The 72,089-nt window shown below is 31.6% G+C and overlaps 3 protein-coding genes and 1 pseudogene across 9 annotated transcripts in view; 2 read left to right on the top strand and 2 right to left on the bottom strand.

Moving 5' to 3' along the window:
- DRM2 (domains rearranged methyltransferase 2) overlaps positions 1 to 6,240 on the bottom strand; it is an 8,577-nt gene extending 2,337 nt beyond the window's left edge. The window contains exons 1-9 of one of the 6 annotated variants that reach the window (XM_016348398.3): positions 5,949 to 6,240; positions 5,799 to 5,865; positions 4,519 to 4,560; positions 4,175 to 4,309; positions 3,407 to 3,506; positions 3,277 to 3,323; positions 1,650 to 1,706; positions 1,384 to 1,497; positions 683 to 782 (exon numbers count right to left, since the gene is read on the bottom strand). In XM_016348398.3, the coding sequence (XP_016203884.1) occupies positions 683 to 782; positions 1,384 to 1,497; positions 1,650 to 1,706; positions 3,277 to 3,323; positions 3,407 to 3,506; positions 4,175 to 4,309; positions 4,519 to 4,521 (556 nt within the window). In that variant the 5' untranslated portion in view covers positions 4,522 to 4,560; positions 5,799 to 5,865; positions 5,949 to 6,240. Of the gene's footprint in view, positions 1 to 682; positions 783 to 1,383; positions 1,498 to 1,649; positions 1,707 to 3,276; positions 3,324 to 3,406; positions 3,507 to 4,174; positions 4,351 to 4,518; positions 4,561 to 5,794; positions 5,866 to 5,948 lie in introns of those variants that run through there. The other 5 variants (XM_016348399.3, XM_088488697.1, XM_088488696.1 and 2 more) reach the window with 5 other exon arrangements.
- A 16,560-nt stretch (positions 6,241 to 22,800) lies between these two features.
- On the bottom strand, positions 22,801 to 24,566 carry LOC148566248 (uncharacterized; annotated as a pseudogene).
- Positions 24,567 to 42,194: 17,628 nt separating this feature from the next.
- On the top strand, positions 42,195 to 48,988 carry LOC107644524 (polygalacturonase At1g48100). Of its 2 annotated transcripts, XM_088488218.1 has the most exons (8): positions 42,195 to 42,510; positions 43,525 to 43,656; positions 44,644 to 44,847; positions 46,257 to 46,298; positions 46,408 to 46,615; positions 47,205 to 47,395; positions 47,874 to 48,299; positions 48,898 to 48,988. In XM_088488218.1, the coding sequence occupies exons 1-7, from the start codon at positions 42,283 to 42,285 to the stop codon at positions 48,267 to 48,269; spliced, it is 1,401 nt and encodes a 466-aa protein (XP_088344344.1). In that variant the 5' UTR covers positions 42,195 to 42,282; the 3' UTR covers positions 48,270 to 48,299; positions 48,898 to 48,988. The 2 variants fall into 2 exon arrangements, with proteins under 2 accessions (XP_088344344.1, XP_016203881.1); XM_016348395.3 differs by lacking the exon at positions 48,898 to 48,988 and having other exon boundaries at positions 47,874 to 48,672.
- Positions 48,989 to 66,751: 17,763 nt separating this feature from the next.
- On the top strand, positions 66,752 to 72,003 carry LOC107641353 (polygalacturonase At1g48100). The gene is made up of 7 exons (XM_021103033.2): positions 66,752 to 67,008; positions 68,379 to 68,510; positions 68,806 to 69,000; positions 69,444 to 69,485; positions 70,083 to 70,290; positions 70,734 to 70,924; positions 71,555 to 72,003. Exons 1-7 carry the CDS (start codon positions 66,823 to 66,825, stop codon positions 71,969 to 71,971), a joined length of 1,371 nt encoding a protein of 456 aa, XP_020958692.1. The 5' UTR covers positions 66,752 to 66,822; the 3' UTR covers positions 71,972 to 72,003.
- Positions 72,004 to 72,089: the final 86 nt, after the last annotated feature.

The raw sequence follows: 72,089 nt of genomic DNA, 5'->3' as shown, positions 1-72,089 counted from the left end.
CTCTCTATCTTCCATCTCATCCATCCTCCTAACCGGATGCTCTGTCGATCTTCTTCCCACATGCCCAAACCACTTGAGATGAGATTCTACTATCTTTTCTACAATAGGTACTACTCCAACTTTCTCTCTTATATCTTCGTTCCTCCTAACCGGATGCTCTACCGATCTTCTTCCCACATGTCCAAACCACCTGAGACGAAATTTTATCTTTTCTACAGTAGGCGCTGCTCTAATTTTCTCTCTTATATTTTCATTCCTTATTTTTTCCATACGTGTGTAGCCGCTCATCCATCTCAGCATCCTCATCTCTGCCACACTTAATTTATGTTCATACTCACCATTTGCCGTCCAACACTCTGTTCCATATAATATAGTCGGTCTAATGGCAGTGCGATAAAATTTCCCTTTAAGTTTTTAACGTACTTCTTTGTCGTATATAAAACCAAACGCACTCCGCCACTTTGACCAGCCCCACAATAAATTTCATTATCCACTAATCTATGATGCATCTTACCACAAAACTAACCAACATTCTTACATGGAAGCTGTATTAAAAAAATGCTTAACTAAAATAGTGAGTTATACTGATAAGCCCTAGTAGCAAAATCCATGCAATAAGGATAAAATAAAAAAGTTAAGAAACTACGGTCAAATAATAAGATAATGAATCCTTAAAATGCACCTAATCTTTCTATGGCAATTAGGGCTTCATCCTGCTTGTACCCCATTTTCACCAACGTCAATACAATGTTGTCACTCCCACGAAGAGATTTTGTTATTTCCTGTAAGAAAGTAATTAAACAGTCCATAATTAAAATAGAAAACTTGCAGCCAAAATTTTGTCTTGCATACTAGATATGCAAATAAAAGCAAGTATGATCACATGAATCACAACAATTTCATTTTACCTGTGCAATACATGGATACCTTGCCCAGTTAGATGGGATTGGCAACATGGACATGAGAATGCCATAGTGCCAATAAAGGAACATAACCATATAATTTATGTTGCTACAGAGTATCTCCTCAAAAGACTTACATTGTTATCTAAAGGTATGTAAATGGTTGTATATCTAACAAACCCTTTAATGTACAGTCTAGTGGCATTAAAGCATGGGTTATTGGCAAACAATCCTTGTGGATTTGATACAATATCATAAACCTAATTCTCAACGGTTGTTACATAAAGCTATACGAATGTGTTTATATATCCAATGCAAGCCATGTTTGAAAATGATAATATGACCATAACTTTATTTCCTATTGCTGAAGTACTAAGTATGGTAGCAACAGAGACAGAATACAATGATTATATTATAATTCAAATCATACAGACACTGAGCACTAGGCAAAAGACATCATATTCAAAAGAGCATAGACTACCTCCTCATCGGATAAAGCATCAGAATCTGAGTTTTCCCAAGAGCTCACTCCACCTTCAGAAGAGCTAAGATCTGGCTCAATTTTTACTTGTGGTTGACGGGGACTTTCTAAAACCTACAAATAAAATAACATAAATGCCAAGATAATTCTAACTTTTATACTTGAAATTGAAACATAGGCAAACAATATACCTAAAAAATGTCGGTACAAGACAGCCAGAAAGAGCATCAACAAAAAAACATATAAAAAGAAAAACCAAAATTTACCAAAGAGCAACGATTTGGCTCAATTCGCTGTTGGGGCTTAGGAGAACTTTCTATAACCTGCAAATAATTAAAAAATCAAGACAATTCTAACATTTAACACTTCAAATTTCAAAAAGAAGAATCAAATTGTACAATAAATGTGTGAACAATAAGTCAGTAGAAAGTTATCAAGACAAAGAAGACCAAACTGAAAGGCCAAGAGAGAAAGAAAAGTCATTGTTTTTGCAAATAAAAAACTAAAAAATAGAGAAAAAAAGAAGGGGGGGGGGGGGGGGACAAAAAATGCAATCACAATTAGTTCATATAAACATGGGAAACAGAATACTTGTTTAAAATACTCTAGTGAACCTCCAAATTTTGTGAAGGCATTCTTCCACATTAATTCTTAATAACATGGTAACCACAAGCTCACAAAGGTCACTTGTCCGGGGATTGCAAAATATTATCCCTGTTGTATTAAGACTCGATTATATATAGGCAACTCAAGACACAAACTGGTAAAAGTCCAGTACTAATTAAGTAATAATTCCGTAGGAATACAAAAAAGGAGAAAAATTCTTGTTTGTGTGCCCTTAGCGTATTTTAAAGGGGTTCCCCTTTAACAAGAAAATGATGAGGCCTTAAGAAGCCACTAAGACATCCCCAAATCCCATACCACGACAGAGACAAAAGAAACAATTTAGATGCATTTTTCCTGACCAACAAAATTAATTCATTATTTCATTACCACTTATTTTATATCAATATAAATTGAGTGGAAGCTGGGATTTAATTATACCCAATAGAGTTTACACATGAACAAAAATATGTTAACATATCCAATGTGCGAAATTGCAAACTGTATATTAGTAGCATAACACTAAAAATGTAGGTGAGTGGATCCTGATTCCTGAATTATACGACCCAAGTAGGAATTTAAAGAGAGAAAAAAATCACAATGATCTTTGATATATTATGTAGTTTAGTATGTGCTGTTTACACATGCCAGAACAAAGAAAAAATTGCCAATGACTAGGACACAACTGTTTCTTAAATTATGTGTGGGTGAGGTGAGACAACTACATCATGGTACATGGTACTGCATATAACAAGGAAATAGTTCCAATGGACAATACCATGGGTGGCACTATGTTAAGTATCTAAGGAAAGTGGGAAACCACACCTTAAAAGCTAGCTGTTAAGGGGGAAGAACCACTCTCCTTATGTACAACATCAAGCATCCATACTACTCGATGTGGGACTTTGAGCACCCATAATACCCAAGTCCCTAACAATACACCGGCCCTGGAGAGCCGACGTCCACGGCGGCTTCACTCTATCGATACTGACCCAACGGTAGCCACTTTGCTACGGTCTATCAGTATTCGGTATTCACCTTAATCCAGCCTATAGGTAGCCCTTTCCGTGGCGCCGACAACCATGCTCTGATACCATTGTTAAGTATTTAAGGAAAGTGGGAAACCACACCTTAAAAGCTAGCTGTTAAGGGGGAAGAACCACTCTCCTTATGTACAACATCAAGCATCCATACTACTCGATGTGGGACTTTGAGCACCCATAATACCCAAGTCCCTAACACACTAACACAAAAATAAATAAATAAGCAAAAAAAAAAATATCAACACACCGAGTACGAGAGAAGTTCTTCAAGTAGTTTGTCTTCATTTTCCTCACCTGGATGTTGATGAGAGCAAACATTACTTGTGAACCTAACTTACAAAATCTTTTACTCAAATTTGGTGAAGTAGTGCCATTACCATATTCCTCGATTACTTTGGAGACCATTTCTCTGGGAAATCCCATACTCACGAAATGATCAAATACCTTGGAATTAGATGGACCTGCAGAGGGGCTTGCCTTAAGAGAAGAAACGATAGTTTCATGTTAGCATTTTAAAAATTCCATTTCTTTTTCGGAGTCTTATCCATACATTTGGTTTGGGTTTATAATGATTTCCAGTACAAGGCGTAACAGAAATAGTGGATGCAAAATCACATAATATGTCCTTATAAAATTCAAGTCATTAAATAATAACAAAGAAAAAATAAGCATATAAATTCTACAAATTTTAAATACACATGATATGCATAAAACCAATTTTCTAAGGCCTTAATTCTCAAAAGCATATTTCTGCAATGACTTACAAGGTTAGCTAATCATATATTGAATTGTAATTGTTAGTCAATTATACATCATTCATACAAGATTACAATGTAACATTCAGAACCAGTAAAGGACAAAATAAAACTATAGTTGCACCAGCTTTCATCTTTAGAAGAGTACTATAATTTCTACAGAAAATGTACGTGTATTAATCTTAACTGTCCTTCCTTTTCCTTCAATAAAAGGGATTGTATTAACAACATTCATACAATTATATTTTTAAAAAATTTGTAGTTGAAACCTTCAATCTTATTTTATATTCCACTTGTTCTCTGGGTAATTGGGCCTCTAATCTGTTTCCTTGACATTCAACTGATCACAAAGATAAACTTACACAGAAAGATAAGCGTCTAAAACATTACCTCTCCAGACCCGGTGAGAACCGCTCCATTAGGAACAGTTAAACGTAAAGAAGAAGACTGAAAGTTCTCAATTTCACGCTCATCTTCGCTGTTCCAATCAAAGCTATCACTCTCCCCACCAGACTCATCGCCACCCTGCAATATTTCCTATACATCAGAAGGAGCAAAGCCATAAGCTAAGTGCAAAAGTAAAACTACGAAAAGAAAAAGAAAAAGGAAAAAAGGGGGGAGAAGATTCTTTCAAACAACATTTCCAGTCTCCCTAAGGTAGGATCATCTTAAAGATTTGACTAAGTAACCTATAATGAAACGAAATACACATATTTTTTACTAGTAAATCATACCATCTTCAATCTCTCAGCTTTGCAAAGACACAGATCTTCAGGCTGCCCACACAAAGAAACAATGGTCATATATTACAAAGCTATAAGAATGCAAAAGCACCAACCAGCAACCAGTTGAAAAAAGGTCCAAAATGGATAGCATATCATCATCATCATCATCATTATTATTATTATTGGGAAATTACATCTCAAGCAACTATCATGAAATAGTACTGAAGAACAGAGGATCACAGAACAGCTACCATATCCAATAGAACAGAGCAAAGGAGTTCCCAAATCCCAACTTTATTTAGTAGGGAAAAAAAAACATGTAATTATACCAACACATAAATATGCATCACTCTACTCTGTTTTTCTTTGTGATTCCATCATGAATCATTTCCTCCCATCCTTTGTAAAACTCTCAAACAAACAACGGTTTTAATTATATGATTCTCGGGAACACAATGTTTTATCACAACAACTACATTTCAGCTCTGACCTCCCAAATAGACCCCTTTTTTTTCCCATGGTATCCCTCAATTCAGCGGGGCCAACAACTAATCCGTCCCAAATCGGAGCTCCATTTAAGGGTTTGGAGATGGCCAATGAATTGCTGCATGCACAAGACTCTTTTTTACTCATCAAGACATTCCATCCTCTCTATTACAATGCTGCTCCAGTTTCAACAGAAAAACTAAACGGGCCAAACAACAATGGATTTCACACAGAAATTAGAAAAATAAACATGCTATAAACCTCGCACACTGTTAAAATTAAGCAAGGGAGTTAACTTCTAAACTCTTGCAAAATTATAATTAGTACCTGAAAAAATATAAATATAACATCATAATTTAAACATAAGCAAAACGGAATCACACTTTTTTATGATAGAATTGAGAACCCAAAAATTAAAAAAAAAAAAAGAGAGAGGGGGGGGGGGGAACCATGAAAGATGGAACTCATAGCAGCAGTAGCAGCAAAGAACAGAGAGCCAATAAGAGAGACTAAGCTATTAGCCTAGGGTTCACATATTAGGCTCTCTCTTTCTGGGATCAGTAATCACAACTCGGAACAACACATGCATTGATACCAAAATAAAACAAGAACTATAAATGTGAATATATAAAAAAAAAAAAATAGAAATCGTCATTCCCAGAAGCATAACAAATACCCTCGAAGAAAAAAAATCTTCAAATTTTTAGTTAGCTAACCCAAAACACCATAAAATTTCACCGAATTAACAACAAATTGGAAAAGAAAACAAAAAAAGAAATGCATGAAGTGGAACAGTTACTTGCCTCTTCCTCTCTCTTTCTCCAAATCAGCAAACTCAGACGGAATCTATAATGTCGATTTCTCTCTCCTCTGCAAAAATTCAACACAAAAAACTCAACTACCACACTAACCTCTTAAAAAAATCCAACATCATCAGAGAAGAAAACACTTGCATGCGAATTTTGCTTTGCTGAGAGAGAGAACGTGAGAGAGAGTTTTGAAGTTCCGAGGAAGCTGACTCAGTCCGAGTCACGGCGCGAAGAATCGGTATTTATCGTCACCATCACCATCTAACGCGAAAAAAACAGCACAGTTTTCACCGCACTCGCGCATTTTCTCTCTCTTGGAAAAGTTTTTTCACTGTGGGAATATCCATGGTAACCGACAAAATCTAACGGTAAAAATATTACTGTAATAGTAACCGTTAGTTCTAATCCGTTGGATTTGAATACTTTTATTTTCTTTTTTTCTTATGAGGAAGATAAGAGTTTGATAAAGAGAAATGAACGGTGATGTAAGCATTGTTGAGAATCATAGTGTAGGAAATTGTGTTAGGTGAAAATGGAAAGGAATCTCTCCTTTTCATTCTCACTTATCACAATTAACACAATATGACAAAAGTGTCCTTCAACACTTCAACATGTGTTTGACCATATACATTGAATATAGGAATAACTTTAAAGCTTGAATAAAATTTTTAAATGAGTTTAATTTTGATATATTAAGATATAAAAAAATTTATAGATATTTAATTAAGTTTATATATTAAAGATTTGAAAAGAAAGAGAATAAGAATGATATATATTCGTGTAAGGAAAAATATGTATGATGAGATTATAATTAGTGTGAAGAATTAAGGTAGTGTGACAGGATAATTTTCTATTAGTATAGAATTATATTATGGATTATCTTTAAGTCTATACTTTTTACATTAGTTTTGAAAGTACTCTTAAAGCATATCTACTAACCTGTGTTATGATGCATATTTTTTGCCGATAATACTATTTTTATGAAAGAGTCAAGAAATGACCTAAATAAAAAGTTGGATACTTGGATTTATGGAGATAAACTCTAGAAGTGTATGGTTTGCGCATAAGTTATAGCAAGACGGAATATATAGAATGTAAGTTCGGCCGCCGAAGGAAAAATTCTAATACAGAGGTAAAGATTGGAAAAAACATTATACGAAAAGTTAAAAGTTTTAAATATCTTGGGTGCATCATACAGGATAATGGAGAGATTGAACATGATGTAAATCATATGATCCAAACAAGTTGGTCAAAATGACGGAATGCTTATTGTATTATATTATATGTGACAAAAAAAGTACCTTTAAAATTTAAAGGTAAATTATATCGCACTGGTATCAGATCGGCTATATTTTATGGTACAGAGTGTTAGGCAGTCAAAGAGGAGTACAAACATAAATTGAGTATGACAGAGATGAAGATGTTGAGATGAATGAGTGGTCATACACGATTAGATAGAATAAGAAACGAAGATATAAGAGAGTTGGAGTAGCACCTATCATGGAAAAGATAGTAGAATCGCGCTTAGGTGGTTTGGACATGTGAGAAGAAGACCGACAGAGCACCCAATCAGGAGGGCGGGTGAGATGGAAAATGGACAGGGGATAAAAGGCAGAGGAAAACCTAGGAAGACCAACCATGAGGTGGTTAATCGAGATCTACATGTAAATGATCTCTTTGTAGACATGATACATGATAAAGCTCAATGGAGTCGTTTAATCTATATAGCCGCTCCCACCTAATAGAATAAGGCTTTATTGTTGTTGTTGTTGTTGTTGTTGTTGTTGTTGTTGTATATATTTAAATAATATTTAAAAGGTTTAATTATTTCGTAGGTTCTTATAATTTTACTAAATTTTTAATTAGGTTCTTATACTTTTTTTTCAATTGGATTCTTACAATAAATATTTTTTTTCAACTTAGTCCCTGAAATGTTAATAAATTGTGAATTTACTTATCTATCCATATCTTTCACTTATAATAGATTCATATGAATTGAGATTTTTTCCCTTCTCATATTTCCTCTTCTGTTTATAACTTTTGTATCTTTGCCAAAACCTTTCCTATTTTCTTTATTATCATAATGTTTATGTGAGCTATTAATATCAAAAACAAGTTTAGCAACAACATCAATCAATGTCATTAAATTTGAAGTGCAAGCTCAACAAATTATTAATTCAAGCTTAGCAACAACATTAATCAATGTGAAACTATTACAACGGTCTCTGCACTAGCCACAGTCCTATTTAGCGCCATTAATTCAATCGGCAACAAGCCCTTCAAAAATAAATTAAATCTCACATAAACATCAAGAATAAGTCAAAAGATCGTTGCATCTGGTTTAACTACATTTGCAGATTGAAAATAATTATATGCAATGGAAAAATTTAGGAGGCAGTAATTTTATTAAATTATGGCCAGCATGTAATCAGTAAAAGAAAAATGAGGAATCTTACAACATTTGATGAAATCTTACACCATTAAAAATATCATCAATGGCTACTTAAAGGCTATAAATCACAAAAATTGATGACCTCCTAGCACTTTTCATATGCAATATATACTCCAATCTCTGTCTTCACAAAGTGTAAGAAGACCAAACACAATAAATACATAGGGGCACACACCCCTTATCCATAATTTTTCTCCTCTTTAATCACCTACAAAACTAAATTAAAAGTTTTTCTCATCCAAGAATAATTAGATGAATAAGACAATTGAACAATGAGCTGGTTTTGTAAGCGAACCTCAGGATACTCATGCAATAAACCTTGAAAAAGTTTACATAAATATCAAGGAATCAACCTTAAAAAATTTGAAAAACCACAGAAGAAAGGCGAGGGAGGGACAAAGGCGCACGTAAAGAACGACGAGCGAAATAGACGCAAGCATGCGGTGGATCCGGCGAGAACACACGATGTGGTTGATCCATCGAGAGGCAAGACAAAGGAGGTGAGCGTGCGGTGGCAGTGAACTGATGTGAGAGTGAGAGAGTAGGAGGAGAGGGGCGACACTGTGCCTCTGTGTGTGGAAGTGAAAGTGAGGGAGCTTGGGGGTATGGATGGTTGGGTTACTAAAGACCAAGGACTATGAGCGTAGAACAAAATAATAAAGGTTTTTTTGTTTTTTTTCGAAATATGGAAATGTACTTAATTAGTTTTTTTTTGTTTTAATAGTGAGAATATTTATTTTTTTTAACAGAATATTCTGTTATTTCAAACGTTTTTTTATGCTGGGAAATAAATTGAAAAAAATATATGATATAGAGATCCAATTGAAAAAATATATATATAAAAACCTGATTAAAAATTCGATAAAATTATAAGGACATACAGAATAATTAAATCTATTTAAAATAATATATTTTTAAATTATTTATTATGATAATTTGTAATTAATAAAACATATTGAGAATTTTCTAAAATAAATAAATTAAATATTTTATTTATTAAAATTCATAATTTTAAGAGATATTTATTAAGAGTGAACTATTAAAATAGTATTCGAAAATTTGTATCACTGACAAAACGAACTACAAAAGATATTAAGGACAAATAAATCTCTGAGATATTTAAAAACAGGACAATTGACTAGATATATATTAAATATATATTTTAAAAAATAATTTTAGAGATCAAATTTAGATGTAAATTATTTAAAATATTATTAAAAATAAGATATTTTAATTCTTAAAATTTCGTAATTTTTGGTCAAGTGAATTAAAAAAAATTATGAATGACTATCTTTTTTTTTAAATTAAAAAGAAAAATCTAGAGATCAATTTTTGCTCTATATTTTTTTTTGTGCACCTTCTAAATATTTATTCAAATATTGCCACAAAAGTTTAGATCTAATAGATAAGTCGTTTGCTAAATATGAAAGTTATTTTTGTTACTTGTAAAACATATAATATTTATTTGTCTTTTTTGTTGTATTTTCAGATCACCAAAAAAAACTATTTTTTGGATAACATTTCTCAATAATTTTGTTGTTAGCAACTAAATTTTTGAGATGCCAAATTAGTAATTAATTCTATTTATTAATTTATATACAATTATTTATTTTATTTATAGTGAAAACAAAATAAATATACGCATATTTTATTTATAATGTAAGTAAAATATGATATTTTAAATGTAAATGAGATATTATTTAAATTTTAAGTGGTTATATTTTATTTACACATAGTGTGTAAATAAGATACTTATAAATTTATCTTATTATTATGTATACGAAATAAGATTATTAAACAATTAAAAAAGGTGTTTGTAACAACTAAGAAAGAAAATAGAATGCTAGAGAAAAAAAGATTTTTTTAAATAAATAATTTAATTATTTTATTTATAAAAATATATAATTTGTAACGTATTTATACTGTAAATAAAATAAGCTAAATTTTATTTTATACGTATCTTATTTGCAAATAAAATATTTGGAATTTGAAAAAAAAAAATATGTATCTCGAAATACATTTTTAATTATTTTGTTTATAAAAAAATAATATCAATAATCCAAATTTTTAACATACAATTAATATTTAAAAAATTTTGTGAAAGAGATTAAAATAAAAGATAAATAAATACGGAAATTGTGCCAATTCATACAAATTGAAAGATAAAAAACATGATGTTGATGCACCATAAATAAAATAGAAAAAGGATGAAAATGGAATTAAAACGGTTATCTCTCTTAACAATTGACACACAATTAAAATAGTTATCTCTCCTAGTATCTCTCCTAAATAAAACTGAAAAAATGGGAGATAACTGAATCGAATGTATCTCCTAACAATTGGCACACAATTAAAACGTTATTTCTCGTTCTTTTTCGGTTTTATTTATCCCCCACTAACATCTCCTAACAATTGAAACAGTTATCTCTTCGTTATCTCTCTATTTTATTTATTCCCATCAATTTCACCCTTTTCATTTTTCAATTTTTAGGAGTTGACATAATTATCATATTTATTTTCATTATAAAACTTGAACACGTAGGAGTTTTTTATTTTTTAAATTTAAATTAATCCAATTCGATTTATAATTTAATCTAAAATTTTTATGTATTTTTTTTAGTATTAATTAATCAAATATATCCATTTTAATTTCGTCTATCAATTTTTTAGTACTAATTTTTTTTTACCAAAGATATGAGACTCGAACCCGCAACCTCTTAATTGAGTATGAGGAGATTATGCCATTTGAGCTATTACTCATTGACAATTTTTTTTAGTACTAATTGCATATTAAAAATTTAGATTATTGATATTATTTTAATCGTAATTTTTTTATAATAATACACATATATTCGTTTAAACGAGATATTTTTTTCAAACTCTAAATATATCGTTGTACAAAATAAAATTTAGCTTATCTTATTTACCATATAAACGAAATAAGTGTAATTATACAAATTAATAAATATACTATAAATTATATATTTTACTAAATAAAATAATTAAATTATTTATTTAAAAAATCCAAAGAAAAAGAAGTTAATTTTTTTTTGTTAATTAATTGGAGGTTATTTTGTTTGTCTAAAAACACGTGTAAGAGAGTCCCATAAAAGAAACACGTATAAGAGAGAGGTAAATGGTAGAATGTGATAGAAGTGGTACAAAGAAGTTACAACTTACAACTAATTATTTTAATTTTTTTAATTTAAATCGATCTAATTTATTTTATTTAAATTGTAATAAATTATATTAATTTTTTATTTTTTAAATAAATTTAAATTATACTATAAATATTTTTATATTTACAAATACTGATATATATCTTATTTATAATTTATAATATAAATAAGATATAACCATCCAAAATTTAACTCATATCATTTATTACATATATTTATTTCGTTTATATTATAAATAAAATATCTAATACAATCTAAAAATATAAATACTCTCCACATTATCTATCTTGATAAATGAAAAATTAAATTTATTTATTTATTAAAAAAATATTTTATACTGACTTTATATAAAAGTTGAATCTTTTATAAAATATCTTATTCTTTTATTTTGCTCTTAATAATTTCTTTTTCATTTTAGCTTTGGTTTTAATAAAAAATTTTGGTTAATTTATAATATTAATATTTAATAGAATAAATTATCAATTTCAATTAAAATAAAAATTTTAACATTTATAAGAATAAAAATAAAAACTTATAAAGACCAGAAATAAAAAAAATTATATTTCATAGAAAAAATTTGTTTAAATATAACTTTACGAAATGATTTTAAAAAATAAGAGAAAATTTTGGGAATTAATTGTAAACCAATATTTAATACAAAAAAAATTTTAAAACTCTTAAAAATAAAAATATCTAAAATTCAATTAAATTTTTTTATTAATAAAAGATTTTCAACTTTTCATTTTTTTTTGTTAAATAATTGATCATTTTAACTTGTATATTTAAGTTGCATATATTCATAAATACAAGAGATTAAGACAAAAATATAAAAACACAAAATTATATTTGTCAAATAAAACTTGAATACATATATTATATCATGAGTTATTGAACTATTATATTTTGTGTATTTTTTTTGACTGAAAAAACATAAAAACACTAGTAAAAGATATAATTTTTTATTTTTTATTATTTTTATTAATTTTTTTATAATTAAAATTTTTATCGTTGTATTTTTTTTACTAATTTTTTTGGAAAAAATAAAAATAAATTTAACTTTTATAATATATTATTCTTTATATTTAATTTATTACTAAACAAAATATAAAAATATTAATTTTGTACCTTTTTTTATCTTATTTAATTTTAAGTGTTATGTGTTATACTATTCTCAATAAATTTTTTTACAATAAACATTGTTCCTACCCTGACCCAACGCTAAGGCCCAGGTTCAAACGAAAGGTCCAACCCACAGGATTGAGCCTCGCCTGACACTGACCTTCCCCTGAGAAGTCGGTTCTTGATACGACTTGCTCCAAAGAAGTCAGGAACGAAGATTAGCTGGCAGATAGACACTCATTCAAACGAGTAACTACCCCTAAAATCTCTCAACCCACTTCCAGGATCCATATCTCAACTTCCCTAAGATAAAGGGACGGTTATCCACCTTAAAAGGTGGAACTACTTCAACGGTGGTTATTGGTTCACCACTATAAATACACTGACACCCCTCAGGTATCTCTAAGTCCTAATACTCTCTAGACCTGCTTACACCCTTGCTGATTTAGGCATCGGAGTGTCTTTGCAGGTACCACCCCCATTCACTCATACTCGCAAGTCAGACAGAGGCCCAGAAGCACGATTCCCTTCGAAGGCTTCCCTCCTCGAACGATTGGGCCAGCCTAACGAGTCCAGCCCATCAATCTCCGGTTACCCATACCCACTTCGAAGCATTGATACTCTGGTGGACTCCAACTCGGGGTATCAATACTTGTCGTTTATGGATGCCTACTCGAGATACAACCAGATCCCGATGTATAAGTCGGATCAAGAAAAAACATCATTCATCACGCCTAGAGCAAACTACTACTACTAGGGGTGTTCAAAACCGATCCAATCCGAACAAAACCGACCAACTGAACCGAATAAACCGAAAATCGAATAAACCAAAAAATTTGAATTTTTGCAATTTTTTTGCGGTTCGGTTCGGCTTTCGATTTTGATAGAGAAAACCCTAACCGAACCGAACCGGTTTTATAAAAAAAACCCTAATATAAAAACAGCCTCCCTTCACAGTTCCCCCACACTAGCCGCAGCTACCACCAGGAACCCTAACTCCCTCAAGCCCTCTCTAAACCTCTCTAGCGCCGAATCTCAGCACCGAACCTCCTCCTTCATCTCCGCCATCCACGCCACCGAACAACACCATCACTACGGCGCGACCCTTTCCTCTCCCTCTCCCTTCCTCGTAGGCTCGCAGCGCTTCGCTCTCTCCCTCATCCTCGACGGCTCCATACACCACATCTCAAGCAGCCATCTCCTCCACGAACCAGCAGACGTCGTCGTCCTCGACAAGCCGCTACAGCACGCAACAGACGCAGCTGAAGCCCCCGCCGTTCGTTGCCCGTCTCTCGTTCGTCGTTGAAGCCGTGTTGTCTGTCCAGTCTCTTCTTCTCCGTCATTGAAGTAGTGTTGTCCTTCCATTTCTGGTTTTTGGTTCATCGCCGCCGCCGTCTCACCATCCTGCACCCCCGTTTTTCTCTACAATAGAGCCTAAGTCTCAGGTTGATTTTTTTTTATTCTGGTTTAATCTTCTAATTGATTCTAATTTATAATGAACAAGGCTTGTTCTTGATTCTATGGTTGAGTTGTTGATTCTGATTTTGTTTCTTAACTCTGAACTTTTTGTTCTGTTTGATTTAAGGTAATTCTGGTTTAGGGTTTGATTATGAACTTTTTGTTTATTCAATGTTAATGCAGGAAAGGGAAAGGTGAAAGAGGAAGAATCTGTAGAATTGGTGCACAACATGAAAATTTTTGGAATTAATTTGGTTGTATTACTGATTCCATATGGTTCTATTTCTTGATTCATTTTGGAATTGCTGCACCATTTTTGCAAAATTTTTGGAATTAGTTTAGTTGTATTTCTTGATTCCTCTTGATTCAGTTCAGGTTGATTATTGTTCCATCTGTTTCTGCTGTTTTTGCTATAAAATTCAGTTCAGATTGATTATTGTTCCATCTATTTTATTTGACTATTGTTCAATATATTTGATTATTATTTAATCTGCAATGTTATGACTGTGGAATAGTTATTGGCTTATTGATTATTGAATATATTGGTTGAATGGATTTGTTGAATATATTTGTTGAATGTATTTTTCCTCCTAAAATGTATTTTACTCTTATAATTTAGATGATGGAAAACACTGCAACTTGGAAGACTATGAGATATATGAATAGCAACTACTCATAAATCATAAGGTGTCGTTTTCTAGGGAATTGATGGGGTTATAGACATATGTACAATAGTAATATAATGATTTGGTGCTTGAAATTTTCTAGGCTTTACAATTGCAAGCATTATTAGTATTTAGTAATTTGGTATGAGGTATATGACTGATGTTTGTTAGTCAAGGCCGCAAGGCCAACAGTTACTGCCATGTTAGGCATCACATGAGCTTATGTTAGAGTATGGATATTTGGAGTTGATTAAGTGTTTTTCAGTGCTGTTTTTCATCTCTAAATGACTTGTTGTGGTTTTCTTTGAATATGAATATCTTGATAAGATTGGGATGGATTGTCAATTGACTTTTCTTTTGTTGAAAATTATAGTTGTATTAGTAAAATTGCATATCATATATAGTATGGTAGTATTTTTTCGAATTGATTGAAAAAACCATATAAACCGAACCAAACCAAATCGATTTTAATTGGTTTGGTTTGGTTCGGATGATCTCAATAAAAAAACCGAACCAAACCGAACCGCAGTTCAGTTAAAAGATTGGATCAGATGACTTTTCTCTCAAAAACCGAACCAAACCGCACCGCGAACACCCCTAACTGCTACGTGGTCATGCCATTTGGATTAAAAAATGCCGGGGCCACATATCAAAGGTTAATGAATAAGGTGTTCGCTCCCCACCTCGGGAACTTAATGGAAGTCTACGTAGACAACATGCTGGTAAAAACCAAGGAAGAAACCGACCTCTTGACAGACCTCTCGCAAGTCTTCAACACCATAAGGTTACATGGGATGAGGCTAAATCCCGCAAAGTGTACCTTCGCAGTGCATGCTGGAAAATTCCTGAGGTTTATGCTGACGCAAAGGGGGATTGAAGCAAATCCCGACAAGTGCAAAGCCATCCTAGAAATAAAAAGCCCGACTTACTTAAGAGAGATTCAACAATTGAATGGTCGACTTGCAGCCCTCTCCAGATTTTTGGCAAGATCAGCATTAAGATCTCTTCCAATGTTCTCTCTACTAAGAAATAGATGTCAGTTTGAATGGACTCCAGAGTGCGAAGAAGCATTCCAAGAGTTCAAAAGGTTCTTGAGCCAACCTCCAATCCTGACCCGACCTCTAGTTGGGGAAGAGCTCGTCCTATACTTGTCGACAAAGCTATAGCATCCGCCCTAATACGAGAAGATGAGGTCGGGCGGCATCCCGTGTACTTCACCAGCAAAGTCCTACAAGGCCCTGAAATAAGGTACCACAAACTAGAGAAGTTCGCTTACTCCTTAGTGATAGCCTCACGGAGGTTACGACCTTACTTCTAAGCCCACACAATAAGAGTCCGAACGAACCAATCTATGATGCAAATCCTCCAAAAGACGGATGTTGCAGGGAGAATGGTTCAGTGGACAATAGAGCTCTCCGAGTTCGACTTGAAGTAAGAAACCCGGACGGCGATTAAAGCCAAATACCTCACCGACTTCATAGCAGAGTATGCGGGAGACCAAGAGAAAAAGCCAACTACATGGGAACTATACGTAGATGGATCCTCAAATAAGACAGGAAGCCGTGCAGGCATAATACTGGTTAATGAAAGGGGAACACAAATAGAGATTTTTCTCAAATTTGAATTCCCAGCTTCTAATAATCAGGCAGAATATGAATCCCTGATTGCAGGCTTAAAGCTGGCAGAAGAGGTCGGTGCAACAAAAGTGATGATATTCAGCGACTCGTAAATGGTGACCTCCCAAATAAATGGAGAGTATCAGGCCAAAGACCCAAATATGAAGAGGTACTTGGAAAAAACTTTGGAGCACCTCGGGCGCTTCGCAGAAACTGAGATCAGACACATAACTCGGGATCTTAACAGCAGAGCAGACGCCCTCTCCAAGTTAGCAAGTACCAAACCAGGGGGAAAAATAGAAGACTGATCCAGAAAATTCTCCAAGAACCCTCTTTAGTGAAAACAGAGGACAAACAAGATGTCTTTGAAGTAGCCGGGCTAAACCTCGGATGGATGAGTCCCTTGGTCGAATACCTAAAATTTGACATCCTCCCCAAAGAGGAAAAAGAGGCCAAAAAAATCCGGAGGGAAGCACAATACTACACTCTGGTGGAAAACATCCTCCATAAAAGAGGAATATCAACACCATTGCTGAAGTGCGTACCGACTTCAAGGACCACTGAAGTAATAGAGGAGGTCCATAATGGGATCTGCGAAAATCACCTCAGAGCCAGGTCGCTAGCCAGAAAAGTAATCCGAGCTGGGTTATACTGGCCGACCTTGCAGAATGATGCTACAGAATTTGTGAAGAAGTACCAGCCATGCCAGATGCACGCAAATTTCCACGTGGCTCCCCCCCGAAGAGCTCATCAGTATAACTTCTCCATGGCCCTTTGCAAAATGGGGGATGGATCTGTTAGGACCTTTTTCCCAGGCCCCAGGACAAGTCAAATACTTAATTGTGGGAATAGACTACTTCACAAAGTGGATAGAAGCAGAACCATTAGCCACCATCACAGCCCAGAGAAGTCGGAAATTCCTCTACAAAAACATCATCACAAGATATGGGATTACCTCATTTCATTACCACAGATAATGGAACCTAGTTCATCGACTCTACCTTCAGAAGCCTAGTAGCCAGTATGAAGATCAAACACCAGTTCACCTCGGTGGAACATCCACAAGCAAATGGACAAGTCGAGGCAGCTAACAAAGTCATACTGGCAGGATTAAAGAAAAGGCTACAAGATGCAAAAGGAGTCTGGGATGAGGAGCTCCCCCAAGTGTTATGGGCTTACCGGACGACGTCACAATCTGCCACAGGAGAAGCACCATTCCGACTTGTCTATGGTGTGAAAGCCATGATACCAGTAGAAATCGACGAGCAAAGTCCAAGGGTGATCTTTCATGACGAGGTCGGGAACATACAGGGGCACAAGGAAGAGCTTGAATTGCTCCCTGAAGTCCAAGAACAAGCCCAGATAAGAGAAGCGGCATTGAAGCAAAGGATGACTACCAGATACAACAAAAAAGTCATTCGAAGAAGTTTCACCCCAGACGACTTGGTCTTAATCAGAAATGTCATTGGAGTCAACAAATCTGGGGAAGGAAAGCTCGCTGCTAATTGAAAGGGACCATACAAAATTAGTGAGGTTTTAGAAAAAGGTTATTATAAGGTGACCGACTTAAACGGCACCGAGTTACCAAGGTCGTGGCATGCTTGTAATATGAAAAGGTACTATAGTTAAAAGCAAACTCTACTCCCTGATGTACTCTTTTCCCAACTTCATGATTTTTTCCCAAAAGAAAAGGGTTTTTTCTGAAGAGGGGGTTTTTAACGAGGCATCACAGTAGAGACTAAGGGAACATAGACAGTCAAAAACCCTTAGTAGCAGTAAAGTACCTTCACAAATAAATAAAGATCTTTTACAATATCTCTTTTAAATTCCTTCTCGTTTTCTCTCTTTCTACGAAACGCGCCGACTTAAGCTTGACAAAACGCGAAAATCCCATGAACTGACCTAGATGGTCGTCAGGATAAAACAACGAGGTACAAGGCAGTGTAAAAAAGTTATAAAGGTCGATCGTGATAAACTCATAAATTATCTGACTTATAAGTCGGAAAAACCGAGAAACAAAGAAATGCATCGCAAAAATAACCTAAGTCATAAGAACTCAATAAATAAAAAAATTGAGTATGAGGAATACCAAAAAGAGATTAGAAAACCTATAAGCCCCAAGGCAAAGGCTGTCCCAAAAATTTAAGAGAAACTTAAAAGAAGGGACAATCAGCCAAGAGAAAGGTTTTTCAAAAGATCAAAAAGGTTTTTCGAAACCTAAACAGAAAAGCATGCACACAACAAGACAAAGAAAGATAACCTAAACCCTTATCCAAAAAAAGGTATTTTTTAATATTTTGTTTACGGCCATAAAAGGCCAAGAAAAATGTCAGCAGACCATCACCACCACATAAAAACAAATAGTTTAAAAAAGAGGGGGACCCACAGGCCGAGCTCCCATATAGCCACAACAAATTTTTTCAGCTAGGAAGGACGTCACCACCAGAGTCAGGAAGAGTGGTCGGAGCGTCATTAGGGCCAGGAAGAGAAATGTCCATAGGAAACAGAGTGGAAGTTCCAGGAGCCTTCGAAGAACTCGGGACATCTTTTGGTCGGAGAGGGGACTCCATTATCCTCTGCTCCCGAGTCTTTAGATCAAACTCGGTGACATAGCAGGGAGAGAGAGGAGAAACGATAGCTCCGTCGACCACAATTTTATCCGGATCCAAAGGAGAAAGATCCAGGTCGGGAGCAAGAATCCCGACCTGTTCCTTAAAGATCCTCCACGCCTCTTCAGCCCCGTCAGCAATGGAGTCCTCCAACTCTGTATAGGCCTCCCGAGCTCTCATCAAATCCTTCTTTACCTCCACAAGGTCCTCGAACAAACTCGAATAACTCTCCTGCACCTTTTCCCTCAGGCCCTCCGCCATAAAACACTGGGCCTGCAACTTCCTCTCCCTCTCCTGGAGACCATCCCTCTCTTTCTTCAATTTGGCGACCTCCTCCCTCAGCGCCTTCTCCTGCCCTTGATATAAGAGAAGCCTCCCCTCTAAATCTTCAACCCTCGAGGTTAAACCCAAAGAGCTGAGGGGAGTCTCCTCAAAAATATCAAGGAACTTTGTATACACCCCAGCCGCCCTGATACTCTCCTGAGCCAGAATAGTAATATGGTTTCGAACAGAAGCGTCATCCATACTTATGCGAGTATGAGGATAGATATGCTTTCGAACAAACTGAGGCGCATCCACTTTAGCCTCACCTTCAAAAGAAGAGCCAGACTCTAAAGTCTTGCGCTACTTCTTTTCTGGCTTAGGGGAAGATCGGGGAGGAGGGGACGGCTGAGAAGAAGCTGAGGAAGAAATGATAATAGGTCGGGTAGGGGTCCCCAAATTGTGAGAAGGAGGGGGAGGAGAAGGAAGAGAAGGACCAGTTACCCTGGCGCCGCCGACTCTGGCGTAGGACCTCGCTTTGGCCTCCTGAACTCTCTAGTAAGACTCCCTGGAATTATTTTTCGCCATTTCTGTAAGAGCAATTAGGAAGCTAAAGTCAGTAAAACAATTCGGAGAAAACAAGTCGGAAAATATGATAAACAAACAAAAAGCTACCTAGTTGAGTCTGGACAAAGGTCGGAGACCCCTGGAGAAACTTTTTTGTATCAAGGTAGGGAGCTCTTCCCCACACTTCTCGGAGGAACCCCACAATGGCCGCCTCCATCTCATCCAAATCAACCAAACTATATTTTTCACAAGGAGAGGCCTCTAGCCAGTACAAAGGAAAGCGAGGAGAAGAATTTTCATCCAGAAAAAAGGGGTGGTGACCCTCTACAGCTTGAACTTTGAAAAAGAAAATCTTTAAATAAGACGAAAAGTCTAAAGCATGGCTGATAAATTGGTAAATTTTCAGAAAACCCCAAGAATTAGGGTGAAGTTGGGTAGGAGCAACACGGCAATGGCATAAAACAGCAATCTCAAAGTCGGAAAAAGGAAGAAAAATGCGCAAGCGGGTAATCATGCTCTCATACATATAGAAAAAATGAGGGGCTGCCTCAAAAGCCCTCCCAAAACAAACCTGATCTTCCAGACCCGAGGCAATCAGTTCATATTTCGGCTCATTCTCATCAGAAGTACAAAAGCCTATGATGAGTGCGAAGGTTGGTGATGAAGTCGGTATCAACAAAAGGTTCTTCCCCCAGAACCGTGACATCCACCCATTGAGCAAGGGTTTCTATAGAAGACATTTTTTCCTAGAAAGGGTTAGCGAAACCTACAAAGAAAAAAGAAAAAGGATAAAAAACAGGGTCTCTAAGGGGCCTGAAATCAAACAAAATAGAGTCACTAGAAGCCTACAAGCCAACCCTCCTCTCTAAAATAAAAATATGCAAACAAAAGCACTTCGTAAAAAGAGAGTAGAGAAAAACTAACCTTTGCTTGAAAAAAGGATAGGGGCAGAGAAAGATGAATTCCTTCGAACAAGAGCTTCTTCCGAACAGAGGAGAGGAAGTGTGAAAGTTTTCAGAAACGAAGAAAGGAAAGAGAGGGAAAGTATTTATAAAAACGTTGGGGGCATAATAGTAAAAACGGAAGCTGTCATTTAAAGAGAGGCACCGTTCCCAATGTAACTGATCCCCACGTATGAATACACAAATCCCTAACGGACGCGACGTTTGATTAGACCCGACTGTTGAGAATTTTTAAAACACGTCGGTTCTGAAACATCACGTCGGTTCCTTATCAGGTCGGCTACGGTCCCGAGTTAAATACTCGACCCCAACTCTTAAAAGAAATTGGGCTCGAGTAGGGGCACTATTCCTACCCTGACCCAACGCTAAGGCCCAGGTCCAAACGAAAGGCCCAGGTCCAAATGAAAGGCCCAACCCACAGGATTGAGCCTCGCCTGACACCGACCTTCCCCTGGGAAGTCGGTTCTTGATACGACTTGCTCCAAAGAAGTCGGGAACGAAGATTAGCTGGCAGATAGACACTCATTCAAACGAGTAACTACCCCCTAAAATCTCTCAACCTACTTCCAGGAGCAATATCTCAAGTTTCCTAAGATAAAGGGACGGTTATCCACCTTAAAAGGTGGAACTACTTCAACGGTGGTTATTGGTTCACCACTATAAATACACTGACACCCTTCAGGTATCTCTAAGTCCTAATACTCTCTAGACCTGTTTACACCCTTGCTGACTTAGGCATCGGAGTGTCTTTGCAGGTACCACCCCCCATTCATTCATACTCGCAAGTCGGACAGAGGCCCAGAAGCGCGATTCCCTTCGAAGGCTTCCCTCCTCGAACGATTGGGCCAGCCTAACGAGTCCAGCCCATCAATCTCCGGTTACCCATCGTAATAAACATGTTATGTCAATATTTAGTAAATAAATTAACGACATGAATTAAAATAGAGACTTTTAAAATTTTATAAGAATCAAAACGAAAAGAAAGATTTTATAAAGACCAAAACTGAGAAATATTTTATATAAAAACCAAAACCTTATTTAAGCTTAACTTTATGAGTGTTTTTAAGAATAGTGTTTTTATAAGAAGGATGAACTTTTACATATTTAATATTATTAAAAATTAATTTTATTTTATGAATTTTTAAGTTTATATTTTAATAAATACTCTAATAATATTTATTAATAAAATTCTGACTTTATTTTAGTTAATTGCTCTTTCTGTTTTAAAATATGATATTTATTATATTTCTTCAAAAGAGGGTTAATAGAAATCAAAGATATTTGTCCTTCAAGTATTTTTATTTTGGAACATTGATATGATTAAGCAAATTTTTGTTATAATAATTGTGTTTGCAAAATGTGCTTAATAAGGAATGCTAATATCACATAAACATCCTCTATCGTTTTTTTTTTTTTTAAGTCATTGATAAACTTTTAATGGGGGCTAAGTGTGTATTTGGATTTTGTGCTCAAATGGGCAGCAACCCAACTATGTAAATTGTTTTTTGGTATTCTCCAAGTAATAGCTACAAGACTACTTTTGGGTAAAGAAAAATCAAGACTAAACCCATATATTTAATGACAAAAAAAATACCCATATATATATATATATATATGTGTGTGTATTCTTTTGAATAAATATTCCACTTACTCTTAGAAATTTCACTAATAAGTAATAATTCAAGTTAGTTTTAACTTTTTTTAAAAAGGACAAATTAGTTACGTTCCTAAACTTATTTTATTAGGAGAATGTTAAAAGGCCAATCCTTTTACTAGAAAAGATTGAAAAATTGACAACTTTTAATTCAAATACATGATAAGAATTAAAAAATTGTATCAATCATCTTCGGTCTTAATAACTTCATTAAAAGATTGCCCACATAAATAGACAATTAAGTGCAAAAATAACTGTAAAACAATATTGCATGCCACACAATTCATGCGTTTGTGAGTTCTTTGACTCGGGCAAAAGAATTAGAGAAAAGGACAATTTAGTCCCTGACCTTTTAACCCGAGGACATTTTCGTCCCTGAGCATTGGAAAATACATTTAAATCCCTGACGTTCCTTAAAATAAGACCGATCCGTCCCTCCGTCCATGAGCCACCCTCAGAGCGGACGGAAAAACGCTGAGTTGGCTTCCCCTATGCTGACCTGACTCATCGGTGTTCCCACGTGGCAAATAAGTGGGATGGATGTTTTGAAAACGGGACACATTAGTCCCTCTAACATAAAACGACGTCGTTCTGCTCTGGACACATTAGTCCCTGGACACATTAGTTTCTCTACAGGACCTTCCGCAATGTTGTACTTGGAACACCATTCTTTCACCTTGGTTCTCAACTCCTCCCAAAGAGGTAAGCATCTACCAATCAGTGGTCGCTCAGCTTCAATGTCCTGAATCATTCCTCTTATGACCTTCACAATGGAATAAACGGCTTCTAACTCATTCCAAAAGCCCTCGTTGTTAAAATCCTTGATTAAACTAATGAACCCCTGAAGCTGACAAGAAGTATTTACCATCCAATGGTTCTGAGCCTCCAAGTTCCTCAAAGCCTTGGCCTTGAACTTGTCTGCAACAATCCCAACACACCTTTGAACAACACTTCCACTGGCACCAGTCACAGTCTCCCACAGAACCTCCTCAGCATAACTGGAAGACACAACTCCACCAGTGAACAAAGCCTTCTGGAACACACTAGTACCATTGGGAAGATTCACCACAAACTTCACAAAATTCTCACCACCACAACACAAACTATACCAATTCATATTCTTCCAACCATCACTAGCCACCTGAAAGAACATGGCATCCCTTATCTTGGCCTCAGACTCAGCCTTGGCCTCACTGAACTTAGCATCAAGCCTTGGACCTGAGATTTCACACCTCAAAGTATTTGTTGCAGGAAAACCAACCTGGCTTAGAAAAGCCTGAAACTTTCTGTGCTGAATTGTGGCCAGAGACACAGAACCACAAGTCTCACACAACCAATCAGAGAGCAACTCAAGGGCAGAGTTGACCTGCTCCTTACTCAAAGCAGGACCAGGTGAGGTCTTAGGGCTCTTGAGCTTCTTCACACTGTCCTCAAACATAGCCAAAGCACACAAATCTTCCTTCCCATTAGACAGCACTAAATGTTGCTGCTGCTGATGATGCTGATGCTGATTATGATGATGGTGCTGGTTCACAGAGTTACCATGCACCTGAGTGTACCCAATTTCACCACCAAAAGGACCAAACTTTGAAGACTCCACCATTGCCAAGGCATGATTTTGATAAGGAACAGGTGATGCAGGTGAAGCCCTCTTCCTGCTATTGTTGCTATGGTTCGAACCGGTGTTGACCACTGAGATTGGAAGCGGAGAAGGAACTGAACCGGGCCTCAATCCTGTGCTGAAATTGGGAGACAGTACCAAGCACCCTTTCCCTTTATGGCTTTGGTTCAAACCGTGATGAGTGCGTCGAATCGTTTTGTGAGGGCTTTGGCGGCGATGTCATCAGGGGAAGGAAGAGGGTCGGTGGAGTTGGTGGAGTTTGTGGAAGCCATTGTTGGTGTTGGTGTGAAAAGGGTGTCTGAAATTTGTTCCAAAATGGGGTCTTTGAGGTGAAGGGTCAGAACAGGGTGGTTGTTATGGTGGTTGGGGGTGGTGGTGAGGGTGGTGGTGTCACCATTGGGGTGTGTGTAACTCCAGGGCAGAGCTGTGTGTAACTCCAATTCCTCAAGCCCCTCCTGTGTTTGAGGGACTAATGTCCCCAGGGCAGAACGACGTCGTTTTGTGTTAGAGGGACTAATGTGTCCCGTTTTCAAAACCTCCATCTCACTTACTTGCCATGTGGGAATGCCGATGAGCCAGGTCAGCATAGGGGGAGCCATCTCAGCGTTTTCCGTCCGTTCTGAGGATGGCTCATGGACGGAGGGACTGATCGGTCTTATTTTAAGGAACGTCAGGGATTTAAATGTATTTTTCAATGCTCAGGGACGAAAATGTCCTCGGGTTAAAAGGTCAGGGACTAAATTGTCCTTTTCTCAAAGAATTAAGAGTAAGGTCATTCTAACCTTATATATGATCTCTGTGACCTATAAAGTAGCAATTACCCAATTTGATTTACATTAAAAATTTTAGAGACTGATTTGTATAAAAAGTAAAATTAGGAACCAATTTGAATATGGGTAGAATTTCATATTTTAAATTGAACATTTAGATAAACTACAATAGAATGCTTTTAAAATTTTAAATTGGTAATTTTACACCTAACAATATTACGAAATTATAAGTTTCTTAAATAAACTGTTTGTCTATGCTTTATTCATATTATGAAACAAAAAATGATATCTAACATTCTTATAATAAATGTTAAAGATTTTATCAAATTAAAGAAAGAAAAAACATATATAATGTTGTCAATAGCATCAACCCGATATGGACTTGGTCATAGTTCTGTGGTACATTCCAAAATATTCACAAGGACAATGAACCACACAAAAAGGTCGAGGAGACAAACTCCCCAGTGAGCCTAATGGAACTAGGGCCAAACACTCTCGTGGCCTAAAGGAGTCATTTATGGTCGAATAACAGACGTCTAGGTTTAGGGATGGGTGATCGAGTCAACTTTCATAGTTTGGAGTTGTCCAACACTCGATTAAGGTTTTGATAGGTTAGGTGGCCAAGTGTTGTTTCATGATCGACTGAGTCGTTCCACTAACGTCGACCAATGGTAGGTCATCTATTTGTGTTGGCCGAGGTCAGTCAGTGGCAGTTTGACATAGGCTAGTCGTGGGGTGATGGGTCAGGTGGATCGATAATAGATTGATAGGTTGAGATAGGTCAATAGCTGGTTGGTCAAGGAGTAGCCAATCGATCGGGTTAGGTCGGTTAGTGTTGCCAGCAATTGGATAGGGGGTAGGTTGTCGGGTTGTCGTTTGATTGACGTTAGCAGTTGGTTTGGGACTTTAACTGGGTAATTGGTCAGTCCATGTCCAACGTTTGTCATAGGTGGTTAGTTGGTAGGTAAGTTGGCGGTCAATCGGTCGGTGAGGTTTTGTTGACAGGTGGCCAGTGATACTGATATATTTTTCTACAAGATTGATACCTGTACTTCCTTTTCAAGATCCTTTTTCTGTATTAATATTTAAAACACGTATTGGTCTTTTCAATTGATAATATAAATAAGAAGAGAAATAGAGTGAGTAGAGGAGGGTCCTCCTATCTTTTTAAATGACTTCTTTTTATATTAATAGATAAATAGCAAAATATTTGTTTTATTTAAAAATATAAAATAAACAAAAGATAGAGATAGAGTGGGTAGAGGAAGGAGAGAGATAAAGAAGAGAATGGGAAAGAAAATAATTATTTAATTCTAGACAAAAATATTTCATTTTAAATGTTATGAGAAAATGTTATTTGATACATTTTAGTAGGGGTGTAATCGGTTCGATTTGGTTCGATTTTCTGAAAACTAACTGAATCGACATGTTCGATTCCTTGTTGATATCAACCATTTGGTTTGCTGTTTGTAAATCAATTGAACCAAATCGAACTAACAACGGTTTGTTTCGATCGATTTTTTCGATTTTTTAAAGCTCATAATCAAAATTTAAATCACCATAAAATGAAGTTTAAAACGGTCAATAAACTAAAATAACAAGAGTACATCACATCTAAATTCAATACAATTTCAACTTGTCCTAATAATTAAACATAAAACCAATGACAATTAGAAATGTCTAACAAACAACAAAAACAAACACACTTTAAAACCAAATAAAGACTGAAACAGCCACTTTAAAACTAAATAAAAATCAAAACAGCCACCATGCTTAATCTGAATCCACACCAGATTCATCATCATCTTCTCCGATTGGTACAATTTCTACAAAAACAAAACAAAGAAATCAATATAGATTATAGATTATAAACATAAACTATAAAAGGAACAAATTTTATCCAGCAACATACTAAGTTTATCCAGTAACAGCGACAAAGTTTATGAAACATAGTAAGTTTATCCAGCAACAGCAACAAATTTTATGAAACAAAATAAACAAATTGTGAATATACTAAGTTTCCAACAGACCAGCAACAACAACTAATAACTTATCAATTTATAACATTAAAAAAAATTGTTTCCCAGATCAGCAACAGCAACAACAACTAATAACTTGCAACAAATTGTGAATATACCAAGTTACTAACCTTAGAAGAAGACATTGTGAATTGCAGGAGAGGGCTTAGAATAAAGCTATTGCTCGGTAACAGAAAGGACTACTCGGCGATGGAGAGTGCTGCTCAGCAACGGAGAAGAACTGCTCAGTTTAGGATTTGCTGCGACGGCGCCAACTAGATGACGGCACGGACTGGACGAAGGCACGGACTGGATGACGGCGTGAACTGGACGACGATGCGAACTAGACCCTATCACAGCTAGACGACGGCACTCTCCAGCTCTCTGCAACGTCTGCGACAGAGATGACCGCTACAGTTTCCACGACGTCCTTGACGGCAATGATGGACGACTTGCGACGGCAGCAGCTCTCTGGCTCTCTCAGGCTTTCATTCTCTCAAGCATGGAGGAGGAAGATGGATGTGAGTTCACTGAGTTGTAGCCTTGTGTGCTTGTGGTTACTGAGTTAGAATTAGGGATTTGGAGGTTTTGTTATTAGGTTAAAGGGTAAACGGGTAAAAAGAAGCATTACTGAACCACTTATTCGGTTCGGTCTCTGCCAAGCCAATCGAAAACCGAACCGAACCAATCGGTTTAATTAGAAAAAACCAAAAAAATTGTTTTTTTCATTCGGTTGTTATAAAATTCGGTTTGATTTTACGATAAATTTCGGTCCGGTTCGATAACTTACACCCCTTATATTTTAGTTGTTAAAATAATAATAATAATAATAATAATAATAATAATAATAATAATAATAATAATAATAATAATAATAATAATAATAATAATAATAATAATAAGAGAGATATAATGGGTGGAAGAAGAAGAGAGATAGAGAAGAGGACAGGAGAGGATAGAACTTAATTTTGGAGAAAAAGAATTAATTTCAACTATAATAAGTATTATGTGATACATTTTTATTGTAAAATAATATATATTTTGATGAGTTTGAAAAACTCTAATTTAATTTGATGATGAACAAACATTATTAAAAATAATTAATTATAAAATTATTAATTTGATCTTAATTCATACTTACTTAATTAATAATTTTGTTGTGCAGATTTTGTGTCGGGCCAAAAAAATAGCAAGCCCAATGGAGAAATAAAATTCAGCTTTGTACAAAAATATATCTAAGAATATGTGGCTGAATTTTTTATTGTGATAGTTGGGTCAGATTTAATGGTGTAAGCCCAAATCAATTGTTGGTGCAAGACCAAATAGGTTGGTCCAAAATTAAAAAGGAAATGGGCCCAACGGTTAAGCTATTCTTTTATCATCATGGTGAAATCCAATTTTTGTTGTATAGCTGCATGTTTCCACGGACACCAATCTCCCACTAAGGAATGGATTTCAAATTTATTCAATTGTGTTTAATGTCTTGGAAACATGAAAGAGAAAAAGCAAAGTGATTTGATGGCATTGATGGAAGTCTACACGTTGCCACACAAAGCATGAAAAGTTGCATCTAATTTAATTTATCTTGATATCACTCATAGCTTTGCTTTTCTTTTCTCTTTCTCTACTCTTTCTTCTTTCTCTCTCTCGGTCATTTCCATCAGGAAACATGGAAGCATTAGCAAGCTACCAACAAGAAGAAGAAGGAGCTAGTATCAAGACCATCATGATGATGGCAAGAAAAAAAAAGAAAAGTATGCTGTGGCTGAGATTTTCACCATGAATGGTAAGATATGGTGAGGTAATCTCGAGCTCTACATACTCAAAAAGAAAGAAGAATATTCGGCCAGCAAGGTGAGATTCTTGGAGGCATGGCTTGTCTTTGATTCTGCTCAACCACCACAGGAAGTAGCTAGAGTGGCGAAGTGATGGTAGAGGCAGAGATTGAAGCAGATGAAGTCATCATCATCATGAAGCATCAAGAGCCAGAAATCCATCTTGGAGAGCAAGCCAAGGATGGAGAGCTCAGATTGATGAACAGTGATGACCAAGGAAGGACTAGAGGTAATTGCATGTTGGTTATTGCATGGTTATCTCTTCTCTCTGTGTGTGGCCGAACCGGTTTCTTGAAGGAAGAAGAAGTTGGCTTGGGTTTTTGGCTTCAAGTGTGGAGGCTTCTCTCTTCTATAAAAAGGGGGAACAGCCACTGGTTTGAGCAAGGAGTTAGAAGTAAGCAGTGAGAGTGCAAGGCACAGGATTCTCAGAGCTACCTAAGCTTACAGATTTTCTTCTCCTTCGATGTATTATGTTTTGTATTTTTCTGTTTAATTTTGTCATGTCTTGAGTCTCATGGAAAAAGGCAAACAGTGAGGTTTGTATGAAAAAGCCATAGAGCGAAAAAAGGCAGAGAGTACAAAATTAAAAGAAAAAGCCATAGATGTCTTAGAGTTCCTTTGTTCATCTATGTTGTGTTTCATGATTCTGTGGGAATCCCCTTGTAAGTTGAGTTAGCACTTTACAGTTTGTAATCAGGTTGATTATAGTGAAATTCCATCATTGTTGTGATGGAGACTGGATGTAGGCTGCACTGCACTTAGCAGCTGAACCAGGATATATCTGGGTGTAATCTTCCTTTTCTCCTACTCCATTTCTGTTTTCTACTGCACAGGAGCAAAAACCAAAAATGTCTCGTGCCAAGTGACGAGACAAAATGAAAAATTCTCGTGGCTAGGGACGAGCTAAAAACAGAAAAGTCTCCTCTAAATCCAGTAAGTGTTAGCAAGCAAAAAGGGGGCTAAGATTCAACCCCCCCTTCTCTTAGCCACTGAAACCATCAATTGGTATCAGAGCTTGGTCTCAAAGAGATCAAGCTTTACATCTTGGAGTAAAGATCCTCATGGCAGAAAACAGTGGCTCAAATATGGTGTCCTATAATCTTACAGAAGGACAGTTAAGCAACAGACCGCCTCTTTTCAATGGAAAAAACTATACCTATTGGAAAGAGAGAATGAAGATCTTTGTGCAAGCAGTTGACTACATAATTTGGAAGATCATCTTGGAAGACCCTCAATTTCCAACTACCACAAGTGCTGAAGGAGTAGTCTCTCTCAAACCAGAAGCAAGATGGACTGAGGAAGATAGGAAGAAGGTAGAATTAAATGCCAAGGCAGTTAATCTGCTCAACTGTGCTATCAGTTTTGAGGAGTACCGACGGGTATCACGATGCACAACAGCAAAGGAAATCTGGGACAAGCTACAAATCACTCATGAAGGAACCACCATTGTAAAAAAGACTCGGACAGACATGTTGAATAGAGAATATGAAATGTTTGCAATGAAGGAAGGAGAATCCATTGATGAACTGTTCGAACGGTTCAACACCATCATTGTTGGCTTAGATGCTCTGGGAATTACACATTCAGAATCTGTGCTAGTGAGAATAGTGTTGAGATGTCTTATAAAAGAGTGGGAAACAAAAGCTTTAATTATTTCTGAGAGCAGTAGCTTAGATTCCATGATAGTTGATGATTTGAGAGGAAATCTTCTTGCTTTTGAAAACACCTATTTGAAAAAAGATTCAAAAAAGAAAGGAATTGCTTTTTCTTCTGTGACTAACCCTCTGGATGATGAATCCAGTGATAACTCCTCTGAACATGAATTTGTATTATTTGCCAAAAAATTCAGGAAAATGATGAAACTCAAAGGCAAAGGCAGCAGCTCAAGGAAAGTGAAGAAAGACTTTAGCAAAGTAACCTGTTACAACTGCAAGAAAATGGGGCATTTTAAATCTGATTGTCCCAAGTTAAAGAAGGAGGAAAAGCCGAAAAGAGGAAAGAAGAAGGGACTGATGGCCTCATAGGAAGACTTGGAGAATGACTTAGATGATGATGATGAAGAAACCAAGACCAAGTCACAGCCATGCCTCATGGCAGACCACATAGATCAGGTAGTCTTTCACAACCCTAACACTGAGGATCTTAATCTTATGATAGAACACCTTTCTGAAAAAATAAGATGTTTTCTGCTGGAAAATCAAGAACTTGAACAACAAATCACCATTCTTAAAGCTGAAAACAGTTTTCTTAAAGAGAAAGTGAGAGAGGCCAAAACTGCTTGTGATCTTGTTGAAAAAAATAAGCAGTTAAGAGCCCAAATTAAGAGCTGTGAAAGTAATCATTCCGTTCTTGCATATGTAGATTGTTTTAAACAAAATGAAGAGTTGCTTAAAGAGGTTAAAAGGCTTAAGGAAGACTTAGCCAAGTTCACCCAAAGTTCTGAAAATTTGAATCAAATCTTGGCTAGTCAAAAACCCCTTTATGATAAGGCTGGGTTGGGATTCTATAAATCTGAAAAATCTTATTTTGAAAACATTGCTTCATCTTCAAATGATACAAGGTATCAAGACCCAACCTACTTTAACAAAACAGCAACTCCAAGATTTTGTAGGCTATGCAATCGAAATGGACACTTTCCTATTGAATGTTTCTTTGGTGAAAAAATGATTGGTGATAAAGTTTGTAAAGTTGTTTTTGATTACAATGGCTTAGGACATAGGAGATGGTTTAACGTGAAAGGATCCAAGAAAATTTGGATACCTAAGGTCACTTAAGCTTGTTTTGTAGGTGTGCCTAGCATCCAAACGGAAAAAAAATATGTGGTATATGGACAGCGGATGCTCTAGGCATATGACCGGAAAGACAACCTTCTTCATAAAGCTTGATGAATATGATGGAGGTCTTGTCACTTTTGGTGATAATGCAAAAGGAAAAATAGTGGCTGTTGGGAAAGTTGGTAAAAAATTTTCTTCTTGTATAAATGATGTTCTTCTTGTACATGGTTTGAAACATAATTTGCTTAGTGTTAGTCAATTGTGTGATTTGGGTTTTGAAGTTATTTTTAAGAAGTTTGTTTGTTTGGTTGTTTGTGAGAAAACTGGGGATATTTTATTTGAAGCCAAAAGGTGTAACAATGTGTATGGATTAACTCTTGAGGATTTAAAGGAACAAAATGTAACATACTTTACATCTCTTGAATCTGAAAAATGGCTTTGGCATAGAAAGTTGGGTCATGCTAGCATGTACCAAATTTTTAAGCTAGTCAAAAGAAATTTTGTTAGAGGAATTCCAAACATCAAGTTTGATAAGGATCTTACTTGTGATGCTTGCCAATTGGGCAAACAAGTAAAATCCTCTTTTAAATCAAAAGATGGAATCTCAACCAAAAGGCCATTGGAGATGTTACATATTGATCTTTTTGGTCCTACTAGAACTCAAAGTTTAGGAGGAAAACACTATGGTCTTGTGGTGGTAGATGATTACTCTAGATTTAGTTGGGTACTTTTCCTTGCTCATAAGAATGATGCCTTTCATGCCTTCGCCACCCTTTGCAAGAAAATTCAAAATGAAAAGGATTTGAAAATTGCCCATTTAAGAAGTGATCACGGAAGAGAATTTGAAAATCAAGACTTTGAAAAATTCTGTGATGACTTAGGGATCTCTCATAATTTTTCATGCCCTAGAACCCCCCAACAAAATGGGGTGGTTGAAAGAAGGAATAGAAGCCTTCAAGAAATGACTAGGGCTATGCTATGTGAAAGTGAGATTCCTAAATTTTTATGGGCTGAAGCTGTAAACACTGCATGTTATATTTTGAATAGAACAATCATTAGAAAATGGTTGAAGAAAACACATTATGAGCTATGGAAAGGAACCCCTCCAAATCTTAAGTACTTTCATGTTTTTGGATGCAAATGATTTGTGCTTAACAATAAGGAAAACCTTGAAAAGTTTGATCCAAAATCCTATGAAGGAATGTTTGTTGGATATTCCACCACAAGCAAGGCCTATAGAGTTTATCTCAAAGAGCATAGAACTATAGAGGAATCCATACATGTTACTTTTTGTGATTCTAACTTAATTCCCAGTACTGTGATAGATAATGATTCAGATGGTAAAGAAGCTGGAACAAGTAAATAAAATCCCAAATCTGTTCAACTTGAGGAATCTGTCAGCCCAGTTTTGTCTCGACAGATTGGAGGAGACATTTCCGTTTTGTCTCCTGAGCAGGCACGAGAAACTGAAACAGTGAGACAACCAGAAGTTTATCAAAGCTCAACACCTATCCGAAAGCCTAGAGAATGGAAGTCTATGAGGGGTTATCCTCATGACTTCATCATTGGTGATCCCTCTCAAGGTGTAACAACAAGATCCTCCACCAAAAGGCAAACCGAACCTAGCAACTTTGCTCTCTTGTCACAAATGGAGTCCAACAATGTCAAACAAGCTCTTGAAGATCCATCTTGGGTCAAGGCCATGTAAGAGGAGCTTGCTCAATTTGACAAGAATGAGGTTTGGACACTAGTACATCATCCGGATGGTAAGAAGGTAACGGGTACTAAGTGGGTTTTCAAAAATAAACTTGGTGAGGATGGACAAGTTGTTCGTAACAAGGCTAGATTAGTGGCCCAAGGTTACGATCAAAAAGAGGGTATAGATTTTGATGAGTCTTTTGCTCCGGTAACTAGAATGTAAGCAACTCCCCTTCTCTTAGCCACTGAAACCATCATATTTCAATTTTAAATATATTCTATTTCAATTACAATATTTTAATTTTAATTTTATTTCAATTGTAATTAAAAAAATTATGTTGTATATTTTAGTTGTCAAATTAATAATTAATAATTAGTCATTAGTAATGATATATAAGAGAAATAGCGTAGTAAGTAAAGGAATAAAGAGATAGAAAATAGGAGAGGGAAGGAAAAAACTATTTAATTTTAAAAGAAAAAATTATTTCAATTACAATAAAAGAGTGTCATATGACACATTTTGATTCTAAAATTAGTAATATATATAATAGAGTTATATACAAAAAGTGGATAATTTTCAAATTTTACTTAGCATTGGAGATGATAAATAAAATGAGATTAGTCTTGGTATATTATTTTGGTGGCGGACAAATTAAATTTGTCATATTGTATAACTACTTTTGTTCAGTTTTTTTTATTGAAATCAATTATTGGAGTTGAGTCCCATATATAGTATCAAATAATCACTATTTTTAAAATATTAAAAATGTTATTTTTACACTAAAAACAGTCACTAAAATTAGTCATTGTATATTTTTGGAGTTAATATTTAAAATAATTCTTAAAATTTGACTTTTGGCTCAATTTGACCCTCTAATTTTCAATTTACCCAATTTATACCTTAAAATTTTAAGGCGTGATTCAAGTTGGCTTTTCTGTCTATTTTCGTCACCAAATAAATGACGTGTCATGTTTAGTTAACACATGACTCAATCTCCCTGAAGTACACCTGGCCTCCACACCCCAATTTTCCTCGCTCTCAGTCTCTTTCTTGCCGGATCCTTCGCATCGTTATTCTTGGAAGAGGAACATTCTATCAAATAAAATCCAAACATTAAAACCTCTAAACAATTAAATCAAACCATCACTACCAATCAACAAAAATTAAACAAAATCAAAATCCTAACTGTGAATGCTTAACAAAAATTAAAGAAAAAAAAAGTTATAGGAATGATGAGCAGAGGGTGAAGTACTACTATGTTGAATGGTGAGGGTGACAAGGAGGAGGGTTGAGAGAGCGAGACGGTGGCACGAAGAATTCAGGGACGGATAGAGTAGCGCAACGAGTTCAAAGACACAGATGACGGCATGAGGAATGAGCGGCGATGATGGAGGGTTGGACGGCGGTGTGCGACAGGTTGGACGGAAGAGTTGTGATGTGTTGAGGAGGAAGACAACGATACTATTGGGAGAGAGGGAGTTACGGGTTGAGAGAGAGAGTTATGAGTTGAGAGAGGAAGATGACTTTAAATTCTTAGGACTTTTTTTAATAATTTCTTGAGAATGATAAAGATGAAGAGTCGAAAATAGAGGAGGCAGAGTCGTTATTGAAAGAAGAAGAGGTATGTGGTGAATTTTGGGTGTTACAGCATCTTTTCGATGACGAAATTAGATGGAAAAATCAACCTAAGTCATACCTTAAAGTTTCAGAGTACAAATTAGATCAATAGAAAATTGAAAGGTTAAATAAAAGATAATTTTAAATATTAACTCTATTTATTAACTAAATATAGTAAAATAGGAATCAATTTTCATAAATTTTAACTATCAATCATCAACTGACAAAATAATAGACAAGCAAAAGTTAAGAAAAGAAAAAAAAATTGAAGAAAAAAATAAATAAAGCAAATAAATCAGTGCTAAGGAGGACCAAATCAAGTGAATCGCTTACTAAACCAGACTTATTTAACAGCATAAAAGATTCATAGCTAAGACTGCGTTTATTCTAAAAATAGGATAAGACAAAACACTGAGAACAAGACACAAGATAGAGATATAAAATTTCGTGTTCTTATATTCTGTTTGGTGATAAATTAGAACAAATTATAAAAATTCAATTTATTCTCATTTTTTTCGTTAAAAAATTTGGAAAGAAAAATATAATAATAAAAAATATAATTATAAAAAATTAACAAAAATAATAAAAAATAAATTGTGTCTCTATATTCTTCTTATCAGGATGGACACAAAATACATTAATTTTACAATATCTCTATTTATGTCTCATCTGATACGATTTTGTGTTTCTATATCCCTATTTCAGTGTTCCGTTCATATAAACAAATGCAGTTTAAACAAATAGTAGTTAACTACTTAAGACATAATTACTAAACTATCCTTTTTCATTATCTACATGTATACATGAATGGAGCAGAAGGTATTATGGAAATTTCTTTTGAAAACTAGTAGATTGGATCTAGAATTCAATTTGCATGAAGCTTACGTATGTATTTCACATGTCGTAGAAGTTAAAGGAACACGTGAAGTAATACTATATCAATGCATATATAGATACATTTGTATGTATATTTGTTAATATATAATGAGGCTGTCATTATTTCTGATCTAGCCTTATTTTTCTTTTTATTATTTTCTGTCTTTTTTTTTTGGGGGTAAGTATCATTTTCTGTTTTTAAATAAATTTGATTACCATTCATGAAGCAAATTGAAAGAGCCATGTGCCGTGGAAATCCAGCATATATAACGTGACACCATTCAATACGATCCGTAACATTAAAATTAAAATACGGTAACTAAATTAAATTGATCTAGTGGTTAATTTATTAATCCGTTTAATCAAGTGTCCGGATTCAAATTTTGTATTGTGCACAAATTAAAATACTATGCTTATGTGTGTGTTATTATTGTTGCGGATAAGCCTAACGGGATGATTATAAAAGAAAAAGGAAGTTGTTTAAAACAAGTTTATGTCATACTTAGTGGCAAGAAAAAAAAATAGTTTAATTTGGAGGTAATAACTTATTATATATGTATGATTGTGTGTGTTTTATAATCACCTTTTTTTATATACTTGATGACATATTGACAATGCCTTTAATCTTCTAATTGGAGCATTATATATGGTCATATTTAGTTTGAAAAGTCGAAGAATAATATCCAGATTATTTTATTCACAATCTAATAAACTCTAATACTCTATATGAGATTTAAGTATATAAAAAACTAATTTTAATTAGTCAATATTAATTAATTTCTTTTTATTATCGTTAAATTAATTTTCTAACTCTCATTTGTTGAGGGTTTAGAGTTTAGAAACAAGATTTAGTATTTAAAATTTTAATTTGATAATAAAAGTTAATTTTAAAAAATTAACCGATATTAGATAAATAAAAATATTAACTTACTAGTTGAATTCTTTATTTTTAGACGTGTAACTATATTAACTTAATTATTAGGGATAAATATTCATTTGATCCCTATAGTTTAGGATTAAAACAAAATCGTTAATTCTTAATGTTTTTTTATGTTTGAAATCGTCCTTAACGTTAACAATAGTACTAAATCATCATTTCCAGAATTTTGAACTAAATTATCCCTCATAGAAAAAAACACTTTCAACAATAGAACAAAAATCACCCACAAACCACTCATCTTTACCCACATAAAGCATCAGTTTTCTTTGCGTCGAAGCCCTTATGTTATTTGCAGGTTATTGTTATAATGAAATTAATATATATATAGTCATATAAAAAAATTTTATACGATTATTCAATTAGATTTATATGTTATATTATTTTTTTAAGTAATAAATATAAAAATTAATTATTTTTTAAATATAACAATAAGCGATTAATTATGTATGTAATTAAAATTCTTTAACATTATGAAAATTAAATTATATATATTCATTTTAATTATTAATTAATTATTATTAGTAGATATGAGTTGAGGTTAGGGACGGACCCAGGTAGTGAATTAGGGGGGCATTTGCCCCCACTCTTATTTTTTTTCTAAAAAAAATATATATACATATGTAATATGTCCCCATTTTAAATTTTAAATGACCCCATTACAAATAAATTTAGTCCAATTATTTAAAGTCTTATCCACTTTATCTTTCTATCATTTTGACTATTAGTTAACATAATCAAATTTAGTCTTCTCTCATTCTCAAATCTCAGTCGTCATCACTCCTTTATTCTTTTAAATCCTCTTTAGTTTCAACATTCTTTTTATATTCCTTTTCTAGTGGTCATTTTTTTTTCATCAAAAAGTAAATTTTTAAGTTTTCTATTTTTTTAATATAACTCTTTATGACTCTATATATCTTTCAATTTCATTGTTTCTCTTTTTGATATTTTCAATTACAAATTATAATTCAAGCCATTATAGTTTAGGTATTAATCTAATTTTTTATTCTCTTTATAAATTTATATATTTTATTTTATTCTCAATTTAGTGATCTTTATTATTTATTTGTTTATTTTTCGTTCTATTTTATTATATGTAATTATGTTGCATATAAATTTCTAAAGTCAATTGATCAATTTACTAATTTAGAATATATATTTTTTATTTATAGAAATAATAATTAAAAAATATTTTAAAAAATATATTTTCTTCTATTTTATTACATATAATTTTTAACTTTTTTTTATTCGAATAATTAATGTGCATTTTTATTTTTTTGAATTTAGATTAATATATCTTTTGATAGTAATGTATATTATTTTTGCCTCCTCAACATAAATTTTCTGGATCCGTCACTGGTTGAGGTATATAATAACTTAGATGTCAAGCAATAATCAGTGGCCATATAATAACTATGTGACAAATTCAAACTCACATGATACATAGGAATATTGATAACAATTTGAAGTTTTTCTTTTTTGGAGCAATATCTATCCTTATTAGGACAGAGGGGGCTATATATGTATATTGTGGTTACGTAGCTTGATACGGTTTATGGATCCGTTAATTCTTTTTCTAAAATTGTGATCTCCCTAATAGCTATAGTATCAAATAAGACAATAGGTGTAAGTTAAAATCAAATCTTAAAAGATGTCATTGGAGTTCATTATTGGATATATTGGTCAATGAAACAACAGTTAATAACTTGCATGATGATTGTACTTTAATTTCTCATTTTCTCTTTGAAATGACTTGGATGTTGTGATTGACACGTGAATTTCAGTCATTATTGGAACAAAACTAAATATTATGATTTCTGATTTGTGTTATAGGCTTATAGCCTTCTTTTTTTTTTTTTTTTTGTGGATTTTTTTTCCTTAAGAGTGTACTTTTTTCTTTAAATATTGTGTTATGTCTATAGAAAGAAACTTATCTTGTTTAGATACTCAACTCCGTTTATTTGTTTGGTGTTTATGTCAAAAATATGGACTTAGCCATATTGTATATTATTTTTTTGTTAACACACAAATTTATAAAAAATATAATTATATATAATTATCTACTACTGAGAATAAAGATCATACCGTAAAATTAGTTAGCATTAGTATATAGCAATCAAGTTAGTTAGTTAGTGAAAGAATGATTTAAACAAATTTTAATTTGTTATTGATCTATTAGGATGCGTTTCGTTATAAGAATAGAATAAGATAAGATATAAAAGATAAAAAGATAAAAATATAAAAATTAGTGTTTTTGTATTTTATTCGATAATAAAGTAAAATAAATTATAAAAGTCTAATTTATTTTTATTTTTTTATTTAAAAAATTTGAATTTTTTTATTTTTATAAATAGAATAATTATAATAATTACTGAAAAAATAATTTAAAAAATATTTATCGAAATAAATACTTATCTTTTATTTTGTTTACACTGTAAACGAGATAATTTTGTATGTATCTCGTTTACAGTGTAAACGAGATACATGTATTTTTTTAAAAAAAAATTTTTGAAAATAATAAAAAATATTAATAATATCAATCATCAAATCTTTTAGTATGCAATTAGTACATGAAAAAGTTGGTAGAAGAGATTAAAATAGAAATATGGGAATCTTTGATGCACGATAAATAAAACACAGAAAGATGAACCCGCAACTTCTTAATTGAGTATGGGGAGACTATGTCATTTGAGCTATTACTCATTGGCAATTTGGAAAGATATGTGACTCGAACCCGCGACCTCTTAATTGAGTATGGGGAGTCTATGCCATTTGAGCTATAACTCATTATGTACTCTTTTAATTTTGAGTACTAATTGATCAAACATATCCATTTAAATCTCTTCTACTAACCTTTTTATATACTAATTACATGCTAAAAGTTTGGATTATTGATATTATTAATATTTTTTATTATTTTCAAAATTTTTAAAAAAAAAAATACATGTATTCCGTTTACACGGTAAACGAGATATACACGTGTCACGTCCACCTGTGTTATCTCGTTTACACTGTAAACGAGATACATGCAAAATTAATTTTTTTACAGTGTAAACGAGATAAGAGAATGATATTTATTTCGGTAAATATTTTTTAAATTATTTATTTCGGTAATTATTACATTTATTTAATTTATAAAAATAAAAAATCCCAAAAAATTTGGGTGAAAAATATAATAATAAGTAAAGTATCGTTTTTGTCCCAAACGTTTGGGGTAAGTCTCAAAGTTGTCCCTAACGTTTGAATCGTCCTATTTAATTCCCTAATGTTTCAAAATTGACTTAATGTTGTCCTGCCGTTAGAAATCTGTTAACAGAATTGACAGCGGGACAAAATTGAGACGATTTTAAAACGTTAGGGACTTGAATAGGACGAAAACGTTGGGGACAAAAACGATACATAGAAATAAATTTTAATTTTAACCTTCACCAATATCAATCTTTTACGGTACATAGTTATTCAATTATTTTTTAATCACATTTAACTAAATTACACTTAATCACATTACTTTGATTCTAAATAAATTTATTTTTTTTATAATTTTACAGTTAAAGATTTTTACTCATCATGAAATGTTTGTAAAATGACTAGAATCACATTACTTTATTGTATATGTATCATTTTTTCCCACAAGTTTATGTACTAGTCATTCTACAAATATTTTATGATGAGTAAACATTTTTAAGAGTAAAATTATAAAAAAATAAATAATTTTTTTTAGAATAAAATTAATGTGATTAAGTGTAATTTATTTAGATGTAATTAAAAAATAATTGAATAACTATGTACCGTAAAAAATTGATATTATTGAAGATAAAATTAAAATTTATTTCTATGTATCGTTTTTGTTCCCAACGTCTTCGTCCTATTTAAGTCTCTAACGTTTCAAAATCGTCCCAATTTTGTTCCGCCGTCAATTCCGTTAACAGATTCCAAACAGCAGGACAACATTGAGTCAATTTTGAAACGTTAGGGACTTAAATAAGGCGATTCAAATATTAGGGACAACTTTGAGACTTACTCCAAACGTTAAGGACAAAAACGATACTTTACTAAAAAATTAATAAAAATAATAAAAGAAAAAATAAAAAATAAGTTATGTCTTTTGTTAGTATTTCTGTGTCTTTTCTGTCCACAAAATACATTAATTCAGTATCTCTAAACACAATATTTTTATTCATGTCTCATCTGTCAAATACAATTTTATATCTTTATATTCCTATGTCAGTATTTCATGTCTGTAAATAAAAACAGCCTTACACTATAAATATAGAATTATAGAGTTCTTCCATGAGTTTTGTAACACAAGAATTCACAATACAAAAACTCAATGTATTACACACTCACATCTCTCTAACTTTTCCTTCTATATATGTTCAAGATTCAGAATCTATTTTCATCACTTTGTTCATACACTTCTTCACAATCTTTCATTTACAAAAGATATATATTTTGTATCTTTTCAAAATGTTAATTAAGACATAAATTTCTAAGTTGAGAAACTGAATTTTGTACAATTTTATTTTTTTATTATTTTTATAATTACAACCTTACTCTTTAATTTTTTCATCTTCAACCTATATGAAATTAAAATTTGCCGCATTATGTGTAGCATCACAGCCTTTAACAACCAAAACATTCACATGTGTGTAGAGTTTTAAGCTTTTGAATATTTTAATCATATTTAGACATGGAATTTCTACTCCCTATCTCATGAAAGGATGGACAAGATTACAAGAACATGGTTTATAATGTTTTTAGCTACGCTTTTGTCAAAATCAGTCCGTTTTGATTGCCGGGTTCTTTGGCTTTAATTTCTAGTTCCACAAGTATTATAATTAATAATTAATATATTTCAACAATGCAAGTAATAATTAATAATTCCACAATTTGTCAATTTAAATGTTGAATTTTAAATATATAAATATTTCTAAATTGATATATTCAACAAGCTAGGTACTGATAATTAAGTCCAATTGCCAATAAGTCTGTTCAATTTTAAAATATAGAGAAAATGACAAATAAGTTCCTAATTTTTTGTCTCACGGACATTTTTGTCTTTGACCATTGAAAAATACTTTTAAGTCCCTGACCTTCACAAAATTTGGACGGATCAGTCCCTCCGTCCAAATGCCTCCGTCAGGGATTGATCCGTCCAAATGCCTCCGTCAGGGACTGATCCGTCCAAGTTTTGTGAAGGTCGGAGACTTAAAAATATTTTTCAATAGTCAGGGACGAAAATATTCGCGGAACAAAAGGTCAGGAATTATTTGTCCTTTTCTCAAAATTATAAATATTCCTACCAATACTATCAAATGAATATATTTCAAGTAGTTGTTATTTAATAATTAATTATGCTTCTCTACATTATTAATTTTCACTGTAAAAGGCTGGCATTAATCGTTATATCCCTAATATAAACGTTTCAAATAAATTTAATCTATAAAAAAAATTATTAGTTAAGGAAGTAAAGTGTTAAAGGAAAAATATAAAATATAAATTAGTTAATCTAAATTTAATCAATTATCACTAAACTCATCGACCAATAATCAATATAAAATAATAGAATATCTCTCATTAAGTTTATATCTTTAAACTACATGATTGATTGAATATTATTGTGCAGTTCATGTGTGCATAGTACCCTAACTTTGTGCCTATATATACAGCAAGAACTTCCTTCTTGTTAGCAAGAATACAAGAGACACACACATACAAAAAAACAAAAAAGCCTCTTATATATTCTCACCTTAATTATCACATCTCTTTTAGTTTTTAAATAAAAAAAAATGAAGAGTATGAAACTATGCACCTTTACTGCCTTGATGATTGCAATACTGTTTTGTGTGTTGTGTTCAAGTTTTGAAAGTTGTAGTGCTATAAGAGGCTATAACCACCATTTTAGGAAACTAAAAGCTACATCATCAGCTGCCTCCCCCTCTTCTTCCAATGATAACAATACTTTCAATGTATTAGACTATGGTGCTAAAGGAGATGGTAAAGCAGATGACACAAAGGTGACTATAATATTTCATTCATTTCATATTATTATTATTATTATTATTATTATTATTATTATTACTAAAAAATTAACTACCAAATTAACCACCCATATAAAATATATGATAAAATATAAATATACATTAAAAATAACTTAAAAATAATGCATGTATTTATACATAGATATCTAGTGGCTGATTTAGTAAATAATTTTTTATGTATAATAATAATAATAATAATAATAATAATAATATATTAATTTTTACGAAGCAAGATTTTACTAGTGATTTAAGATGGTTTAAGATTTATTTTAGAATTTTAAATTCGAAATTTTGAATTCTAACAAATTTGATTTTTGGATGTGTATTTAAATTGTAATATATTAATAATTAAATATATTAAATTTGAAACAGAAATTTAAAATTGAAATTTAAATTTTAAATTTCAGTTTTATTTAGTTTGTATTTTGAATGTGTATTTAATTTTAAAAAGACACTAAATCTATTTAAAATTTTTAAATGTGTTTATTTTATTTTTTTTAAATTCTTGTAATAAAAGGCTGAATATTGTACCACTTTTAAAGGATACCTAGTTAAACCGTGTATATCAATATCAACTATCAAAACTAGTCACTAATATAAAATATATATTAAAATATAAAACACTTTGAAAATAAGTTAAACAACATATATATTTCTATATAAATATACAATGAGTGATTTTAGTAACTGATAAGTGTATAAATAATACTTTTGATTAAATAATTATTAAGATTATAATTTAAGGACTAAAACATTCATTTTAAAATATGAAATTCTAAAATAAATTATATTGCTAAAAAATGGAGGATAAAAATAAAGCTATAATAATCTACACTATTATTTAGCCATGATAACTATATATACATTACATATGCCTTATTGTGAAATTTATACTGCTATGAAACAAAGTTACAGAAAGTAATTAAAGCTAGCTTCTTATTATTATACTTTTGCTATATATTATTCTGTTAATCATTCTTAAAAAAACAGGCTTTTGAAGGTGCATGGGCTGATACTTGCAAAACAGAGGGATCAACAATGATTGTTCCTTCTGGTTCTGAATTTTTGGTGAAACCAATCTCTTTCTCAGGCCCTAATTGTGAGCAAAACATTGTTTTTCAGGTAATGAATAATGAATTATATAATAATTTACATTTCTCTTTTCTATTTTCTCATTTTCTTATTACTATGTGTTAAATATATAATAAGTGTGGTGCGCTCACACATTACAAGAAATTTGTCGAATAACGATCGATTTAATCACTAATAACGACCAATTTTCTAACAGATTAATTAATTATATAAACTAAAAATATTTGATTGCTAAGTCGATCGTTATGTGTGTGTGTATGTACGTGTTTTTGGATATATAAAAATTAATTAAATTAAAATTTAATTTGTAGCTTGATAGTATGCATACGTGTCTTTTTTAGATTTAATTATTTTTTTGTTAGTTCTTATAATTTTATTAAATTTTTAATTAAATTTTTATATTTTTGTTTTAATTGGATCTCTACATTATTTTTAATAATTTGGTTTTGCTACGTTATTAACAGCATTTCTGTCAATTTCTGCCAACTCTTATTTATAACTGTGTTTAATGGAAGTGTCTTCGTAGATGTATTTAATAAAAATGTCTTTTTTATGGCTGTGTTTAATAGAAGTGTCTTTATAAATATATTTTCTGGATGTATCTCCTTATATATGTGTTTAAAATATAATAATTAATTATTATTGACAATAAATTGACAGATAATATCTTAGTACCCTATACTTTTCCTTTTTAATTTCATAGTTAGGTCTTTTTTTATATTAAAAACATTAAAATTAAAATTAAGAGAATATTTTTTCTAAAATACATGTGGTAAAAAATTTAATTAAATTTTTAATTATAAATACTTTTATTTTACGAAAAAATATTCAATTAATTATAATATTTTTTTATACTAGAAATGACCTAATTATAAAATTAAAAATAATGTAAAGATTCAATTAAAAAAAATATAAAAATTTAATTAAAAATTTAATAAAAATATAAAAACTGACAGAATAATTAAATTTTTTTTAATATATCAGTTATATAAAAATTAATTAAATTAAAATTTGCAGCTTGATGGCAAAATCATTGCACCTACAGACTCTGAATCTTGGGGCTCTGGCACCTTGCAATGGATTGAGTTCACAAAGCTTAATAAGATTACAATAAAGGGTAAAGGTGTCATTGATGGTCAAGGCTCTGTTTGGTGGAATAATAATCACTCGCCAACTTACAATCCCACAGAAGAAGAATCAACCACATCATCACAATATTCGGTAATTAAATATTTAATAAATAATTATTGTTATTATTGTGTTAGGGTTGTTATTGTCTAGCTAAATTAAAATAAACAAACCCTCTTATATATATATTTCTAATTCTAGAAAATATTTGTCATAATCTTTGTCAAGTATTATGACAGTTATTGGATAGAATTAAAATGAAGTGATAGGACTTATTCATACATTAATCAATCATAAGAGTGCAAAAGTGTCACGTTCATTTGAGCTATCAACTTTAACTTTGGTAAAAAAATATAAAAATAAAAAATTCTTGCTACCTACCGTTTTTGTAATGTTCCATGCACATAAAGACACACGTACGTACGTATTTAATTGAGCTCTACGAATTTTCACGAAACTCTTCCTCTTTGCTAGGACTCCACAGGGATCGGATAAAACTTAAAATTTTATCCGATCCGCACTGCATTTATTGGATCGGATCGGATATGATATCCGTATTTTTTTTAGGCTGGATCCGATCCGATCCGAATACTTGTGGATCAGTTCAGATTGGATATTGGGTATATCCGCATAATTCAAAAAAACTATTTTAAGATTTTGTTTGGTTCTTTTTACAAAAAAAAAATATCCAGAAAATTTATTTTTCACCTGTTTAAGCCTACTTACTTCTAAAATATTATCAATAAAAGTTCTCTTGAATAACAAAAACAAAATAATAACATAAGATTTAAGTTTAATTATTCTAAGTTGAAGTACAACATAAAAAATTAAAAACAAGATATCATAAAATAACACATTAAAATTCATATCACATTAGGGTTTACTTTCTTAAACTATGCTATTTATATGAGATGTGCGGATATGCGAATTTGCGGATCGGATCCGCAAATATCACTGCCAAATCCGCAATCCGATCCGATGACTCTGCGGATCGGATAATATCCACAAAATTTGGATCGGATGCGGATAATTACTGCGGATATGCGGATATTATCCGATCCATGTGCAACCTACTCTTTGGTTTTTATATCTTTCTTTACCCACAAGACTAGTACCATCTAAAAAATTAGTCACCAAATACATATTAAAAATAAGTTATATAATATAAATATTTACACATAAATATATAAAAATTAATTTAATAATTATTTTTTATGTATATATAATATTTTTATTATATAAATCACGAGGTATTTTTTAAATTATTTAGTATTTTTTTTGTCATAAAACTATTCAGTATTTTTTATTTAATTTATCTTATATCATTTCTTTATTTTTAAGACTCATTAATAATCGAATTTTTTATTTTTTAGATATAGAATTCTGATATTATGTCATCAAACCATTCAGTTTGAAGTGATTTGTCTTAAGCAATTTTAAGGAGTTGTATATATGCTAAAATTAACATAAATATTTGTTTCTATCCTGTTAATTAAACATAGGTTCAAGCAAGCAACGAAAACCTACCAAGTCAAAAACCAACAGTAAGTAGCTAGCTACACATTTAATTTACATTGAAATTCTCCTTTAAGATTGGAACAAAAATGATATGGAAATTCTTAAGAATTTGTTTTCATGGTTGATGATGATCAGGCACTTAGGTTTTACGGAAGTGATGGTGTAACAGTGGCAGGCATAACAATTCAGAATAGTCAACAAACGCATATAAAGTTTGATTCATGCACAAATGTTCAAGTTTTTGATATCAATGTTTCGTCACCTGCTGATAGCCCTAACACTGATGGAATTCACTTGCAAAATTCCCAAACTGTCCTCATCTATAGTAGTACTCTTGCTTGTGGTAATTCTCAAATTCCAAAAGAAATGCAAAACATGTGTATGTGAAAAAAGAAACTTAATTAAAAGGAGATTTATTTACCTAATATTACTAAAAAAAATTGCGGTTAAATGTTAAATAGAAGCATACTATGATACTAATAAAAGAGTAATGATATATGATTAGTAAATATTATCATTTTTGACTAATATTTGGTAACAATAATTTGTACTCATATTTACAGACATTTTACACATAAAAACATATAATTTACATATATATTTATCATAATTTTATATACATAAATTAATATAGTTTGTATATATCCATATTTTTTAAAAAGTACATACATAAATTAATAAATTTTTTTGTTGAAAATAATTTAATATTTATGCTGACTAAATAATAACAAAAAATATTAAAAATTACTGACTCTCAATAAAATTTTTTCTAATAAAATTATAATAAAAATTCATATATAATTATTTTTTTATAAAATTAATAATAAAAAATATTAAATAATAATTTTTAATTATTAATTTTATATAAAAATAATTGGATCTAAAATTTCTCCTTAAATAATATCTTATAAGAGTGCTTGTGTGGCATGCAGGAGATGATTGTGTGTCTATACAAAATGGATGCTCCAACATATTGATACACGACCTCAGTTGTGGACCAAGTCATGGTATCAGCATTGGAGGCCTTGGAAAAGATGGCACCAAGGCTTGTGTTTCAAACGTCACTGTTCGAGACACCTCTCTCCAAAATAGTCTCACTGCTGTCAGGATTAAGACATGGCAGGTAACAAATTCTCTATTTCATTCAAGGGTAAATCTGTAAATATATTTTGTTTAGTTAAATTGGTCTTTATCAGTTATCACTATCTCGTATTAAGGTTAATTTCATACCTATAGTTTGTAGGACTCAATAATTAAACATCAATTTCACTTTCTTGGAAAAATTTGTAAACTAAAGCCCACAAGAAAAATTTATTATCAAGGACCAAAATTACAAAATTACTAATTTTATAGAAAACAAATATTTATTTACCCCTTTAAGTTAATTCATTTTAAATATAATTAAATAAAAAAGATTTTTTAGGTATCCTTCTTTGTATGTTGTTTCATGCATTTCTAATTTATATATTTTATACGAATAACTGATTTAATTGTTAATTTTTATTTACACATAATATGGTTGTTTTATAAGATACTTAGCAATTTTTCATAAATCAACTAATAATTTTTTTTACTTGTATATATTTTGGATTTGATGACAGGGTGGATCTGGTTCAGTCCAAGATGTTATGTTCTCCAACATCCAAGTTTCAGAAGTTGAGACTCCCATAATGATTGACCAATACTATTGTGATGGTGGCAAATGCAAGAATGACACGTCATCAGTGGCAGTATCAGCCATACACTATGTTAACATCAAAGGAACATACACAAAGGAGCCTCTTCACTTTGCATGCAGTGATAACATACCATGCACTGGCTTAACTCTTGATTCTATTAACTTAGAAGAATCAGCAACTCAAAATGCTAAGAGTGATTCTCCTTTTTGTTGGCAAGCTTATGGAGAATTGAAGACTAAAACTGTTCCTCCTGTTACTTGTCTTGATAGTGGCAACCCACCAAACAAGGGAATCAATTCCAACAGTGATTCTTGCTAATTGAAAATATTTGTTAGTTTGGACAAAATGGTATTTACACAATGTGTTGTTTATGTGTATTAATTTTTAATTTAACATTTTGTCCATATTAACAGTTATTTTAAAACAGAAATTGTATACAATTAGAATGGGATAATATAATTTGTTGTCCAAATTTTATAGTTCATATCCATGTTTTACATGTATGTTGTGTTGTATAATGAACAATTTGTATTGATGGGGGTATGTTATAGTACATATATATGTCAAATTGTTTAAAACAGGCTATATAGGCTATGTTTGGATATTGTACTTAAGACAAAAATACAGAAACAAAGATATAAAGATAGAGAGACAAAGACAATCTCTAATATTTTTATGTTTTTGTATTATGTTTGAAAGTAATAGACAAAAATTTGTCAAATATCTTTGTTTTGTATTTGAAAAGATAGATACCATTTACTAACAAAAGATATTATATACTCTTTTGATTTTTTTTTAAATTAAAATATTTTTTCGATTAGATTCCATCCTGTAATAAAAGAAAACATTTCTGTGCGTCCTCTTGATATTTTTCAATCAAATCTCAGCAAGTTCAACATTTATTTTCTTCACTTCACATTTATATTCTTCTTTCATCTTCTTCCAGTTAGAAATGAAACGAAAAAGAAGAGGAAGAGGAACAGGAAGAAGAAATGACACCAGATTGGACGAGCTTCTCTTTTTCTTTATTGGTTGTGCAGCTATAAAATGAAGGAAAAGATAAAGTTAGGGTCTTGATAAAGGAATAACAAGCTCTAATATTTGCAAAATATATTAGAGATAAAGAAGGAAAAAAATCATTAAAATGGTCTCCAAATTCCGTGTCCCCATATGTCTCAAGTGGAGGCTGATATAGAAATTTAAGTAAGAGATATGTACAAAGATGTGTATTTTGTCCCTGTCTTCTAAACCAAATATATTACAAAATGTGGTATTATCCTTTGTCTTTGTCTCTGTAGTGCATCCAAACATAGCCTTATTGATGTTAGTCCATATATACATCTATATATCTACAAAAATGCTATTTGTACACTAATTTCAGCCACCGTATATAAATATGGTAAAATACTATATACATACACGATGTTGTAGAAAATAACTAGAAATCCCTACGCGCCAAAATAAAGGAGCTCTCTTCTCCACAACCAAGGCATAATCTTCTCTGTATCACTGTTCCTCAGTTTCTTCTTTTCTCCACATAGCGCCGTTCACTCTCCTCTTTTCAGCGTTGTTCATCTCCTCTTCTCATCACGATTTTCTCTTCTCTTTTTCTTAGTGCGCTTCACTCTACTCTTCTCTTCTTCTTAGTGCACTCCATTCTCCTCTTTTAATCGAAGGTGAATTTGTCAGATCAATGAGTTATCAATGCATGTTGATTTATTTTGGTTCTTCTCATCTTAGGATTTTGATTCTATTTTTATTAGCCAAAATTAAGAAATTTGTTGTTTTCAGAATTCAAATTCAAAATTTAATGGAATCCACAAACTGGAGTGATGAAGTTTGTGCTTTACTTTGTTCATATGTTATTAATTATTATGATTCTTGATTTGATTTTAGGATACGTGATTGGTTTCTTTTTGGTTTTACATTGATTGTAGTAAAGTCTTGCTATCTTGTCAATGCGTCAATTTTATATTTCTTTTATGTTTTGTTTTTTGTATTTTAGGGTTTTAATTTTTTATTGTGCAATTTGTAGACAAAACTGAAAAAATTATGTTGTTGTAATTAGAATCTATTTGAAATCATCTAATTCTAAAGTTGAAGTTGTAAGTATTCTGTGGTAATTTGATGACTTATTAATTACTTAAGAGTTGGTATTTTTGCTGCAGCTAGAAGGCTTCCAATGACATGGTATCCAGAGTCATTTACCAATGTGCCCATGAGTGACATGAACATGAGGGCTGATTCATCTCGTGGCTATCCAGGAAGAACATACCGATTCTTCACTGGCATTAGAATTTACGGATTTGGACATGGCCTGAGTTACAGTGCTTTCTCATACAAGTTCTTATCATCACCCAGTAAAATTAGTTTGCATAAAAGTCTAAAGGCAAGTGTATTATTATGCCATGCAGAGAAATTAGAAGCCGTTGATCACGTTCTAGTTGATGACATGCAAGACTGCACCAACTTGAGATTTGGAATGCAAGTTTCTGTGATCAACCTTGGTTACTTGAATTCTTGAATTTAATTATTATCCTAAGCATGTTAGTTTGATTATAACTAGATTTTGTAACATAATTTAGGGGGTTGTTTAATTATAATCTAATTATAGTAAGAGTTTGAACTTTGATTTAGATTCTGAAGTTTGATTATTATTTTTGTTGTGTTTGGTTATAATTTAATTTTAAAGTATGATTTGAAACATATTTAATTATAATCTAATTATATCATTGAATTTTGATTTGGATTATTCTTGAATTTGATTATTATTTTAATTTTGTTTGATTATAATTTCATTTTGTAATATGATTTGAAGCAAGTTTGATTATAATTTAATTATGGCATTGAACTTTGATTTGAATTCTTAAGTTTGATTATTACTTTAAATGTGTTTGATTATTAGTAGTTTTAACATATGAAAACGGTGTAATCAATACATAAACTTCATTGCATAGGAATATAAGCTAGCTTAAGAGTAACATATATTAAATAATTTGAATCAATTAAACATTGTTCTGAAACTTAATTATACAGAAACATACACTAATAACTCAATACTACAAGAAAAATGCTGAGTACTGTTAGATTTATTATCGAAAATAATTAGACGATATAAACTTCGTCGGTAAATGTTTATTGTCGAATTTATTTCGTCCGACGGTAATTACCGTTGGACTCTCCGGTGGATCACCTACTCGAAAAACTAATTAGTTATCGGCATATTTTTTCGATGGTAATGTTGGCACCAAAAACATGTTGTTCCGGACCATATTGCCGTCAGATTATTCTATCGGTGATTTCGACAGTAATGTTATTTTTTTTACACAATTAGTGGTCAATTCATAAATAATTACAATGTGCAAATGAAATAAAAGTTAAGTACATCAAATAAATATATGAAACAATAAAACAAAAACCTAATATCTATAGATTCAGGTAGTCGTCGTCGTCGCCAGTCTCGTGGCCCTGAGTCGGCAACGCAAAAGGCAGTGACGATATCTGTGTGCCACCAGCAAGATCGATGTCAGCGGTGCACATCTGAGCCTGGTACACTTTCATCTGAGCCTTCATACACTGCATCCGCTCTAGTGACTCCTTAAACTCCAGCCTGAGCTCATCCATAGACGTCACGCGGGTGAGGATCTCCTGATACCTCTCCCAATAATCGTTAAGCCCCTGAGTCTGCTGGTAAAGGCTGCGTTGGAGCTCTTGCACTTGGAGCCTCAAATCCATACCTTCCTCGGGCTGGACGGCTCCACTGGTACTGGAGCCTTAGGACGACCTCAACGTCGAGGTAATGTTGTTGGCAAAGAACAAACCCATCATGTATACGTGGTTCTTGTATAGGGATGAGGCGGTCTCGCACCAAACCGCATCGGGATCGACGACTAAGGCCGCAGATCCATCGGCGGCGTCCTCCGCACTTTGCTGAGACTCTGAGTCGCGGTCTCTAGTCTTTGTGTGTAGGATTCCTTTGCAATTAACACAAGTTACTATGATTAGTAAGACAGATATACAGTTAATCTCTAATAATTTCATAGCAGAAGATAATTAGATGTATGTTTACTCACATAATGGTCCTGAGACTGCTGATAAGCAAATCTCACTTTATTTTTCTTCAGCGTGTGGGTGTACTTGAACGTCTCCGCCAATGTGGCCTCGCGGTCCAACGACTTCGACTACACAAATTGCATTGAAATACAAAATTATTAGAATGCCCTGTAATGATATGCAAAACAGATAACATAATGAAGTAATTAACAATATTAAAGGAACTACATACCAGCCTGACCTTCGTCTTCATGAAGGTCACTCAGCCGCTGGATACTTGGACGATCTGGCCGATACCATGTTAGCTCGGTTGGTGAGATGTCGATGCCTGAACCCTGCATCGGTCTCCTAATGAGCTAACAGACCCTTCTTTACCTCCGGTCAGAGTTAGCCCATCCGCTAGTCCTGCCCATGACAAACATCATCTAACATCAGCTGGAGCCATCGTCTCATCTTATGGTCGAATATCTTCCAGATGGCCAGGTCGTGTTCAGCATCCCAAATGAGGTGCAGCTGCAACAAAGAAGCTTTAAATTTAGTTAAACAAGATAAAGGATATAAACTAGCTAAAAATGTTTAAAACAAAAACAATGAAAGTAAGTACCGCCCATTTCTCAAATCAGCGCTGCCTGATCTCAGTGAAGATCTTTGTGTAGCTGGGCTAGGACTAGTCGTACATCAGCTTGATAACATTTGTCATCTCCTTAGTACACGCATTCGGATTTGGCAAAAATCTAACAACAATCCACAAATAAGAATGAACCCTAATCATTAAATCTAGAAAAAAAAAATCAGGAATCATAGTCATTAAAACTGGAAAACAATAACCAACAATCCAAATCAACCTAAATCTACTAAATAGGAATCAAGTTTTAGGAACTTTCAATAATAACAGGAATTATAATCATAAAAACTAAAAAATAATAACCAACAATCTACATCAACCTAAATCCATTAAAAAGGAATCAGGTTTCAGAAACTTTTAACATTAACAGAAATTATAATAATTAAAACTAAAAAACAATAACCAGCAATCCACATCAACCTAAATCCACTAAATAGGAATTAAGTTTTAAAAACTTTTAGCATTAACAAAAATCATAATCATCAAAACTAAAAAATAATAAAAATTCTATTGAACCCACCTGTTCACATTTATATTTGCCTAGATTCCCATTGCCTCTTCCAAATGAACTCTTGCCAGTTTTATACTCTAAGCGCAAATTTTTTAATACATTCTTATTTGCTATTACTTTATTTCTGAAGAATCTTTGTTTTCAATTAGTTTATGTTTATCCTTTAATCTACTCAATTAAATTTTATTTTGGGCAAATTTTTAGTGGCTAAAATTATAGTGACTAAGAGTGGCTAAGTTTTGATTGACCAATGAACACATGACATATAGAGAGTTGAGTAAAAGTTCTTAATTAGAGTGATAGGCCCTTGTTGTTAATGATTACTGTAGGACAAAACATTAAATAAACTGACCAAAATGATGTACATATCATATGAATTTTTTTTTTAAGAAAAAAAATCTGTTAGTGTTTTTTGAGTAGCTAATTTTAAAATTTTAATAGTTGGGCCTTAGTGTGAAAATCTATTATAATGTTGCTGGATCAATAAAAGGTCATGAACTATTAATGATGAGAGTAATCTAAAAAAAAAAAATTAAATCTTGTAATATTTATGTGAGCTCTTACTATTAATATATTTGTGGCATGAATTATATGAGAGTATAAATTTATAAAATGTTAAAATTTTATAAGAAAATATTTTTAGTTTAAATAAAAATAACTATTAAACTGTATTGTTGATATTATCATAGTTACCATTATTTTTGTTCTTGTTATTATTTATATTATTATTATTATTAAAAGAGAAATAATAATTTTACTAATGATATGTCCTAAATTTTTAGAATCAGATTGTATAAATCTGATTAGACTTTTATAAATTTTTTTTATTATAATTATTTATTATTTTAAAATTTAAAATGTAAAAAATTTATACTGAAATGCCACATACATTAGAAGGTTATATATAGAAAGTTATATATAGGTTACTTTTTTCAAAAACAAAATTTATGGTTTAAATTTATATGTTTGTAAATATATGAAATTTTATTTGAGTTCCAGTCAAATACAAAATGTGAATTTCAGTTTTTATTAATTTGTATTCTATTTTTATCTTTTATTGTAATATGTAAGAGATAGTAGTGGTCTCGGCCATCCAAAAATTTTAAAGAACTATGTTTACACATGAAATATATGTCTAAGAAAATAAAAAATATTATATAATTTAATAGCTTTATATGTATTAATTTTTTATTATGTAATGGGTTTATATCTTAATTATTTAGCTCTCTAATATTTTTTACTTAACCAATTATCATGCACTCAAGTTTTTGTACTTATCAAATTAATTTTTATATATTTATCTCTATATCTATTTTTAAGAAAAAGTGTTTGTTCTTTTAATAATAACATACATATTTAACATTTATATTATTATATAAAATATTAGTAATGACTTATAGAATTATGTTCTGATAATTATATTGTGTATCTTAGATGTTATTTTTTTATTAAAATAATACTCAATTTTTCATTTAATTTTACATTCTTAAAAGAAAAAAATTTACCTAACTTTTTTTAATTTTATCTTAACTTATTTAATTTCAACTATCATTTTATTTTGATATTCGTATCTTATATTTGATAACAGTATTATACCTTTTAAGTAATTAATAATTTATAAAATTTTCAAGTAATTTTAATTAATAATTTTTGTGACTAAATACACTATAAATTTTTGGTCCATTATAATTTTATAATATATTATTGATATTGTTGTCTCTTTTATGTAATTCTCATATAAAAAATGATATTACAAAAAATAATTTATAAGATTTTTTTTTATATTTAGATAAAACCAATTCAATAACTATATATTATTCCTAAATTGCTTTTATGTAATGAAAAAATTTTAAAAAGAAGTTAAAAAATTTGTCTATAATTCCACCCCTCCATATTAAAAATCCTAGATCCGTCCCTGATAATCTAAATACAAAAATATTTTATATACTATTATGATTAAAATATCTTTTACCGTAATTTTACATGAATATCCTAAGAAAATATGAGTGACTCTTTTTGTTTTATATTTTTACATTTCGTGCTTGTCAATGCCTATTTCTTCTTTAGTTTTAAAATTTATATCATGGAATTAACAAATAATATGTATAATCATGGATATACAAATTAAAAAACAAAGAATTTTTTGTTAAATAAAAATTAACAAATTAATATCTTAAAAAAGCATAAATATTGATAAAAGCTAATAAATTTACTTCACAAATCGTGGTGATTTTGTAAATTTTATATTTGTTTCTTTAAAATTTTATACAAGGACCATGTTTTATATAAATATTGAGAGGAAAAAAAATTAACAGTAAATTCAGTTTTAAAACAATCTAGTATGATTGATTTTCAACTAGTTTATTTAAGTAAATTATAGAAGATATGACATTATGAATTTAAGATTTACGGATGTTAGCTTTAGTAGATTCATAAAGTAAAAAAGTAAATCTTATTAATAAAACTATTATGATAATTTTTAATAAGAACAATGCTATATGACTAACAAGTATTATCATTTTTTATCAATACTTAGTTAGTAATAATTTGTATTCATATTTATAGAGATTTTGTATACAATAAACATACAGTTTATATCTATGTTTATTAAAGTTTTGCACATATGAATCATTACTATTTACATTCAAAATTTTTAGAATTTAAATACATAAATTAATAAAATTTATCTGTTAAAAATAATTTAGTATTTATATTCACCAAAAAATGAACAAAACTACTAAAAATTATTAATTTTTTAAAAATTTTTCTTTTAATAATAATAATAATAATAATAATAATAATAATAATAATAATAATATCAATAATAACAAGAAAAAAAATAATAATTATGATAATATCAACAACACTATTTAATAGTTATTTTTATTCAAAATAAAAATATTTTCTTATAAAATTTTAACATTTTATAAATTTATACTCTCGTATAATTCATGCCACAAATACATTAATAGTAAGAGCTCACATAAATATTACATGATTTAGTTCTTGTTTTTTTTTTTTTTATTTCTGTCATAATTAATAGTTCATGACTTTTGTTTTTTTTGGTATAATAGTTCATGACCTTTTATTGATCTAGCATTATAATAGATTTTCACACTAAAATCCAACCATTAAAGTTTTGGAATTGTCCACTCAAAAAATACTAACAGATTTTTTCTTTCAAAACAAAGGCCCACATAATATACAGATCATTTTAGTCAGTTTATTTACTCTTTTGCCCTGCTACTCACTAACAATAAGTCTATTACTCTAACTAATAACTTTTATCCAACTCTCTACATATCATGTCTTCATTAATCAGTCAAAACTTAATCATTTTTAATCACTATAACCTTAACCACAAAAAATCTACCCTTTTATTTTCTATCACCACCTTCAGTTCCTCTTATTTTATAATGACTTCCTCCACACGAAAAACTGAATCGCTTTCATAAGTCATAATCCCTTCCAAAATCGTATCCCCTCTTATTTTTTCTTGGACCACATCCCCCATGACACATACCAATTCCCCCTCCTTGTGGTAGTAAGATACCCCAACGACAAAATATATATATATATATATATAAATTTTGCTAAATAAACAATGATTTTTGTAAACAATATGAACAATAGGTTTTAAATTTGGCTTAATAAAGTAAAAATATACTACACCTCAAATAATTCATCTAAATCTTATTATTAGGATAACCATCCGCACACTTAATGAATTGAATATCCGATATATTAATTGTTCACATTGTTTAGTATTTTTATTGTCTACCTATATTTTTCCAATATGTATATATATGTTTAGATTCTCTAAATTTTGAATTTCACTTTAGAAGGTAAAGTATAATTTTTTACTATTTATTTTATAAGGTAGATCAAGAAAAAACATGAGAAAAAAATATTTAATGATAAAAGATCATACTTTATTTTCTAAAATAAAAATTTAAAATTTAGAGGTATCTTCTAATATATACGGCTATAATCGTCATAAAACTAGCAGATAATAGCGATTACCAAAACATCTGTCTGCCAATATTTTTCATTTTTGTGGTAGTGGATAGGAGTGGGGTAAGATTATAGTATTAAAGTTGAGAAGAAGATAAAAATAATAAAAGAATATAATTTTGAAAAATGTGATTCTTCTTTTTGTTTTATTAAATTTTTTTAACCAATTCGATACTTATTTGCTAAATTATTAATTGAATGGTGTTGATTCATAAGATGATTGTAGGAAGAAATGCTTTGAGAGCGGGGAAAGTATATATGCCACGTTATCTATCATTGCAGATACGACTGATTAACGTAAAGTTGATGGATATTGTCACATATTTTATTATTTATTTATTTTTTAACAAAGGAAATTTAATCTATAACATCTCTGGAGTAGAAGCTAAGGGCCAAGGAAAAAAGAAGAAAAAAAAAAGCTATAATTTAGGAAGCAATGTCACATGAGTGCATGACACATAATTATTGATCGTGTATTATTGGTACGTAAAACTTTTGATTTAAAAGATATTAGTACATACGTATATATATATTTTAATGAAGATATATTTTAATTGTAGCAGATCCATGATGCTTTGAAGCATACACACATAACAAACATCAAGATAATATTCATTAGAAGCTTGACTCTAACCCGAAAAATATTTAAAAAAATTTGCAAGCTTACTCCTGAAATTTGCAAGAAACTATATAAGATAACGGGTAATGTTAGGTAGACAAAAAAAAACAGGCAGAATTTGTCTTATTTAGTATTAATTAATTATCGCAACAATTAAGAATACTAAATAAGACAAGTTATGGCTGTTTTTGGCTGATTTTCTTTGGTTACCAAATATTTTTGGTAAGGGAAAGTATGAAGAGCCAATGGAATATTTGTACAATGTGTACAATGGAGGTTTATGAAATATTAGAAATATAATCATTAGTATTACCTTTTTCCATCAGTTGAAGCTTTTGAAATGAGTGGTATCATGACATGGTATTAGAGCGCTAGATCTAAAAGGTCAAGAGTTCGATCATTTGTGAACCCCAAAATCAGTTTAAGTTTTTGGAAAGATGTTTATTATTCCTAGTACTCGAATAGTTATTCTAGATAGTATGAAGGTACAAATAGTCCATTGTCTCCCTAGCGAGATCCTTCCAGTAATTAATCATATGCTAAGTTAATTAAGTTAGTTCCTCACATATATTTTGGGAAAGGACAAACTACTAGTCTTTATACTTTTTTTTTTGTCTTTTTGAAAAGGAAGAACAAACTAAATTGTAGAAAATTTCAAAAAATAATAAAAGCTAATTTGTCTTTCTATTTGTCACTTTCTTTTTTTTTTTTATCTAAAGACTAGTTTGTGCAATACAAAATACACTACAATAGAACCGCTAATTTGCGGCGGTTTATTTAGGAATTTGTCGCCAAATGAAATTCTAACGGTTCCACAAGCGTTGACTATTAGGGGGTGGAGATTTGATTTTACGGCAGTTCCAATGAACCACTGACACAACCATCGCTATTTTAGTCAGTAGATTTAAAAAATTGCGACGATTTTGAAACCGCCACAAATTTATGTGGGTTTTTTTTAAAAAAAATTGCGACGATTTTGAACCAACGCAATTTCATATAAGAGCTTAAAATAAAACCTGTCCAACTACAATAGTTTATACCATTTTTCTTTTCTATAACCTATTTTCTTTACATCATATTTATTAAACTTTAGATATTAACATAAAAAAAATACTAAATAAACAATATTAAACTCGTAGATAATTCCAAAACATTAACTAAAAAAATATTTATTTGTAAATTATTTACTCTAAAAATATTGAACAATACAAAATTACTATGCTAAGAAAATTCTATTAGATCCAAGAACCCTGCTATGAAATAGATAATAACAAGAAATCATATTTTTACACCTACAAAAGAATAGAAAAGGCCAAGTTCCACGCGCATGGAATTTGGAAATGTTAGAATTTTCATTCTAGCTTTTCAGTACTAAGAAATATTCTTATTTTATATCTCTAAACTGACCTTCACCCTTAATCCAAGTTGCAGTGATAGCTACAATGTTCCATGTTAGGCACAAGGCTAATCCTGAAAAATATCACTTTTTATGAATGGTCTTGGATTACATATTATCCTTACAACTTCATGGTGAAATGAATGATATAACATGACATATGAATAAATATAATAATATATATTACAGATACATTCTACAGTAAACCATGTCTTATCAAGCCATTATTTTACTTAAAGGAGGGAGAAAATATTTGTTCAAGCCTGACATGTTAATGATTTTGATTGCTCATAAAACTAGCTTATCAGTACCTAACCTCTCCACTTTGTTTTTTTTTATTTATTATAAATCATTAATTTCAAAAGATTTTGGGGGTAAAAGAATAAAATGTTCTATGTTGCCAGCAAAAGATGTAAAGTAATAGCTAAGGACAACAACTTTAAAAGAATTCCCCCTTTTCTTTGGGTGCAAAAAATATTTCTTTCATTTTCATTAAATTTTACATACAAAAAAATCCCTAGAACAGAATCTTCTTAAAGAATGGAAATGAGTAACAAGAAAAATAATAATAATAATAAATATGCATAAAACACCTTCAAATACTCTGGCAGAGAGGGAGAGAAAGAGAGGAGTAACATACCTAACAACGTAGTAAATGCAACGTATTGCAGTCTTTGAAGATGATTGAAATTTCATTAGCAATATCATGACGGATAATAGAAAAAAAGGTGGCCAATTTTTCTCCTCAATAACAATTCCGGTTGCAAAACAGAATCTAATACATGAAGCACAAAATTTGAATAGCAAAAGAAACATGGAGTTTTTAAAAAGGATAAAACATGGAATTTAATCCATTACCAAAAAATTCATCACTAAGTTTACAAAACAAGCAAACACAAGCCAAAACATTAAATACAAGATGCCTCATAGTTGCTTATTCCAGTAATTTAATCCAAATTAGCAAACATTAAAGTCTTCCAAAAATGGTGCCATAAAGAAAACGTATACCTTGAGCTCATGCAACTGTTTCTTCTTTTCTTCTCAGTTCCTATATTTTTGATACATCAAATGAAATAAGATGCACGCTAGTTCCCATGTTATCAGGTTATGGTTACCCATCATGGAAACTCCAAACTAAGTAAAACCATCAAACATCTAGGTATATACCTGTTCCCGTCTTCTTAATTCAGCCTCCTTAGATTGGAGTTTCTTCTCCTTCTTTTTCATATCCTAAATTTGAAATAGATTCACAAAAAAACAATCAATCCTAGAAACAATACACAAAATACACATATAAATGAAGCAGGAATTCAAGAACCTAAATACAAATCGTTGATGAATCAAGAGGTATATCATAGTCGCACCAAAGCCATAATTGTAATCAGCGGGTTCTGGCTTCAGAGGTGGAAGCCTTAAATTTGTGGCAGGGGCAACAATTCCAGGATTCTGACAATCGTCGAACAATAATACAGAGCATAAATTGGGAATTGTCAGTTCAGAATTCTACCCACAAGTAAAAGCATCTAACAATTACACTCTCCAAAAATAAAGTTTGTCAATAAGCTAGAGATTATATTTCATTCCAGCCAAAGATCAACCATACTATCATACAACTTTAACCTGCACATTTTCAAATTATAGTTTCTTTGCAGTCTCACAGACTAAATTATTATCATTAGCTTTCTAGTTGATACTGAAGACTAATTAGTTTAATATTTCTTTTCTTTCATTAAGAATGGTTTTTGAAAATCTCTTCAAAACCCTACCTCATATGGGATGATTACTTCATCTTAATTCAATTAAAAACATTAGTCACTATACCCAATTGTAAGGATAGCTTCATAATCCAAAACTAAAAATGGCCATGGATCGATGTCGCTTTTTTTCGAATCACTATCACATTAGCATACAAATAGATAGATAGATCATAGATATGTGAAGAAGCACAGACTTCAATGTAGAAGATAGAGCATAAAGAACATTGGCCTGAGTAGTTTAATCAACAAAAAGGAAAGGATCTAAATTCTGATTTCACTCACAGTTTCATTTTATATATATAAATAAATAACTATTGGTATGCGAAGTTCCTATCACTAACACAAAACAAAACAGTAAATTGATGCCAAATCAAGAAGAAAAGGATTAATGTAGACCAATTTGAATTATAAATCCAAAAAGAAAACAAAATAAAACTGAAAGAGGGGTTTTGTACATACTAGTAATATAAACAAAGAAGCTGATCGACGATGGACCCATGGCCACCGGCAACGGAAAGCACAATGCAGCTGGTACGATGGGCGGAAAGGAACAGCAGCAAGGATTTGCGCACGAAGGTGTGTTTCACGCCTTTGTCCCTTTTGTGTTCGAGTAAAATCACACAAATGCTGAGATAAAGAGCTTCAATCACAGAATAATCTAAGTTCATCCCATGACAGGGATGAAATTGCCACACAATGCTAAATGGAACTTTCAAATTATAGAAACAAAATCCAAATTCTATTTAAACTGTTCTCAATAAAATAATATTTAATTAAATTGAAGGCAAAATCTTCGATCTAAAATGGAAATGAATTGAATTAAAAAAAATAGGGAACATAGTGATAATATTTGGAAGGGGAAACTATAGCATCAAGAAGGGGAGAATAAGAATACATCAAAGACCTCAAAGCAGAGAGTGTCTCTTCTATTTTCTTCTACTTTGTTTAATTTTCTAAATCACAGTTTAGCTTAGCCTCCGGAATAAGTTTAGCTCACATAAGGAAAAGGAAGAACCTGTGATGCGTGGTGGAGGCGACGAGGGTGACAGGGACAGAGGTCAAAGAAAATAGTGGCAAATTCGAACCACACACAACGTATGAGGAGATGGCGCTCAGATATGGTTGAAGAGATGAAATAGAGGAGCATGTTGTCACAGATTGCAGAAGCAGCATTGATGAAGCTCGGGAAAGGAGGGTTATGATTAGCAGGGTTTGGGGGCTTTTTTTTGAAGGGGGAAAATAGGATAAAGGTGCATGTAACAAGGCTGACAGTAACAAAGGTTCATAAGACAGTAGAGGAAAATATGGCCACGAACAATGCAAGAGGACTTAAGGAGGAGAAACAAAGATGGTGATGGGAGCTTCTGAAAGAGAAAAAACAGAATCTTAATTGAGAGAGAAGAAACTGGTCGAACCATGAGGGTAAAGTTAAAAGCAAGTAGATTTAGCATGCATCGGCTCTTATTCCAACCGCCGACAAATTGGGAGTATAGCTGCTCTTTTTAACGCTGTCGCCAAACTGCGATCAAATAGCCACAAAACTGGCAGATAATAGCGCTTTCACTAACCGCCTTGAATTGGCCGTTGCTATCTGTCACATCTCTTGTAGTGATACGAAAGAAACTATTTTAAATATTTACTCTTTTAATTAATATTTACATGATTGATCAATAATATTTTTACTAAATCTCATCACTAGCTATTAGATTACCTTTTATAATCATAAAGTCTTTTGTGACAAAAAAATTTCTCTACATATTTGTTACATTACAAATAGAATCTTTAGGATTACTGATGAATTCAGTGACCGATTTTTTCAGTTGGTAATTAGCGACAAATTTAGACCAAGTAGTAATGAAAAAAATGAAAAATTTTAGCTACGAATAAAGTGTTAACCACAAAAACTGTTGCTATATCATATAATGCCATATGGTGGAAGCTTTAAAGCCATCTAGTTAGCGACATATTTGATACTAAACTGCCAAACTCAAACGATGTTTTGTAATATTTGTAGTAGCGACAAATCTATTTTAAAAACCAGTCGCTAATTAGTTGGTGCCCAAATGCTGTGTTTTCCTAAAAATTAGTAACGAAAATCTAAATTTCCATCACTAAAAATCCATGGCTAATGCGGTTAAAAGATTTTTAAGAAATCTAATTCAAATTAATAACTTGGGATTTATTTTATTAATTTAGGAACTGTCATATTCTACTTTGGCCTATTAAAGACAGTTAAATCTAATTTATTATAAATTTAATTTGTTTTATTTATTATAATAGTGATTATTTCGTTAATAACTTTATGTTTTATAAAATGATTTTTTGTTACATAATTAAAGGATTAAATTTTTGTAATAAATTAAATATTTGCTTTGGTTCAAAATTGAAATTCAGAAAGATCCTTTTATTCTTATTGCCAGTATTTGTTTTCCCTTATTAACTCTAGCCTTTGTAATTGTGAGTTATGTCATAAAATGATTTATTTTAAAATATTAAACTAATTATATATAGGATATCTCTAATAAGTTGTAACTACTTGCTTGTGTATATAATTCTTTTCTACTAAAGCATATATACAAATTAAATCCATACTTATAAAACTATGTTGTGGTAATCGTTATAGACTTGATGTCATTGAAAATTCAGTACAAAAGGGGTTGAAATCGATTGTTTATTACGTGTATACCGAGAGATATTAGGCATCATCATTATTAATATTTAGTGTGTACGATAAAACTTTGAAGCCAAGTAACAATAATAACCTCGTAATAAGTTAATAACTGAATTCATCAGTAGCCTTTACGTACTCAATTAATAAAAAAAACAAAATTGAAAAAAAAAATCAGCAGCCTTAGCAAGTGACAAATTAAGTTGATGATTATATTGTTGGTCAACGAAAAGATTATTATAGTAACTAGTAAGTGCATGCCGGCGTGAACGTAATGTCTCGGTCACGGATTAGTAGTACTGTTAGGATTTTTTATTCACTTAAAATAAAATAAAATAAAAAATAGTTTTTTTTTTTTTTTTAAATTTTTCATAGTATTTTTTAGATTCGTCACATATCGTTTAAACTCTATTTAAAAATTTATCGTCAATTGATTGTTACATGCAAAAGGCAAAATTCAAACTCTTAATATTTGTTCTGCAAATTAGTGAACTATCTACTAGATCAACAAAAAATAGTTTAAAAAATATTTATTATTTATTTTTTTGCAAATCACATCATTGATGATAAGTATATGTTTCAATTAATTAGAATTTGAAAAAAAAAAGTTAGTATTATATTCAAATATTGATTGTTATAGTTTAGGATAGGGATAAGTACTTTTTTCGTCCCCAAGGTCTGGGGTCAAAATCGATTTCGTCCCTAGCCTTTTTTTTTTTGTTAAAATCATCCTCAACGTTTAAAAACGCTTTAAAATCGTCCTTTTCTATTTTTTTGGACCAAATTACCCTCATCATCATCATTCTCCACCTCTTCACCACCACCACCACCACTCTCTCACCCTTCCGGTAACCCCCACCCCCCACCCCCTCATTCCTCACCACCCCTCACCCTCCACTCCTCACTGCCTCCCCTCACCGCCTCACCTCACCCCCCACCCCTCACTGCCTCCCCCTCACCCCCTCACCTCATCCCCCACCCTCACCGTAACCCCCCCCCACCTCACCCCTCACCCTCACCCTCCACTCCTCACTGCCTCCCCTCACCGCCTCACCTCACCCCCCACCCCTCACTGCCTCCCCCTCACCCCCCTCACCTCATCCCCCACCCTCACCGTAACCCCCCCTCACCTCACCCCCCACCCCTCACCCCCTCACCTCACCCCCCACCCTCACCGTACCCCCTCACCCCCCTCACCGTAACTCCCTCCTCCCACCCCTCACTCCACTCGGTCATCATCATCATCATCATCATCAACATCATCAGATTTCATCAACAACAACAAATTTCATCAAAAATTTAGAAGTTTAAATTTTACCAACAACAAATTTCATCAACAACAACAAATTTCATCAAAAATCACAGAAGAAGAAGAAAAGAATAAGAAGCAGCAGAAGGCAGAAAGCAAAAACAGAAAAACAGGGGCGGCGGGGGCTGGACGCGGGGCGGCGACGAGGGGCTGGACGCGGGGCGGCGGCGTGGGGCTGGACGCGGGGGCGGCGGCGTGGGTCTGGACACGAGGCGGCTGCGGGTTGGGGGTGATGGAGGGTGGGTGTAGGAGGAAAGGAAAATTGTGTGTGGGGGGGGGGAGGAGAGAAACGAAGAGATCTGATGGGGGTGGGGGGGTGAGGGTGGATTTTTTTTTAATTTTTATTAATAGTTAAGGGTAATTTGGTCCAAAAAAAATAGAAAAGGACGATTTTAAATCGTTTTTAAACGTTGAGGATGATTTTAACAAAAAAAAAAAGGCTAGGGACGAAATCGATTTTGACCCCAGACCTTGGGGACGAAAAAAGTACTTATCCCTTTAGGATATTATAAGACCATTATTCCAATAGTTATATATTAGGAGTTGTTAGCACTATCTAAACATTATAAGTTAGTAACCAATTTAAAAAATTTAAATAATGTGATTAAATAATAAAGAGGTAAGAAATAAAAAATTTAAAAAATAATAGCTTTATAAAGAGCTAGGTAAAATAATTATAAAAAAGAGGAAAAGGTGATAAATATGCATGAGTCCATTGTAAATCAACTTATAAAAATTTGTTTATTATTGTTAGTCGAAAAATGTTTTTGACTAGGACAAGCTGATTCAAAATTTCGAAAGAAGGATTAGGGTGAGAATAAAAAATGACACGTGTGCAGGTATTTATTGGAAGTTATTTTGCATGTATTCGATTTAGTCACCTTTGTAAATTGAATGAGAATTCAGTTGAGGAATCGAATAGGAACTCGATCGGACAGTTATGTTATGGCGAGAAGTTGAAGGTTTTCACCATGTGATGAATTTATGGGTAACGTTTATTAGTAAGAGAGTATAAACGGTTATCAGAGAGTGTGCATACGAGACATCATCATGCCATTAATGATCGGTTATAGAAGTAGGTTATAAATATTAGAAAGTTATAGGAAATGAGGGTTGGAACTTTCTTTCAGAAATTACTTACACACACTCGCATCCGAGAGACTTTCTGAGTCTGCTTCGAGTCAAATTTCTGTAGGGTTCCTTCCACATGTTTTTACTTTCCATTTACATTTCAAGCAAATTTATCTTTTAAGCACATTTATGTTTCTAGCAACATTTATTTTACTTGTTCAATTTTTACTTTTCGAATCCACTTTATATTCCATTCTCTTTAATTTTCATGCTTAAAGTCCTTTGACCCGGTCGAAGACACCTTTACTGTTTTTTTTTTAAATTTCAACGCAACCCTTTTCGATTTCAGTCAATTTAATTTTCGAATGCTTTGTTTTTCACTTCTTTTATCCTTTTACAAATTTTAATTTACTTTTATTTCGTTACTCGTCTAATTGAAGACACTTTGATGCACTTATAGAAAATTTGTACCTACAAAAGAGGAGTAAGTTTCGCTCTCAGACCATTAGATATCGAACTACCTTCGATTTGCAAAAAAATCGACAAAACAATTATATCAAGTATTCTAACTTCTAAGTCGTGAGTTGTCAACTAAACCACCACTTGATATATATATATAGTGTTATGTCAATTTAAAATAGAGAAAAAATAAATATAATAACGAATAGAAAAAATAGCATCAATAATTGGACATCCCTCTTCCTATTGTATGTTGCATGCATGCAATCAAGTTCCATTTCCTTATAAATACAGCATCAATTTCCTTCTTCTGAATATATGAAAAACATACACACACACACAAAATATTCGTTGTTCTGTATATAATTATATATCTATATATTTAAAAAATGAAGTGGCCGGTTGTGAACCAATTCAACTTTGCGTTGATTATTATTGCAACAATAGTGTTTTCAGCCTTTTCTTCAAGCTGTAGTGATGAACATTCATCAGCTGCACCTAACAACTCTGATCCTACCACTTTTAATGTCTTAGACTATGGTGCCAAAGGTGATGCTCATGCAGATGACACTAAGGTAATTAATAAAATTATTTTTGTATCGAATGTTATTATATGTTCCTCATTAAATTTCATGAGTTTTTAGAATAAAAATATTTTTTATGACGGCTTAATAAATGAAATTTAATAAATGAAATTTAATAAAATTATTAATAAACCTTTTTCAATACTTGTTTGAGAAAAAAAATTTTCTATCTATTAATATTCTTTATTATAAAGTTAACCGACATTTCTATTGTAATACCTGGTCTTGTTTAATTTGTAGCGATTGTTTTGGTTACAAAAAAATATTTAATGCTATTAGTATTATAATACAAGGGAGAGAAGAATTAGCGACTTTTTTTTTTTAGAATTTTACGGTGGTTTTAAACTAAAATCGTCGCAAAATGGACTACTATACCAGTCATTTAGGAATTGTCATTTTTTAACGCGTGAAAATTAAAATTTTTATGGTAGTTTTTAGCGATTACCGCCGTAATATTAAAATATTCTATCCGTTTGTAAATAATTGAAGATAATAAATAATTGAATAATCATTAAGAATATATGTAAAAAAATATTTTAAACATGTTAAAAATTAAAGGGAGAACTATTGTATTTTTTTAGATTAATATCTTTTCATATATAGTTCTAGTTTGTCTTTCCTAGTACATGTATATAATTATAATTTCAAATTATAAATATATTCATGCAAAACATATCCTTAATCATATATGTTTGCCATCACTACTAAAATTTTGCAGAACAAATTATTTAAAAAATTGCAAAAAAGTCTCATTGATTAAATAGAACTAATTACAAGATTTAGTTACACATGATAAAATTACTAATATAATTAAAAAAGTCTTTATAATAAAAAAATATAATATAAAGTTTAAATTTTTAATATATTTATTGTGTATGTATTAAAATAAAATATTTAAAATTTTTTATTGTTAACAACTTTAACTTGTGTATTTAAGACATATATTAGCTAAATCTTTAATTATATAATGTTCTATTGTATGTATTATAACATATATTTGTTATCAATCCTCTAAAATAAAATTATTTTTTAATTTATGGTTAGTTACAAAAATATTTCAATGTTAATTAAACATAATGACTAATTTCTTGTTATCTTATAAGTCTCTTGATTTAAAACACAATTGATCTGAAATTTTAAAACTTTTTCATACTCAAGAGGAGAATCGAATCATCATCAATGCCTGATTAGACTAATAATAGCATCAGTCAACGGGTTAAAATTATATTGTTTAAATACTAAATTTTGTTTAATTTACAAATAAAACTTCTCATATATTATAAACCATATATTAAGTGTGGCATAGTTATTCTATTAACTATCAATCAACTTGGTATTATTACCACTCCAAAAAAAAAAAGGCCTTTGAAGATGCATGGGAAGCAGCTTGCAAGATAGATTCCTCAACAATGGTTGTTCCTTCTGGCAAAGTGTTCTTGATCAAACCAATATCCTTTGCAGGCCCTAATTGTAGACAAAACATTGTTTTTCAGGTGATGATTGATGATGATGATGACTTAATTTATTACTTTTTTCTGTTGTTACAAATGTTCAAGGTGAAAACTTATATGCAGTTGTCTTTATCAAGTTGATATTTAATTAAAAACCGTTAAATAATTGGCAAATTTGACTAAATTACAGTCTAATAATTTTTAACTATCAACTTCATATGAAGACAACTGCATGCGAACACATTGTTTAAATCCTTGTATTAATTTTATCATATATGTAACCCATGCATATTTAATAATATTTCTTTCTTTTTTTTCTAATAAAAAAATAATGAAGTTGGATGGGAAAATCATTGCGCCCACAGACCCTAAATCTTGGGGCTCAGGGAGCTTGAAATGGATTGAGTTCACAAAGCTTAATAAGATTACAATAAAGGGTAAAGGTGTCATTGATGGTCAAGGTTCAGTTTGGTGGAATAATAATAATGATGATGATTCATCCGTAGAAGAATCAACCACATCTCCTTTTTCGGTAAATAATATCTTAGCATTTTTGTGTTTTCTGTTTTTATTTTTACTAAAAAACATATACATTTTTTATATATTTGTATAAATTTATAAACTAATCAAAATTCAAGAGAAAAAAAGGGTTTCAACTATATATTGGAACCAAGTTGTAAAATCACATTTTTTAATAGTTAAAAACAAATCCACCCTAAATATAATAATATGTCAATGGTTAATGTGTAAAAAATTAAAAGAAGAAAAACCCTGTCATATATCCTTGTTCAAATTATTACTTCACATATAGAGTAATAATATAAATATGAGTTCTTTAATTGATTTCTAGAAATAAGTTTTTTTATTTTTATAATAATAATAACTCCCCTCCTTTTAAAATGTCTTTATCTTTCTTTCAGTTTTAGTACTTTTTAGTGAATATTATATTAATAATCGCACAATTATGTCAAATAGGTGCTTCCAAGCAGTGGAAAATTACCAAGCACTAAACCAACGGTAAGTATTGCACTTACAATAATGAACCTTTTTTTTTTAATGGAACAAAAATCCTCATAATGTATGTCTTCTATTTCTTTATATATAATAATAACGGAGGCAGCTAGAGTATATATATTATTATAGAGTTTGTTGCAAGTATTACGAGGAATGCTAGGACCAGCAACTTTTGTGATTTGTAACTATTAAATAACTATTAATAATAGTTTTAATGGTGTGAGATTTTATTCAATGACTCATTTTTTTTTGCTGGTTATATACTGGCCAGAATTCAACAAAATTGCTGGCCCCTAAATTTTTTCTTATTTTAATTGGGGTTAGTTATGAGGTTATTATTATAGAAGTTCATTGCATTTTTTATATTATTCTCTTATTTTTAAATTAATTTAGGCTGATAGAGTGATTAGTTCATTCAAATATTCTTAAAAAAATTGAGAGTTCCAATTCTATTTCGTACATATAACAACCTATTTTTCAATAATAAACTCTTAAATAGAGTTTAAATCCGCAATAAATTAGTCCTCAATAAATAAGTTTGTATTTAATCTATTATATTTATCTTTCTTTCTATTTATTATTTTCAACACATGGATGCAGGCACTTAGATTCTATGGAAGCGATGGTGTAACAGTGACAGGCATAACAATTCAGAATAGTCAACAAATGCATCTAAAGTTTGATTCATGCACAAATGTTCAAGTTTTTGATATCAAAATTTCATCACCTGCTGATAGCCCCAACACAGATGGAATCCACTTGCAAGAATCCCAGAATGTGGTCCTCCATAGCAGTACACTTGTTTGCGGTAATTTTCATGCATTCAAATATTTTAAAGTGTATATACTATTTAAAATTGAGTAATTTTAGGTAATCAATTTTTTTTGGCCAATATTAACTAAGTTTTTAAATTAATTTATTTATCTTAAATTGACTAATTAAAAATTAATTTTTTTTATGTATTTTTTTTTTTTTAAATTTGGGTAAAATCTCTAGCATCTTTTATATCTTTTCGTGATGAGGATAATTCTAAATATTTTTATCTAGGTTCTTATCTCAAAAATAATAATTTTTATTTTTATTTTAAATTATTAATTATTTTGTTTTTCATAGTTCAAAACTGCATTATTTTACTCTCTAAAGTACTCAATAACAAGAACTTTAGAAAAGGCATATTCAATTTTCAGTTTTTCATCATGATCCTAATAATAAATTAAATGTGTTATTACAATATAGTTAACTATATTTCAGGAGATGATTGTGTGTCTATACAAACCGGATGTTCCAACATATTCATACAAGACCTCAATTGTGGACCAAGTCATGGTATCAGCATTGGAGGCCTAGGAAAGGATAACACCAAAGCCTTTGTTTCAAATGTCACTGTCCAAAATATTAATATCCAAAATTCCCTAACTGCTGTCAGAATCAAGTCATGGCAGGTATCTATTAATTAATTAATTAATTACCATATACGTACATATATACATAGCTCACTATAGAATGACTATATTACGAAAATCATGATATTTTAAAAAATATTATTAAAATTAAAATAATGTTTTTTTATTATTAAATAATATTTTTTTAAAAATATTACTTAAAAATATTACTAAAATATAAAAGAAATATAACTTTAATTTTAATAATACGAAAAAAGGACAAATAGGTCCCTGACTTTTTGCTTTGCGGAAATTTTTTTCCCTGACCATTGAAAAATACTTTTAAGTTCCTGACCTTCACAAAATTTGGACGGATCAATCCCTGATGGAAGCATTTGGACGGATCAGTCCCTGACGGAGGCATTTGGATGAAGGAATTAATCCGTCCAAATTTTGTGAAGGTCAGAAACTTAAAAATATTTTTTAATAGTCAGAGACAAAAATATCTGCGGGGCAAAATGTCAGGACCTATTTGTCCTTTTCTTTAATAATATTTATATAATCACTGTAATAACTGTAACACATTCATACTAAAATCTACGTACCTACATACATACCCTAGCTTAGTTAATTGAGTGTATATTATTTAACCGAATTTGTTGCATGAAAACCACATACATATATATGCAGGGAGGATCTGGGTCATGCAAAAATGTAATGTTTTCCAACATCCAAGTTTCCGATGCTGAGACTCCTATAATAATTGATCAATACTATTGTGACAACAGCAAGTGCAAGAATTCCACGTCAGCAGTGGCAGTATCAGCAATAAACTATGTTAATATCAAAGGAACATACACAAAGGAACCTGTCCGTTTTGCATGCAGTGATAGCGTACCTTGTAGTGGCCTAACACTTGATACCATAAGCTTGGAACCTAGTAAAGGGGTTAAGGATAGTGCTCCATTCTGTTGGAAAGCATCTGGCAAATTGAACACCAAAACGGTACCTCCAATTACTTGTCTACAGCAGAGTAGCAACACATTCAAATTGGGGATTCATATGTTAACCAGCAAGGGTTTTAATTTTCTTAGAGAATTATTATAAAATAATTACTCGTATGAAGATTCGTTTTTATGTGAAGATGATAGTCGATGAGAATGGTTTTACATTTATTTTCATCAAGTTTAAATTCATATTTTTAAATAATTTTGTGTATTATGCT

Source organism: Arachis ipaensis, chromosome B5 (assembly GCF_059453495.1).
Source record: "Arachis ipaensis isolate K30076 ecotype BB chromosome B5, ASM5945349v1, whole genome shotgun sequence".
Lineage (NCBI taxonomy): Eukaryota > Viridiplantae > Streptophyta > Magnoliopsida > Fabales > Fabaceae > Arachis > Arachis ipaensis.
This window is presented reverse-complemented; position numbering and strand designations above follow the sequence as displayed.

What these genes read in the sequence shown, in the direction of transcription:
- LOC107644524 (XM_088488218.1), top strand. Translation starts at nt 42,283, where the DNA reads ATGAAGAGTATGAAACTATGCACCTTTACTGCCTTGATGATTGCAATA. An exon ending in AGCAAAACATTGTTTTTCAG is followed by an intron (nt 43,657 to 44,643) that starts GTAATGAATAAT and finishes TAAAATTTGCAG; the next exon opens with CTTGATGGCAAAATCATTGC. An exon ending in CCACATCATCACAATATTCG is followed by an intron (nt 44,848 to 46,256) that starts GTAATTAAATAT and finishes AATTAAACATAG; the next exon opens with GTTCAAGCAAGCAACGAAAA.
- LOC107641353 (XM_021103033.2), top strand. Translation starts at nt 66,823, where the DNA reads ATGAAGTGGCCGGTTGTGAACCAATTCAACTTTGCGTTGATTATTATT. An exon ending in GACAAAACATTGTTTTTCAG is followed by an intron (nt 68,511 to 68,805) that starts GTGATGATTGAT and finishes AAAATAATGAAG; the next exon opens with TTGGATGGGAAAATCATTGC. An exon ending in TAGCAGTACACTTGTTTGCG is followed by an intron (nt 70,291 to 70,733) that starts GTAATTTTCATG and finishes ACTATATTTCAG; the next exon opens with GAGATGATTGTGTGTCTATA.